The 63,571-nt window shown below is 34.3% G+C and overlaps 3 protein-coding genes across 3 annotated transcripts; 2 read left to right on the top strand and 1 right to left on the bottom strand.

Annotated features, from left to right (window-relative positions):
- Positions 1–5,959: 5,959 nt before the first annotated feature.
- On the bottom strand, positions 5,960–8,662 carry LOC100313583 (cripto-like protein). Its single transcript, NM_001168050.1, has 4 exons — positions 8,508–8,662; positions 8,291–8,352; positions 6,786–7,004; positions 5,960–6,676 (listed from the first exon to the last, which is right to left on the bottom strand). Exons 1-4 carry the CDS (start codon positions 8,525–8,527, stop codon positions 6,480–6,482), a joined length of 498 nt encoding a protein of 165 aa, NP_001161522.1. The 5' UTR covers positions 8,528–8,662; the 3' UTR covers positions 5,960–6,479.
- Positions 8,663–9,091: 429 nt separating this feature from the next.
- On the top strand, positions 9,092–34,020 carry LOC100377731 (peptidylprolyl isomerase domain and WD repeat-containing protein 1-like). The gene is made up of 16 exons (XM_085503072.1): positions 9,092–9,249; positions 11,102–11,204; positions 15,930–16,030; positions 16,655–16,750; positions 17,110–17,197; positions 17,816–17,921; positions 19,204–19,350; positions 21,416–21,490; positions 23,623–23,797; positions 23,946–24,043; positions 24,733–24,932; positions 26,468–26,534; positions 26,654–26,733; positions 30,553–30,665; positions 31,165–31,316; positions 33,427–34,020. The coding sequence occupies exons 1-16, from the start codon at positions 9,120–9,122 to the stop codon at positions 33,568–33,570; spliced, it is 1,875 nt and encodes a 624-aa protein (XP_085359198.1). The 5' UTR covers positions 9,092–9,119; the 3' UTR covers positions 33,571–34,020.
- Positions 34,021–34,625: 605 nt separating this feature from the next.
- Positions 34,626–48,006, top strand: LOC100377878 (leukotriene-B4 omega-hydroxylase 3-like). The gene is made up of 9 exons (XM_002736351.4): positions 34,626–34,986; positions 36,693–36,840; positions 37,418–37,590; positions 40,372–40,493; positions 43,111–43,372; positions 43,755–43,951; positions 44,966–45,102; positions 46,001–46,148; positions 46,256–48,006. The coding sequence occupies exons 1-9, from the start codon at positions 34,726–34,728 to the stop codon at positions 46,437–46,439; spliced, it is 1,632 nt and encodes a 543-aa protein (XP_002736397.3). The 5' UTR covers positions 34,626–34,725; the 3' UTR covers positions 46,440–48,006.
- Positions 48,007–63,571: the final 15,565 nt, after the last annotated feature.

Here is a 63,571-nt window from a genome sequence, read left to right as displayed (position 1 = left end):
CTGTTTCTGAACAGTTTCAAGTGTAACATCCATGAATATGATAACATCAACAATAATCTCATTTGAAATCTTTGATTGGGCATCAGGTTAATGTAAAATACTTGATTCAGTGACAATAAAATCCAGCGAATATACCCCTAATAACTTTTTTAGTCCCCGTTCGGACGCAGTCCGAAAATGGGGACTTGTGTTTTGACTTCCGTGTATCCGTCTGGACCTGTATCTTAGAAATGCCTGGACCAATCACAATCAAACTTCACTCATACATCATACATTATGCACGTCAATTTGTTTCACGATCTGATTCAAGATGGCCAAATGCCGGCCATTTTTGTGCTAAAAATCTTCAAAATCAAGCATTTCTCGGCTGTTTACAGATGGATTTTGTTCAAACTTGGTATATACATTAGACATTATAGGACCTTGATGCACATCATTTTGTTTTATGATCTGATTCAAAATGGCCAAATGCCGGCCATTTTTGTGCTAAAAATCTTCAAAATCAAGCATTTCTCGGCTGTATACAGATGGATTTTGTTCAAACTTTGTATATACATTAGACATTATGGGACCTTGATGCTAATAATTTTGTTTTTCAGATATGATTCAAAATGGCCGACTGGCGGCCATTTTGTTTTAATGAATGTGGTTCTCGTGTCATATCTCTAACTTGTTTTGACTGATTATATTCAAATTTTAAATATTCATTATACAACATGTCATAGATAAACAGATGTATTGGTTTGATGATCCTATTCAAAATGGCCGAATGGTGGTCATTTTTGTGCTAACAAATCATTAAATATCAAGCATTTCTGGCATTTATGGATGAATTTTGTTCAAACTTGGTACATACATTAGACATTACGGGTTTTCAGATTGGATTCAAAATGGCTGACTGGCGACCATTTTGTTTTAATGATTGGGCTTCTTGAGCCATAGCTCTTAAATGCTTTGACTGATTATATTCAAATTTTATATATTCGTTATACATCATGTTATATATATACATGTATTCAAAATGGCTGATTTTGAATGCTGTTCCAGAGCAATATCTCTCAATATGTACTTGTTTGACGATCAGATACAAATGTCAATCATTTTAATGTTAAAAATCATATTCCTGACATGGTTATATTCCAGCTATATTACGATAAACAAAACTATATATCTTAAATTGGATAAGTAACTGGGTCTGTGCCATGCATGGCTTGTTTCCTACATTTTACATTCAACTCATCAAAAATCAGTGATAATAAACTCCATACAAAAAATCAAAAAAAACTTTTCAGCACAAAATGAAAATTAAACTGTAATCAGTAAAAATGGAGTTTATATGCACAATATTGTACGTGTAAGACCCTTGTTTCGCTGATTACAGATTTTTGATTATTTGTAATTAGCGAAATTAGCTATATACGTATTAAATATTGTTATTTTCGGCAAATATTTTGTAACTATTGGGCGTATAAAACCCATTTTCACTGATTACAGTTACAGTGTGTTATTCTGTTACGTTTCGTTTTGTTTCTTCGATTACAATAGGCCCAAAGTCCCTCTATCCCGTGGATGATGCAATACAGATGACCAGACAAAGGGCATTTTCTTATCAGATGCAAACAATATGAGAATGAATAGCAGGATTTATTTATTATGCTAAGTGTGCACAATGGTCAGACATGATAAACTGATTACCTCACTAACAAAATATAAGCTAGTCGGGGGGGGGGAATCTAGTAAATTCATTGATAACTGCTTCAAACAATGGAAGAACAACATGACATTCAGACAAGCAGCCGCCTCACAAACTAAAAACAGTTAATTCTCATTCTACAATGCTTGTTTGTTTGTTTGTTCTGTTGTAAATGCGTGCGTATATTTGAATACAAATAACCATTCCAAGTAGGAAAACATTAAAAGAAAGATTCCTGGGAATTCTGAATGTCGTGCATGATGAAGTAAAGATTCAGCTCAGTGATTCGCCGGTTGGTTCACCGGAGAGATTTATAAAAGACGTTTTTCTTATCATTTAGCCTTTTTTCGCTTTTGATAGCCCTATAAACACTGTACCTGTTGTGCGTAGACTAGACGTGATTATGTTTGGATGTACGTCCACCCCGTCACCGTCATGGTGATAACAAATCAGTTGCTTTAGAAACAAGTGATGAAACTGGCATACACTTGAATAAAACAAAGTTGTGGTACATAATCAACAAATCAAAAATAATTTTCATTGTTTAGAATGGTCAGAGAGGTTTTTTCTTTAAAAAGTGAGAATGAGACAATCTCTTAGAATGCCCCAAAGCTCGTCCACAATTCAGATAATTATGTCGATAGAGGGCGCGAGCTACAGGGGTGTTTTTGTTGTACGAGGTGTGTTGAATCGCGAACATGTTTAAAATTTGACCTTCGAAGATGTATAATAATAACATAGGTAGCTAAAATATAACCTATATATGGTCAAATCGCACGCATGTGCTTTACTTTTCCCCTAAAAATAAATCTAAATTCTTCAATTAACCTTTTCACCACCAGGTCCCTCTTTCATCAAAATTTCACAAAATAGTTCCGTTTATAGTCAGCACTCTTTCCTTCCGAAGATTGGGACAACAATTACCAAAATTGACTCAAATTTTGCCCATTGGCTCCAAAATTAGGGTTCATTTCCAGAAATATTGGAGAATATAAGAAAATAAATTTGGGCGAGAAAGTCTGATCTGTCTGATGGTAAAATAATGGCATATCGTGAAAGCAATATTGTTACTAATTCTATGTCACAACCACATCCGTGAGTTTATGTGTAATAATAGTGCACCACACATAACGTTGAATAAACATTCATTTGCTTAGTACCTATGTGCCTTGCTTTCTAAGGTATATGCTAGTATCATTATCTGTTGTCCTTACATACGTGTGACTTCCGTTGCGTGGTGTCGCGGTCGCTGCACTATTGTCACAGTCTTGTTTAGTAACCGTGACGTATTGTGACAGAAGCCGGGAATGCACGTGCTTCCGAAGCGATGAACAAAACGTATATCAACGTGACGTATGAGCTATGCAGATGTCAGCTAGTCAGAGGGTCGGCAAGGGGTATTTTAGTAAGCTATAATCAATTATTTTTCGTAATAATAAAATTTAATTAAATAAACAAAAATTTAAATTCGTAGACACGGGCATGGTGTCTAATGTATGTAGTCAACTATTTTATTCGTCCGTAATTTGTACAAAGATATTATTTTTGTAAGCGTATATAGCATTTTCCAAATTAAATATAATTCGTACGCAATTTCCAATTTTGATTCTTAAACACAAATTATCAAAAATAGTATAAAAATGTAATTAGGAATTTGCTCTATCTGTAAAGTGTAAAAACCCATTTTTTTACTGTAAATGGAACTTTCATTTTATTTCCTGTAAAAACGTAAAATGCCGTTTTTATTTCCTGTAACTTGTATCAGCTACCACCCCCTCCCTTGCCGTCCCTCTAGTTAGCAGATGGTTGTTTTATCGTCTACCACAAATCATGAACTAGAATTTACGTGGATTGTAGTTCCGTGCACAGAGCGACCGCGCCAATGTCATTAACATCTTGTATGCAGATTTAATTGTCCGAATGTTTTTAATTCCCCTAATTACGAAAAATAAAAACACTGTAATTGATCGAGGCGCCACTGTACAGACAACACCACGCGGGACTTTGGGGCCACCGTATAGACAAGTGAGACAACACCACAGGGGACTGTATTGTGACAGTCTTTCTCTGGAGCCACAGTACAGTCAGCACCAAGGGGGCTATGTGTTGATATTGTACGTGTCCCACTCTGTGGTTGTGTGCTGGTTGATTTGGCGCCGTTTTTATTCTGGTTGAGTTATAGAATACGTGAAAAAACCCAGAAAACAATGTTTACAATTCATTTACACTTTGAAAATTCACCTTTATTTTATAGTCCTTTTTAATAACCATTTCGGTTCTGAAATCGATTTTGAAAACCCACTTTCGTGTTTTTATTTTAAAACCCAATTGTTTAAATCCTTTTTCGTTTTCAAAATGTGAAATGAATTGTAAAAATGGTTTCATAAAATGTCATGTTGTGAGCCACCTCGGTTGCCGTATACCACATTTTAGTAGCCGCATACAAACCAATGAAGGTCTGTCGTCCCTCTCATTTAGTCCAAGTTGATTTGTGGTTTCATACCAGCGCCGTTTTGTCCTAATGCTTGTTCGACCAAGTTCGTTTCGTCTCAGTGGTGCTTTGTCCCAGTTTATCGATTGTGATACATGTATTTTGCTTGACAAGAACAGTTGAACAGGATGCAAATTTGAATCGTAGTTTTTTTTTATTTATATATGTTTAATAGTTCGCAATTTGACTAATCCCGAAACCGCGCTGATTTATGCACGCTTACTAAGTATTCGATGGTTGGTGAACGTGTTATTTAGACCACAGTCCCTCTATCATAGTGATAGAGGGACTGTGTTTAGACCTACAAGTTCACAAGTCTAGAGTTTGTATATTCACGGTGATAGCGAATTTATTAATAGTAATACATTCAATACTTATTATAACCATCGGCCTTCTAGCTTGACAAGGTCACGTGAGTTGCGCCCTTCGCGGTGCTGCAAACCTCAGACAAGTCCAAGACACTTCTAGTAACCGTGTCTAAACCCAAAACATTATGTGATGTCGTTCTACCGGCGAAGGCGCCACTCATGTCAGACTAGGTACAACCATTTTAACTCCATGGTACAACCCTATTAAAACATTATAATTGCATTACATATGCTTATAAGCAAAACCGCGCTTTTCCTATCATGGAACTTGGAAACAACCCTTGAAACATCCCACTTGCTCAATCTACGTACACAAACACATCTATGTCAAGTGTGGAATGGTCCAAGTGTCCAGTAGTAAAACAATTACGTATAAATGAGTGTTTCGCCACGAAAAGCAGTATAATTTATAAACTGCAAGGCATGCCCGTCACCACCTAAATGTACCAATAATCACGTAGCAAAACTAATATATACAGTACAGTAAAGGGTGGGTATTTTAGCCATACAATACCGTGTGACTTCTTGTCCTGACTGTGTGTCATGACTTCCTATGCTCGGACGTACGCAATACATGAATATCTGGGAGCATAACCAAACATTTTCCCTCGCATTTCGAGAGCGGCTCCTCAGTAAAAATGCGGAAATTGTACTGTAAAACAGGTAAAATTCTTGATATTTTATTGAAGAAACGGCTCCATCAAATATATGATAACGATTACTAGTAAATATGAGACCCACCTACACATGTGGCATGCTGAATTAAAAAGTTGTAGTTTTCTTTGTTACACTTTCAGAAGCGTGTTTTAGAGATTTGTTTCGTTTTCCTTTAAGTTTTGCCAGCTGTCTTCAGTTATATTTATACATAATAATTTGCGTTTGTAGTCCTTGTGATGCCATATACAAGTCAGCAGTATAAAAACAATAATAATAATGTTGTGCATTCTTTCAGTTTTCTATATTTTATCCACAATACATGCTACTGAGGACCGTACTGAATTACTACTATAGTATATTGCCAGTAAATGACAAGAGAGGGAACCAAAAACTTGTTTTAATATAAAAATTACTTCGGGATTTCCACTTAGCGACCATTTTGAATAAAAAAAATGTCAAAATATAAACAAACATCTGCGGTTCACAAGCTTTTCTTCTTCATGGGACTTTTTCAATCAAATAAAATAACATTGAAGTTAACTCGTTGGACGGTAAAAAATAATAAAACAACTTGAAGAGACTGTATGTAAATCAAACTGGACTTCCAAGTATCTAGTCGCAGGGGATGATTTGGCAACATTTGTGTAAATTGGGAGAAACTCAACGGCAACTTGGTTACAGTATATTCCGGAGAACTTCAACACATTTTCCCACTTCATACACACATTTTCACTGTATAACAAAAACAACTGTGATTTTATGATTTTATTTAGTGATACCCAGTTTAAAAATATAAAATTACATAATTATGTTAAATTATTTATTAAAATCTCATTCCTCTATATTTGTATTGTCTTTTGTTATTTTTTTCATATAAAAATGCATAATTTACAAATATATGTAGCTTATTTACAAATAACTTACAATACAACTTACAATACAACTCACAATACTGCATATATAAACATAATTTCTGATGATAATATAATAGCACAGGCCCTAGTACATTTCCCGGTTTGTATCACAATTAAACAGCATAATGCCTGAATTAGGAAGATACATTGAATGTATACTGTATTGCCTCTTGGCCCAGAGGAAACATGGAGTGCGTCCACTGTTATTTCTCAATCACCCTATCCGGGCTGTTGGACGGTAAACTACCATCTTGTATGGTTGTAAATCCGCGAAGTCGGGGATTTCGGTCGTCTTATCAGAACTATCATTGCCTGGATCCAATAAACCTCGCTGTCCCTTTTCTCAGATATGCAACTCATGTCCACAGTGTCATAAGCAACACCAATGCGGGCAGAACTAACTGTATAAAACGGGGAGTGATTGCTGCAACAGATGACAACGCCTCGAATTCACCGTAAGAAAACATTATGACGTCTTCGGCCTCCGTCGGCGCATAGGTGCTGGTGGTGATCGGGGCTGACGTAATCACAATAATCACTTCATCTGTAGTTTCTGCAAAATAAAAATTAAAAAAATAAGTTCATATGCTGCAAGTGTAATGTTATATACCAGTACGCATTTAATATTATAACCTTATCGATAATTGGATAATTGTACTTACCACAAGCAGGGAATCCCAGTGGTACACAGTAGAGTTTCCCGTCTCGACACAGACAGGTATTACATTGTACGGTGAGTTTTTCATCGTGGGCAACTGCGCCACAAGGCTTGCTTTCACAGTATTGACCACCATATCCAATGGGACATATGCAGAAACTGTCAAGGATCATTATCCCTCCGTTATGGCAGATGTTGGCGGAAGATCGGGTGTTAGTCCATTCTGAAAAAAAAAATGAAAATTTCGTTAAAAGTGCACTGAGTAACTAACTACCCGGTGAATCTTGGTCGCGCCGTACTGACGCCAGGACATAAGATTATAATATTGTTTTATTTGTATTACTTAAATTTTGTATTTGAATTCAGCTTTCTTTAAAGTTAATTGTTCTTAATTGTAATCGCGTAAACAAAACAACTTCGCGGCAGGGAATGTTGATCTGAATATATTTAATTAGATGAAGTGAAGTCACGCAGCGATTACTGACAAAGGAATATGGTAATAACGAATTAGGAACAATAGCATGGCGTAATTACAGGTCCCTTGATTTCCAAGATGTGTGAGTCGGTACTATTTCGCACCCGAACGCAGTGTTACTGCTGACGCTATTGTTTTATTCTAATGGAATGCTTGCTGACGCTACCCAGAAATTGAATTACAAGCAAAACAATGTGTGACGAATTTATATACTATTAACGTAATAACATGACTGTTAGGACTGATCATGTGTTTGTTCATTGGATTTTTAGAAAAAAATAAAGTTGACTGTTTGTTCAGCTGTTAAGACTAAGTATAATCTCAACCCTCTGGTTGACCATCGGGTCGAAATATGGCAATGAAGAGAATGTAACGAAATGTGATGTCCAAATGAAATGAAGAGATTGGCATTCATTAGATGCCATGTGGCGATAATGGCCAAATTGACAAGGTCCCCCTTGGAGGCTGACTGAAACGTGCTGAATGGATGTAAACAAAGTTAATCCCTCGAAATTCGATAATGGGCGATTCATTCGGTTCCAGAATAATGCGAAAGTAATTGCTGTCCCACAAACATTGTTTGAAGTCATTCATCATTGTTCCCCGAAGCCCTACGACGAAACCATAAGTCCCAAAAAGAAGCCCTGGTCACGCTCTAAGTCTCGTAAGGAAGCCCTGATCACGCTCTAATTCGTCCGTAGTATAATCATGTTAAATTATCACTAAACGCCTGAGTTGGTAGCACCGAGATACGAGTTCGATAAATGAAAATAAATAATTTATTCCATCGCAAGAGATCTTGATTTTTTTTTACAAGATCGTTACAAGAATGCCTCAAGCATACACAGCTTCCAATTTTCAGCAACGGGAACTGTTTGGATAACCGCATAAGTTGTTAGGAACAGAACGTTTAGTTGACCCAGGTGCATCCCCATCGAAAACTTTTGTTTATCTGAAGGATTTTCTCTTTGAAGGTCAACTAATGGTTTTCACATGCTGGAAACCAGAACAGGGAATAATAAACACAAACTCACCTCCTAGACTTACTGACGAAACGTTAGTGACCATCACGAGCAGTAAAATCGCTGCTAACAAACTGAAAAGAAAAGAAAAACACAATTTTAGAATATTTAAATATATAGACGCAGCAAAGCAACCTTGATGATAACATAATAATATTTGTGAACATGGACCTGCAAGTTCATACACGAGAAAATATAAACAGATACGTAAATAAAGCAGTGTACTTACTTGGCAAGGTGACAATTCATGGTCAACTCAAAGTTAGGGTACTGGGGAAGACTACAGTGTAAGATCCAAGGTTATGATAGAGAGTGTGCGGAGTTGTGAGTCCACGCTACAAGTGACCAGATAACGCCAAGATGTCTTATATAGCTTATTCTGCCCTTGGGGACGCGCTAACTGTCCGGTGATTAACACTTTTCAACTATGCAAATGAATTCTGGATTACACGCCCTTGAGTTGAAAAGACTGGAAAGTCGTCCGCTGATTGGCTGAGAGCAGTCAGGTGTCAATATGGCGCGAAATGTAGAATATTTGTATTTACCGTTACCAAGTTACCTTAGTTTGTACGCGGTTTATACTTTGTACGTATCCGACGCTTCGCCGACTGTAACGGCTAAGCCAACTATTGCACATTAAAATAACATGCACTAAATCCTTGGAAGTTTAATTTACCTTCATAACTATTCTGACTAGATTTTTTTTTATTTTATGAATAAACATACAATAAACTTCTTCACTCCGCTACTTTAATTCAAAAGGAAACTGCAACGCGAATGTAACTTATTTGTGTCGAAGAGGATGATGGTAAATAGAATGTTGTGATGACGTCACACCAAGATGGCGACATCCATGGAAAATACGAAACGATCCGTTGACAGAATTGAAGAAGAAGTTACACATTCCAGTGACGAAGGAGAATGGGTTGGACCAGTGCCGACCGAGGCCAGTAAGCCAAAGAAAAGAAAGGGTAGGGATCGGTTCTCGATAACACAGCCATTTTAATAGTAGCGGTGAAAATTCGACGATTATTGCCTACAGCATTGTTGTTATCACTAATATTCAGTATTCATTCATTTTCATATCTTATGCATACACACAGTTTCAGGCGTTTGCTCAAAATTATAGCCATTAGTTCTACTATTCGATTCTGGCCGCATGTCACTCAAATAGATGGAATGCTGTATCTGTCAATCATTCGCCACAAAGTCCTGAATTGTGTCTCACAGGCGTTGTGCACTGCTAACGAGCGTTCCACCCTATGCATTGTTCCAACCTCACACCTAAACCTGCACTTTCTTTGTTTCCTTTCACGCATGTTAATTGTCCCTATTCATTAACGACATTACCGACATTAACACGTCCCTCCCCGACACTCCCAGAGCAACCACCTCATCCTAGAGTGAAGCATCTTGTGAATGACCTATTAATATAATAATGAAACCAAATCAAGTTATGATCCGAACGTAATTAATTTATGACATCCTAAACAATCACATTGCACTCAAGAAAGCTACCTGTTGATTTGATTTAGTTGGTGATGAGTTTAACATGAACAGTGCATTAAATGTAGCAATTTAAGAAACTGATTCGAAACTTAAGGCAACAATAACTTGTGCAGTTTTTGTTGCCTTCTTCCACATTTTTAATGAGCAACTCCTTGTTCTAGTGAAAACTAAATACTGTGGTTTCCATTTGAATAAACTTCTTGCAACACATATTTCTACAGTGAACATGTGTGTGTTATATTTAGCTCATCTATTTTGTTAATATTGCACCCTTACCTACATGCCAGGTATTATGTTATAACTTAAAATGAAGTCCTATGTTCTATGAGCATTGTATGGGTATATTTGAATGTCAGATTCATCTTAGCCATGGTTGTTTACCACTAGGGTGGAAATAGCATTTATTTGTCAACTGAATAAAACCACAATCGCATAAGGAAAGCCACCTTAAACTAAACTAAACTAAACTAAAGAGAATAAGATAAACATAATGTTTTTTCCAGTAGAACCATATACATGTTTAACCTGTCTTCCCATTATAAGATAGAGCCACTGGCCACTAGAAAACCTTCCTGGTACAACAATTAAAAAAAAGATAAACAGTAACTAAATTCTGGGCATACTCTCAGAAATACATTTTGAAGTGGAACTAATCAAAACTATTGTACCAAGGAAATGGTGTTAACGATTTTATACTAATTAAGTCAATGGTTTTGATAAACAGTGCTATTGTTTTCCCCCTTTCATGTGATAATGAGTATTCAACCAATACAACAATGAAACCAAGCAAATGTTCCTTGCTCTACAAACTCCTGAGTCTATGCATATACTGTGACTGCAAGTATTCCTAAGTTGTATTGGGTATACTGTCTGTGAATCAACATTTTCATTTATTTTGTAAGGTTTACTTACATACAAATTAGAGTGTTATTGTCAATCCATATCCTGTATTGTACTGTAGTTTTATTATATATCTATGCTACTGGAAGCCAGCTCCCTCTACCAACAGAGAGAGCGTCAGGTGGCCTCCAGGTACTTCATAAAATATCAGTGCCCTTTTATGGTCTGAGATCAGAAGCAATCATTTGAATGACAGAGCTAATCTGTAGAGGTGACACAATAGTATGGGTAAGACATAAGTATTCAAGTATTGTGGCTGAAATGACAAAAAATAATACTTGCAGGTCTTCATGCCACAATCTTTTATATACAAGTTTGTGCTAGTAATAGAGAAAATATGTTAGTTAGAATGGTAGTTTGTGCTAGCCAGCAATCTTATATCAGCACTGTGTTTATCATCCACTCTCTCCATAGTACTGGAATTTGAACATGTCTACTTGATGAATTTACCTAATGCTGAAGCTTATGAAAGAAGTTACATGCATCGAGATGTCATTACTTATGTTAAAGTCACCAAGTAAGTAACTAATGTTACTGGCACATGTGATCTGTTTTTGTGTTTTTCATCATTTTTTTTCTTATTTTTTAATTATTGTAACATCAATTGAGTAAACATGTGATATATCATGTACCATGAGTTTATGTAAATTACTATTTTCCAGCACTCTAATACATAGATTACTTTGAGCATGTTTGATATTCTATTTGAGAGAAACAAAAGGGAATGATATATTGTAAATTAACATTATTTTGGCAGCTAATATTGCTGTATTTAATGTGTATGTTGAATTATTAATGTGTACTAAGCATTTCCTTTAACCATGCATTTTCAGTTTCAACACACATCACAATTTGTCTTGCCCAAATAAAAATAAAACAATGAGATCGTGCAATTGCATGTTGAATCAAAATAAAGTTAAACTACAGTTTTCAACTGTCATTCAGTTCGGAATTATTTCTGATTTAAATAACATTTGTTTAGCTTAAAATGTGTTCTACTACATTTGTGTATAATGATATTCTTTTTAGAGAACTAGTATTCAATATGGTAGTTCTGAAATGCTTTATTTAGTTCAAACCTGGCTTACTAATATTCCGGAGACTGGACCAGTTGAACCAGTATACATTCTTAATTAATATTGAAATAGGTCATTTGCATCGATGGATTTTTGATAGAGTCTTGAATACAGACTGGTTGTTTGTTCTAATAATGTCTCAGAACATCAATGATATTTGATAGCAGAAATGTCCCTCTAAATGAAAATTCAAGTCAATGTTACAAAAATAACACTCTGTACATGTACACTTGAAAACCTGTGAAGTGCAAATGTTATTTCACATACCGGTACATGCTTCGCGATGATCGGCTTTCGCGGTGAGTGGCAGAAACTTGTACATACATGCACAACGTAAGTGACTGTAGTAGTACCATATCTACTTTTCGCTGTGATTTTTATTTATACTCAAACAACATATTCCTACAATTGTACACAGCATATCAAAATTAAATGACACATACTGAGTGCATATGGGTCAGTCTGCACATGTGAGTTCCCATAGTAATGTACTGAAGTCATGGAGCCAGCCAATCAATGATGACACTGAATCCTGTGACCTCTTGAGTGCTCTCTGAAGGGCACTCTGAATGGCTGGATTCCTACTATACTGTCCATGATTCCAGGCTATGTGCAATGTTTACTCATGAACCTTATTTCTGTATTTAAATTGTGTTTTAGTAGTAATGACATGCAATAAGTGTTAGAATAAATCAAATTCATGTGAATAAACTAACATTACCGTAGCTTTTAGAACATGTTTAGTTGCTTACAAAGGCGTCAACACATTAGTCACAGAAGATTTCATGACCATTTAAAAAAAATAATGCAGCAACTCCTTTATTCATCTATTGATATGCAAATTAGTGTATATCTTAATTCTGACATCAATCCAGTATCAATCAAATGAATACTACTCAGCAGACACTCATCAAATCTTCTCACTTTTTAGCTCCGCTGTCGACTTTGTCGAGCGGAGCTTATCATATGAGTGATTGTCCGTCGTCGTCGTCGTCCATCGTCGTCTGTCATCGTCCGTGTCAATGTTTTACTTTTTCGACTTCTTGAAAACTACTAGCCTGAATGCTTTGATACTTGGTGTATATGTACCTTGGGTAGACCTCTCTTAGTTGCTTTGATATTACATATATAGGTACTACATGTGGACTTCTCTCAGATTTGTCCATTTTGTGATGATATCTTCAATTCTCTAATTTTGGTGAATATTTTTGTCATTTTTGGTAAAAAGTGATATTTTTGACTTCTTGTTAAAAACCGAAAGTCCAATTGCTTTGATATTACATATCTAGGTACTAAATGTGGACCTCTCTCAGATTTGTTTATTTCATGATGATATCTTCAATTCTCTAATTTTCATGAATATTTTTGTCATTTTTGGTAAAAAGTGATATTTTCGACTTCTTGTTAAAAACCGAAAGTCCAATTGCTTTGATATTACATATCTAGGTACTACATGTGGACCTCTCTCAGATTTGTTTATTTCATGATGATATCTTCAATTCTCTAATTTTCATGAATATTTTTGGCATTTTTGGTAAAAAGTGATATTTTCGACTTCTTGTTAAAAAACGCAGGTCCAATTGCTCTAAAATTAGAGAATTAAAGATATCATCACAAAATGAACAAATCTGAGAGAGGTCTACCTGAGGTACCTACATACCAAGTATCAAAGCATTCGGGCTAGCGGTTTTCATGAAGAAGTAGAAAATAGCTTTAGAAATAGATATTATATATACTACATTATATTTTCGCTATTTTCAGGCCTAAAATTATCCATTGATACATAAATATTATTAATTTTTATGTTTCTAAGCATAAATTATTTGTTTTAAGTGAAAAAATGTGTTTTAAACGCAGTCTGCGGCAACTTTATTTTTGTGTATTTTAAAACGAGGCTCCTCATTAGCATCTCATTTGCATACAGAAATTCCTCTTGTGACATCAAAAGGGGAAGTCACTGGGCAGCTTGCATTGCCGATACGTGTAACTAAGGCAAATTTCTTGTGCTGTTTTCTCATCTTTGACTAAATTGTCACTTATGTACTTGTTCGTCGAGGAAGAATGGAAAATAATGAACACGTAGTATCAAGTTTGTTGCATGGGGTTGAGTTAGATGCTAAATATGTCTATCCTGGTGTAGTGGGTTGCCATGATCCTCCCCGGGGATCGTCACCGGCGCATGTTTGTACACTGTCGCTGGACAAAATCGAGTTTGACGTCTGAATTGTCTCGTTATTTAGCAAGTTAGTCGGCACGTCACTACACTGTTTTATTTCATCGATCGTCTGAGTAAAACAAAAAAAACTTTCAAAATTAAAATAAAAAGAGAACATATTTTGACATTCTAAACATTAAACTATAGTGATCAATAAATAAAATAAAATAATTAAAAAAACGACAAATCATAGTTACTAAATAAATGACAGCTGCGTGGAAATAAATTGACATTTTGTTGAAATAGATGAGCGCGTCGGGTCACGACGAGGACAAGTGCGTTAAAGGATATCAAAAACAATCAAGAGCGACATACATACAGATAAATTCAGAGTGGATTTGAGTTAGTGTGATCCGTGGCGTGATTGTCATAATTATGACATCATATTAAAACTTTATTTGGTGGAAACACATTGACAGTCCAAGCCCGGATTCTTATTCCATAAATTATTACGCAGATCAAGCTGCAAGTAAAGGTAACAGAGGTGTGAATTCGACATTCAACGACAATCACCGAACACTTCAGAAACTTTTAGCTTGCAAAAATGAAAACAATTAGCAGTGTGTAAGGGCTGTGTAATTTCCTGTTTGTCAGACGCTTCGTTTTTCGTGTCACTGTCAAAATTATTGCTACCTTTTATTTAAAACGGACTAAATGGTCTCTATAAAATGATAATCAGGATCGCAAAAAGTCAAATCATTTGAAAAACTTGCCCGACGTCTCTCCCTCTACTGAAATCCGCCTTGGTGATCATGGGCTGGTTCGGAATCTATTTCTTTCAAAAGTGTTGCGCCAGGTTGTCGGCGTTTTTAAACCTAGTTTTTTTTTTTCCATGGATGAGGACAGTTAACAAAAAAAAGAATCTGAAGTTAAGTGGACACTATATATGACGCTGTGAGAAGAAGGTCCACCCCAACCATTTCTTGTTGCTTTCACGTCGTTCGTCCACTGATGTTGCACCTTCGGATCGATTAGAAATGTGTGAATAATTACACTATGACTATATGTATCACTGCAACTGCCCACAACACAACATCTAAAAACTCTCTCAAAAAAAAAAAATAAAAAAAAAAACCCCGATCGAAGAATGTATATTGTTTAAAAGTATATTGAATGACCAGTGTTATTACGGCTCAGGAGTATGACTTCCTCTCATATTTTGGCATTTGGTAGGGCACTTTTGGCGAAAGTCGGAAATCCGAAAACAGTCGACTGTTTCAGGATAGGTGGGCGTGGCTACATCACGAGAAATATCTCAAATTTACTTGAAAACGAGTAATTATTTTCAGCAAAAAAATCAATAACTGCCCATTTCAGTGGGACACAGATCTAAAATGGGAAACGTGTGGGTGGCCATTGCACAGGCACTTTAATTTCAATGCGCATTGATAACAGCAGAGCTATCTCAGCCGACAGGCTGCTAGTTTATAGATTGTAGATGTAATTTATGTGAACATAACAGTCAGTGATTCATGCATTCAAAAGATGTCACTATCTGAATGTAAAAACGAAACACTTTTCCAGTAAAAATATAAATATAAATTTAAAAGAAACAAAAAAGTTATTTAAAATCACTGACACTGCTATGTTTCTCATGTGGTTTTCCCTTCCAATTTCTTCACAGTACTCATTGCAATCTTCAATAAAGGATTGATTTACTTAGCAGTCACATGACTACATGAAGGATACATCTAACATAACATTGATTTTAAATTAGTGTGAATTATAAACTTTCATAAAATTTATTGTTTGATATTGTTTAAAACAATACTTCTAAAAAAATAATTTGTGTGAATTTTACTTTCTGTAAACCTCTACTACATCCTAAAGTATAGAACACCTGCAACTCAATGATGCGCTTTGTTTTGATTTTCTGAATGCACATTGTTCATTGAAAGATAAAAATGATCAGAAACTTTAATTTTCATTTCTGATTGTTTTTTTGTCTAAGGTCTCAATTTATTATCACTGCCAGTTCTGATGGTCATGTTAAGTTTTGGAAAAAACAGGACTCAGGAATTGAATTTGTCAAACACTTCCGAGCACATTTAGGTATGTTCTTATTTTGTACTTTATGATGCACCTAGTTTTTAGACTTGGTCAATGGATTGTTGTTATGACGATAGCAGACAATTGGTGTTGACCTGTTTAGGCCAAATAAAACAAACTCAATGTTTCCGGTAATTTTATTTTATCATTTTATTTTTCCTAAATAGTTTGCTTAGGTTTTTGTGGGAATATAATCATGGTTTGACTACAGATGTTAAAAATTACATCTAAGTTATTTTTCAAAATATATTTTCTCAATATAAATAAGAGCTAGTCATTTACTACATCGAAAGAAGTACAAGAAATCAAAAAGTCCATTGGCAGAACAATTTTGAGCATAAAATAAATTTTTCGTTATTTTTTCTAAAATGAGTACCGTAAGTTGGGTTACTGGAAACACAGAATTTATTTTTTTGGCCTTACTGACCATCAATGTGCACGAAAAGTGGTAGCTTTTGGTGCGAGTACATAATTTGTATTGAAAAATGCTTTTATCTTTTTTGAATATGTCTCAAGGCACACAGTGACATCATAATGTTTGAATCTCACCTTCTGATTGCCAGGACAACAATTTCAACATAAATTAATTACCGATACTATTTCATGTTTGTTATTTCTTTACTCCAGGTTGTATAGAATGTATCTGTGTCAGCTCTGATGGACTGTTGTTATGCACTGTTGCAGATGACAAATCAGTCAAGGTTTTTGATGTCATTAATTTTGGTGAGTGAACATTCACAATATCCCTTAGTTTGGGGTAAACAACGTCACTAGTAAAATGCTTTCAAGATTATTGACAACACATTAAACACTTTCATTTCTTTAGATTAGCATATAAAACATACAAAAAAAAGTATATTCGTTGGATTTTATTTTCACTGAATCATCCCTTTTGCGAAAAAGAGCAAAAATAGAATATTTTACAGTGGTCCGTACAAATGCAGCACACAATCATACCAACCGATGCAAGTTTAAGTTAATTTGTGTCAATTATTTTACATTTATCCTTTTATATCACAGATGTATATCAATATTTTATATTGATCATGTTAACATTTATTTAATATCATTTACTTTTGTAGATATGATTAATATGATGAAGCTGCCATATGTAGCTAGTTGTTGTGAATGGATTTACTCATCTGGGGATCCTATACCTGCCCTTGCATGGTAATAATGTTATTTATATTTATGAAACGTACTTAACTGATATCACTTTTTTGTAGCACTGGTTGACACAAGTTGTGTCATGGGGTACCGGTATTAATATTAGTGAATCAAAAGTGAACCCTTGACAACAATAGTTATAACCAGCACTATAAATATAAGTAATATCAGGTGATAATCTTTGTATTATCTGAAGAATGTCAAAATGTCAGAAGTCACAAGCCTCGCTTATGAATCATATGCTAATTTATGCTAATTTGATGTAAAGTTTGAGCATGATAGTGGACATTCATTTGCAGTTTTGACCGCTGTTGGTTTGCCTAATCAACAGAAATATTACACTTCTTAGTGTGTTTTTTTTTTCCCAAATGAACTTTCAGTCATAAGTTATTGTCATTGCATTATGGGTAATTGTTCTTGTACACTTATTCTCATATCACAGTGATGAAAACCTTTGCACAACTTGGTACTGTTTCTGCTTACACAGACGGATGAATTTTATCATGCATATTGTCATGTCTACTGTACAATATTATATTTCACACTAAACATGACTACTATGAATAATATGCACCATGCTCCAGTGATATGTATCATTTATCAAAGTTTTTTTTTTGATAGTTCTGAGAAAGACAGCGGTGTAATTCATGTCTATGATGGTAAGGGAGATGGTACACCAATACACACAATAGACAAACTTCATTCAAAAAATGTTGTTCTCATAGAGGTATGTATCATTTCATTGTATACTCTTTGCTGTTGTATACCATTAAAACTCCATTATTAAATGTAGCCTTTTCACTACCTGTCATTGTGAGTTTAAATTGTATTCTTGTGCATATTATAAACTGGGAATGGAGTTATTTTATCAGAACTTATTATTCAATAGTTTATGGAATAGTCTGCAACAGAAAATAAAGTGTCAGTATTGTATGAGCATTTGTGATATCTGTTTCTGTTTCAGCTGTGATACCTTTTGATCCTAGTGTTATGTTTTGACCTTGGATCAAAAATTATTATTACACAGAACAAAACTCTAATTCCAAAGGAAACACACCTGTTTTTGCAACCTTGTCAATCTCTGACTCTTTGTAGTACTGCATGTCATCTTTATTTGTAACACCACTCTTCTGATATAATCTGCCATCCTAAAAACCCCACATACTTCAATATTGCTGTTTTTAGTCCCTGTTTTAGGCGCAGCGCAGTATAGTTTCTTATTTCCGGTTCCCGTCTGTGACATTTCCTTTACATGTCTAGCATTTAGCAGATATTGATTAAACTTGGCAGGTTGATGAACAAGTCTTTGTTGAATATGCACATAATTTCTTTTTTAAGATCTGAAAATCTTAAGTGGGTCTTTTTCACGATTTTCATCATAAATTGCCTCTTCCAACAACACTGAGAGAACAACTGAGCATGCTCAGAATAAATAATTAGGTTAGATGGTAATGCTAGGGTTTTCAGTGATGTCATGACCTTGATCTGAATCAGTGACAGAAATGGATCACAGTCTGGTTTTTGTTTGGTTTTAAGAAAACAAAATCTTGAAAAAAAATGGTCAGAAATTTTGTTGTATATTATATCTTTAAACTGTAAAAATTGCATTCCACTATAAAGAGCCATCACTGAAATACTTGGTCTCAAAGTTGAAGATCAGTGAAAACACTTTGCAGTTACTGTTTATAATTCTTGGCCAGGCACATTGACACATGTGGTCTAAATATACCTTCAGTTGTCAGAGCTAGTGGATAAATGGATCATACCATTATAAATCTCAGTGGAAACTGTAGAGGGGGGGTCGGTCAGTGCTACTGAAACAAACCCATGTCCTCGTAATATACAAAGACCTGAATTCACGAAGAAGTCAAGTTGTTATTAAAGATACATCAAGGTTTACTCAGATTTATGATGCAAAGAAATGTTTGTTTTAATTCAAATAAGATTAGACCTGTATTTTTTATAAATGCATAACAAGTTGCTAATTCTTGTATTTTTGATTTTTTCAGTACAATCCAGTATATGATGTGGTCATATCAGCAGATAGTTCTGGCATGTTGGAGTACTGGGCAGGTCCCAAACAAGATTTTACGTTTCCCAAAAAAACAGTCAAATTCCAATTCAAAACAGATACTGATTTATATGAATTTGCAAAGGTGTGTAAGATTTATTTTTTATAACAATAAATGTATAGATTCAAAGCATATTTTTGTTTACCATGAATACCATTTATGGCAGACTTCATACCATTTATGGCAGGCTTTATACCATTTATGGCAGGCTTCATACCATTTATGGCAGGCTTTATACCATTTATGGCATGCTTTATACCATTTATGGCAGGCTTCATACCATTTATGGCAGGCTTCATACCATTTATGGCAGGCTTCATACCATTTATGACAGGCTTCATACCATTTATGGCAGGCTTCATACCATTTATGGCAGGCTTCATACCATTTATGACAGGCTTCATACCATTTATGACAGGCTTCATACCATTTATGGCATGCTTTATACCATTTATGGCAGGCTTCATACCATTTATGGCAGGCTTCATACCATTTATGGCAGGCTTCATACCATTTATGGCAGGCTTCATACCATTTATGGCAGGCTTTATACCATTTATGACAGGCTTCATACCATTTATAGCAGGCTTCATACGATTTATGGCAGGCTTCATACGATTTATGGCAGGCTTCATACCATTTATGGCAGGCTTTATACCATTTATGACAGGCTTCATACCATTTATGACAGGCTTCATACCATTTATGGCAGGCTTTATACCATTTATGGCAGGCTTCATACCATTTATGACAGGCTTCATACCATTTATGGCAGGCTTCATACCATTTATGGCAGGCTTCATACCATTTATGACAGGCTTCATACCATTTATGGCAGGCTTTATACCATTTATGGCAGGCTTCATACCATTTATGACAGGCTTCATACCATTTATGGCAGGCTTCATACCATTTATGGCAGGCTTTATACCATTTATGGCAGGCTTCATACCATTTATGGCAGGCTTTATACCATTTATGGCAGGCTTCATACTATTTATGGCAGGCTTCATACCATTTATGGCAGGCTTCATACCATTTATGGCAGGCTTCATAGTATTTATGGCAAGCTTCATACCATTTATGGCAGGCTTCATACCATTCAATATTCATGAGCTAATTGCATATGCTAAAGTTCCAATAGAATTAGCAACATAAGCAGAACAGACTTTCTAAGTGATTGCTATTCCTATATATCGGTACTAATTGTAAATACACTTCTTCCAAATATTTAAAACTCTGCTTACTGTGTGCTATGTACTTTGGGTGATTTCTTGAAATGCATTCTCTCAGTAACTTCTCAATGATAAAACTTATTGAAATCTTTTCAAACTTCAAGTAAAACTGTAAAATACTTTATAATATACTCTATAAAATACTTTTAATTTGGAATTATTTTTCACCGAAATGATTTTTTGGGTGTTTAGTATTTTCACTGATTTTGGACAAGTGGAATGTAAAATATCGCAAAAAAAGTATATTCCCAGGATTTTATTAAATTTAATCGCAAGCGAAAATAAAGTATTTTACAGTAGTTCTGATTGAGACTGAAATATCAAAGTGTACTTATTCCACAGTAAACTTTATAGATACTTAATTGGTCATTAAAGTGCATCCCCACTTTGTATTATACACAGAACACCTCCCTACCATGAAAAATTATAAAATCTATTTATTTGGCAACAAATCCAAAAATATTGGAGCACTGAAGATATACACAAAATAATACATCATTCAAGGTCGCTTTATTTCAGGAAGAGTTGTTAAATTATGTTAGTGAGAGGTTTTATACACGTCATACAAAGTTGGAATGCAATTTTATTAATAATAGCATAACAGTAATTTTTCGTTAATTATTCAGCTTGTAATTAATTCAAAGCTATACAATTAATATTGTAATCTGTTTAATTTTTTGTGATTGGAAATTTTCATGATTTAAAATTACATCAAAGTCACAGATGCTTTGTGTCATAGGTCAACTTTCACTGCTACAAAATGTTTTCATTTTCATTGACTCCTGAAATTAGTGAAAATTTGTTTATTATAAAAAGTGTTTTACAGTGTATTCAATTGTATGGCAGCAGTCCTGCTAACAAGTATGTATTATATGAATGAAATACACTTATTTTAAAACATTTTTTTTTTCCAGTGCAAAACAGTACCTACATCATTGATTTTTTCACCGAATGGTAAAATGTTTGTTACAATGTCCTTTGATCGCAGGGTATGTATATGTAAACGAATGTCTACTATGTTCTAGTTTTATTTTGTATATATGTAAAATATTTTGGAATTTCTTTGTTAATTAAGCCGGACATGCATGGGGTTAATCATTTCAATTCATATATGCTAAACTTTCTGTTGTGAAGGACATTGATGACATCACTTGCACTGAAACACACAGAATGATGACATCACTTGAACTGAAACACACAAAATGATGACATCACTTGAACTGAAACACAGAGAATGCTGACATCACTTGCATTGAAACACAGAGAATGATGACATTACTTGCATTGAAACATAGAGAATGATGACATCACTTGCACTGAAACATGCAGAATGATGTTACATCATGGGAAGCCTAATACCACTGTCTACCTCAGGCTTGTTTTTTGTTCACATCCCAAAACAAAATGATGTTCTTTTGCAGTGTTATTGATTAGCATATTAAGTTTTGTTCCATAGATTTGATTTAAAATGGCTAACTAGCCAACCCATGGCCATATTGTTTTTTAGCTCCGCTGTCGACTTTGTCGAGCGGAGCTTATCATATGAGTGATTGTCCGTCGTCGTCGTCCGTGCCAATGTTTTACTTTTTCGACTTCTTCTTGAAAACTACAAGCCTAAATGCTTTGATACTTGGTGTATATGTACCTTGGGTAGACCTCTCTTAGGTTTGTTCATTTCATGTTGATATCTTTAATTCTCTAATTTTGGTGAATATTTTTGTCATTTTTGGTAAAAACTGATATTTTCGACTTCTTGTTAAAAACCGCAAGTGCAATTGCTTTGATATTACATTTATAGGTACTACATGTGGACCTCTCTCAGATTTGTTAATTTTGTAATGATATCTTTAATTCTTTAATTTTGGTGAATATTTTTGTCATTTTTGGTAAAAACTGATATTTTCGACTTCTTGTTAAAAACCGCAAGTCCAATTGCTTTGATACTACATATATAGGTACTACATGTGGACCTCTCTCAGATTTGTTCATTTCGTGATGATATCCTCAATTCTCTAATTTTGGTGAATATTTTTGTCATTTTTGGTAAAAACTGATATTTTCGACTTCTTGTTAAAAACCGCAAGTGCAATTGCTTTGATATTACATATATAGGTACTACATGTGGACCTCTCTCAGTTTTGTTCATTTTGTAATGATATCTTTAATTCTCTAATTTTGGTGAATATTTTTGTCATTTTTGGTAAAAACTGATATTTTCGACTTCTTGTTAAAAACCGCAAGTGCAAATGCTTTGATATTACATATATAGGTACTACATGTGGACCTCTCTCAGATTTGTTCATTTTGTAATGATATCTTTAATTCTCTAATTTTGGTGAATATTTTTGTCATTTTTTGGTGAAAAGTGATATTTTCGACTTCTTGTTAAAAACCGCAAGTCCAATTGCTTTGATACTACATATATAGGTACTACATGTGGACCTCTCTCAGATTTGTTTATTTCGTGATGATATCTTCAATTCTCTAATTTTGGTGAATATTTTTGTCATTTTTGGTAAAAAGTGATATTTTTGACTTCTTGTTAAAAACCGCAAGTTCGATTGCTTTGATATTACATATATAGGTACTACATGTGGACCTCTCTCAGATTTGTTCATTTTGTGATGATATCTTCCATTCTCTAATTTTGGTGAATATTTTTGTCATTTTTGGTAAAAAGTGATATTTTCGACTTCTTGTTAAAAACCAATAGTTCAATTGATTTGATATTACATATTTAGATACTACATGTAGACCTTTCTCAGATTTGTTCATTTCGTGATGATATCTTCAATTCTCTAATTAATTTATTTTGGTGAATATTTTTGTAATTTTTGGTAAAAAGTGATATTTTCGACTTCTTGTTAAAAACTGTAAGTCCGATTGCTTTGATACTATTCATATTGTTCATTTTCTAATGATGTCTTCAGTTCTTTAATTGAAATGTGCATTGCTAACAGCGGAGCTATCTAAGCCGATAGGCTGCTTGTTTAGATGTAGGTATTGGCAACTAGAATGTGGATTTATTTAAAGAAAAAAATCACTGAATTGCTTGATTTGTTTAAATTTTCACATGATACATAAAGTACATTCAATTCTAAACCTTCTCTTTTCATTACAGGTTAGAATATTCCGTTTTTTAACAGGTAAAAAAATTAAAGTTATTGATGAATCTTTGGAACGTTTCACTGAGCTGCAGCAAATGAGACAACAGCTGCCTGACATGGAGTTTGGTCGTCGCATGGCAACTGAAAGAGATCTCAGTAAATCGAAATCACTGAAATATTCAAATGTTGGTAAGTCTTCACTTTATTAATCTCAGTATGAACGAAATTGTAAATACTGATTTCAAAGCCCATCCGTTTTAGTCTCATCCGGGGAAATATTAAGCATGACTATATGATGAATGGTATTTTGACCAAATGTTTGTGTATTTTTTTTCAGTTTTTGATGAGAGTAGTAATTTTATAATGTATTCCACAATGCTGGGAATTAAAGTGATCAATCTTCACACAAATCAATGCACACTCACACTTGGCAAGGTAAGTTATACATTTCATCGCAAACATTTCTTGAGTTTTTCAGAAAACCAGAATTAATATGTCGACACTGATAATTTTGTTTTTAAAATATATTCACTCTAGTATATTTTCTGGAAGTAACATGCCTGGACCATTTTGGTTCAAACTTTCTATTTTCATTAACCATAGTAGGTTACTGATAAACATTATTTTGTTTTAGATTTTGATTTTTACAAGTCTTCTACCCATTTCTTGTTTAAATTTTACAGATTTTGTTTAAATTTGGTATAAGGGCAAGACATATCGATTTCCTTGATCTTAACTGACTGATTTGCTGCCATTTATAAAAAAAAAAAAAAAAAAAAAAAAAAAAAACACTGACAATATTTGAACCGTTTTTCACGCTTGCCTGGGCACATTTCATTCAAAATTGGTTTTGTGATTTGATTCAAAATGTTGATTTCTTTTGTTTGTGTCTCAGCCCTGCAAAGTTTGTACAAAGAGTTCAACATCAAGGATCCCCCAATTTCATGAATGCAATTTCTGGTGGAATCACATTGATTTAATAAATCCATGAACACATTTAATAAATCTGTGAAACTTTTGGATTTATTGTCCTAATATCATTATTTCTACACTCCTGAACTTTTACTGTCATGGCATAAATACTACGTTTGTAGTTAATATCATTTATTTTTGTATGTTTGCAGCCAGAAAATGTACGTTTTCTTCATCTTTCATTATTCCAAGGCAAAATTGAGAAAGTACAATCTGCAGAGACTTTGGAGATGAAAGCCTCTGACAATCCAGCATTACAGAATGTATTTACTGACCCAACACTCTTCTGCACGGCATTCAAGAAAAATAGATTTTTCATGTTTACCAGGAGAGAACCACAAGATGTTAAAAGGTACGGCAACTAACAAATCAACTTCACTGCATACGATTGTATGATAATGTGATGAAAGGCATACTTGGTCTTGCAAAATATATTTACAATTCAAATAGCGAAGATTGACATAGATTTGGTAATTGATGAATGAAGTTTATTTCACTATAAAACAGATAATAATATACAAATGAATTTGATATACTAGTATAAACAAATGAGTAAATAAAATTAAGTAAATAAATGTATAATTTGAATTTTAAATATATATTTATTTAAATTGCTTATAGTGAGGATCACAGAAATAATTTCTGGAACTAGTTTAGTCTGTGACCCTTGAAAAGAACAAACAAATTAAACAGTACATTATATATAAGTACATACGATAGTTTTGTAATAAATTAAATAGACACAAAAGAGAAAAAAAAATAAACTGATTAAATCATTTTTTACTCCTGTGTGCGAAGCACAAAAAGGGAGTCTTTGCAGTTAGTGTGTGTGTCTGTCTGTGTGTGTGTGTGTGTGTGTCTGTTCCACTGATATCTCAAGAACCATATATTGATTTCTGGACCAATGCGCAAATTTTGGTAAAAATCCATGCATATTAATTACCTAATTTGCATGATAATTAGCGGATTTTTAGCTGTTCCATGACTGTTTCACTGATATCTAATGAACCACTCATTGGATTTCGATGAAACTTGGCACATAGATGCTCCAAACTAATGCGTAGATTTGATTAGTTTTGGGTAAAAATGTGTGCAATATTAATTACCTAATTTACATAGTGATTAATCAATTTTCAGCTTTCCACTGATATCTCAAGTACTAATCATTACATTTCAATAAAACTTGGTACATAGATGTCATAGGACACTGCACAAACCTGATAGTTTTTAGGGTAATATCAGTAGATATTAATTACCTAATTTGCATAATTAATTTTCAGCTTTTGATATTTCAAGTAGTAATCATCACATTTCAATGAAATTTTATACATGTCATAGGATACTGCGCATACCTGATTATTTTTTGGCTGAATATTTGTGCATATTAATTACCTTATTAGCATAATTAAGTAATTTTGAATTAATTTTTAATGTTTTTCAATACTCTCAGCACGCGGGAGTTCTTTCTAAGCTTTTTTTGATTTTCTATTGCTTGGAGAAAAAACAACTTAATCATACATAATCATAACAGGAACTATAAACTTACAAAAGAAAAATATACATAAAAAACATATGAAATAAAATTATAGTGGACATTTTGTCTTTTCACTGACTTATGAGAGCATGTTTTAATTTTGATTTAAATGTGTGCCTGTTCATTACGTTTTTGATTGTGCTAGGAAGGGAATTCCAATGGTTTGTTGCAATAAATTTTATTGTTTTTTGGCATAAAGTTAGATTCATTTTGGGGATATAAAAACTATCAGTCATTACGAGATGTGTAGCATAATTGTCCAGATAATGATTTATTATCCTATGTGCAAAACAACTATTTTTTAGATAAAAAACAAATGCATGTATTAATGATTTATGCGAATTTATGTTTAGTGCTGATGCTGAGAGAGATGTCTTCAATGAAAAACCAACCAAGGAAGAAGTAATGGCAGCTACACAGGTGATATACAGTGATTAATTTACCTTCTGAAAAAATGTCAATGAAGTTGTATATTGGATGAAGACATTGTTTTTGCCCATCGTGGAGTTGTCATGGTAACAGGTGTTATTTCATTTCAGAATCCACTGTTGAGGATATCTGAGAATGTGATAATTCATACATCTATGGGAGACATCCATGTTAAACTATTTCCCAATGAGTAAGTACATGATTTACCAATAATATGCTTTTTTTACCTTGCCCTTAAAAGAAAAATCAAGCCAAACAACATAATACTCCCAGATAAAAGAGCTCCACAAATGTAGGAGAATTTTAATATATTTTATATATTTTAAATTTATGTTTATATTTTTTTCTTGAGATATTCAGTATTATGTAGTCTGCCATCTTGATTCTTCAAGAAGGATTGTGGGTAAAGTGTGACATCATCATCTGGGAGCATTATGTTGTTAGCATTGACTTTACCGTATTACCCCGGGTACGCGCCCTCCCTGGGCAAGCGCCCACCCTCCTGTTTTCACAAAAGTTACATGTTGGGGACATCCTCGGTAAAACGCCCAGGGTGATTTTTAGCCAAGAATTAGGTCAACAATAAAGTTTTATTTGTCAAAAACGAACGCGTTTGATTTATTTAAATAGTGTGTTTGTTACGGTAGTTCTCTTTTTGGAGTGTGTGGTGGCCCTGAAAAGGGCCGTTTTGTTTGTGTTTTTACGTAAAAACTCATTGGAAGAGCATCGCCAGGCGATGGACGCGGGGCTCTTTGGCAACGACCAAAAACGTATCCGTGTCCAGCCATTGGTTGGCCACGTAGAGGTCAAAATATGCGTTCTATTTTTACACGTTAAGTTTGGCTCTTCCGTTTCACCCCCTCTGGAATATTCTACTTTCGCAGCCTAATCGCAGGTTTTTCGAAAAACTTCGAAAAAACACAAGAATTAGTGGAAATGTTTCTATTTGGGGCGGATTATTGATAGAGTATAATGTCGTTATTACAAAAATGCTGAAAAACCGTGAGTTTTTGCCTTAGTTATTTTTTTATCGGCGAAAAACTGCGAACTCGTCAAATTTGGTTGCACAACTTCCCTCTATCATGTACACCCAGCGACATCGATGCCAGCTGACTGTGAACGGGAGCCCCGACGGGAGCTAGCACTTTTGAGACATTGCTACTTTCTTTCCATCCCTCATCACAGCTATGGCATTACGGTCATGTGGATTATTTTTCTGTCGTTGAAGAAAAAACATTTTGCCGACCTCAAGTCCATTACGATAACCATAATGAGGCATGCCGACGGTGGGAACTTGTTGCATCATAATTTTGTCAAGTGTGTGGGTGCGTGAATAAATCATGTTAATGAGGTCGACCAGAGTTTATTTTCAGTCTGTTTTTTATGTATCGCCATTTGGATATGTTTATATATTCACAATAGTTTATAAACATTTCACATCAGTAATAAAAGTTTTTTTTGTTTCATAACCCTATCTGCTATTCTTCAGTAATTACGATGCGATGTATCAATACGTGCGTGAACAAAATTATGCTAATGAGGTCTTCGCCTTCTTGGATTACAAGCGGTGGTTTTTCCCGACCGTTTCGACTTGCACTGATCACGGTTACTAAAAATGTAACCGTGCATTGATTACAATATTTACCATGGTTTGTAGTCAATTTCAGTGAGTAATACAACTTCATTCGCTGACATAAAACAAGTCTTATTCTTAAAATTCGACCCTGTGTCTTAGTGTTCCCGCAGATCTTGACCGAGTGCTCACGTTTATTGAAACCTCGCATAAATCAAGAAATAAGTACGTGTACAAAGTGTACGAAAGCATTCCTTTATTTGACCTTATCATACGATCACAAAAACAACTTTTTAAAATCTTTTTTGGGGTGGTCCTCGGGTAAGCGCCCACCCCCATTTTTTCCCGATTTTGTACGTTCAGGCCCCTGGGCGCGTGCCCGGGGTAATATGGTAAATGAAAAGTCAGGGCAAGGTATGCACTGGCGAAATGTTTTTTATTCGTCTCATGCCACTGGTTCCTTGTGAGTGCAAAAAGTTTGTATGTGAAATATTGAACTGCCACGCATGCATAATTTTAGAGATATCATAAAAATATGTTTTACCTTGTGAGCTGGAATACTTCTATCATACTGAATGACAGAATGTCCTGATATACTTGCACACTGGTGTACTATGACCCAGAGTAATGGGGAAACCAGAATTGTAATTACAGCATATGTCATGTTGGGAGTGTGTACTAATCCTCAGCTGTCGTTGGGTTGATGCATGGAGCTAAAAAAAGGAGACCGAACTGGTTTTAATCCTACTTGAGTCTTTTGTTTTCAGCTGATTATTCTTTTGTGTTTACACGCCTTTTATGTCAATGACTTCTGCTGACTGCCGTCACACTGGTTATTCAGCCCTCTTCGCCTTTGTGAGGTGTAACGATTATTTTTGTTCTGCGCAGTTGACGTCAAAGGTTGGTGAACATGCGTGTAGCGGTAATTACGGAAGAGTGCCATCAGTTCTACAGGTCTGCGTTTGAGTCATGGAAATCGGACGGGTTTTCAGCAAGTTGTTACAATTTATGTGGTTCTCATAATGTCGAAAACATTGCTCACAAGAAATTGATTTTAAAATCAAATACTTGGCCGCAGACGATAAATTACCACTGATATATAGTGTTTTCCATGTACTTTCCAACAAGCTTGAATTGAAGTTAGAGCTCCCATGGCCAAATGCACAATCGCGTTTTTCATTTCTGTTTATCTGCCCTACTTTCTGCGTGAGCCCTCATAGACAACACGTGCTTTGGGAAAAACGACACGTTAAATTTGAGCTCCGGTAAATTCTATTTTTTCGTAGATTTTGAAAGTTAGTTAAATAGTAAGCTGACCTCTTCTACGTCATGCTAGGGTAGGTGCCATTAACGGCATATCATGGCCAAACCGGCAAGTTAACGATACATTGATTCCATCACAATTACTTGTGTATTACACATCACCAATTTAGAAGTTACTGTGTAATTCTGGTCATGTTTTGTTCCTACTTGAGTCGTTTTAAAGTTTTTTCGTCCCTCACCCTGCTTTGTAATAACGACCGAACTCATCTGAGAACGTCTGATCATATCTAATTAAATATTCACGTCCAGTAAACCCCTGATAAACCCGTCAAGTGTTATCTGTTGACCAAATAGTCGGCAGAAGTCATGGTAACAATAACATCAAAGGGAGTTCACTCTCCTTCTTTTTTTAGCTCCATGGTTGGTGTGGATTGTTAGCTGTTGTATATATCTAGTAGCATTGCTTATGTGTGGGCTTGGAATACAAAAACAACATTCAGTACCATATCAACATGGTGAAACGTAAACTTCAATTGACTTCACTGTGATGACAAATACGTTGTGGATACGGAAAAAAGAGCCCGAAGCATGTGCACTACGTACACAATATGCTAATAACCGGCTGTTCCCGGCTCTGTGCATCTAGTTACTGAAATTAGATAGGCCACTATAATGGATTGTTTTTGTTTAGTGTCAGTCGTTTGATTCTTAGTATATATAACATATTAATTAGTGTTTTCAGCTTGTTTATTATGTATCATAGCAACATTTTGCATAATTAATTTGCATAGATGATTTTAACATGTTGAATTGATCAGCCCATTTAATTTGCATATTTAGAAATTTATTAATGCACAGAAACACTTCCAATTCCTTTTCAAATGTATTGAAACATGGGGAACCAGTTCTAAGCATGAGCAAGATCAAAGTTTAAATGCTTGTACCAGTATGTTTGAAATACAATACACATGAAAGATAACAAGATTTGTTTCATATTTAAGCACTTTGTAGATTGTCTAGTTTGAAGAAATCCACTTCTCTGCATTTTTTCGCACCCCCTCCAGAATTTGGAATGCTACAACCCTCTGTCTTAAGTTTGTTAATTTCACTGTTGGAAAAACTGTATTGTTAAAAACAGTTCAGTATTCAGTTGTTGTCTTTCTCTTTGTATAGGTGTCCCAAGACTGTTGAAAACTTCTGTGTTCATAGCAAAAATGGATATTATAATGGACATATTTTTCACAGAGTAATAAAAGGATTTATGACGCAGACAGGAGATCCTCTTGGTAAGATTAGATTAATTACCATATTTGGTGTATTAGTAGCGTAAATTACAGAGATTTTTGTTTGAAAAAAATATGTCATATTTGAATAAATCAGTATACAAATGTTTTAAATGTGCAAATACAGTAATACCATTCAGGCACCATGTGAAAATGGGATCACTTACTTTGCTACTGTGTGTTTGCTCTGCCTTTTTGTACATTTGCAACATTTACTCAGAATTCAAACTAGTCTAATTAGTTCTTTTTCTATTCTCCAAAAACCCATAAAAAATATTATATTATTATTTGACATGCCTGGATTGATTACATTCAAATGTACAGTACAGGCTGCCTGAAAGAATTTGTTTTTAATGACACAATCCTTCCAAACACAACTGGGAATAGAAAGAAATTCAAGCAGTTTTTTCTGTTCTGAGTCTGTTCATCTCGCGCCAATAAAGATCCTTCTCTGTGTATGTAGTGCATCACATCATACCACTTTAATTGTCTGTCATTCTAGGCACTGGAACTGGTGGTGAATCAATATGGGGTGGTGAGTTTGAAGATGAGTTCCATCCCAACCTAAGACATGATAGACCGTACACAGTGTCAATGGCCAATGCAGGACCCAATAGCAATGGTTCTCAATTCTTTGTGACAGTAGTGCCATGTGTAAGTACAAATGCTTCTTTTCACCCTTGTAAAGCAATTCATCCTTTTAATAAATATGAAAATAAAATCACTGTAAATGCTCCTTATATGTAGATTTTCTCTGCTATCCATGCACGCTATCTGAATAACAATACTTGAACTGCCATTTCAACTGTACATCTTGAGTTCCGAATAGCTCCATTTGGATTTGTCGCAATTTGTTCAATTTTAGATTTTTTTAGTCCCCGTTCGGACGAAGTCCAAAAACGGGGACTTATAATTCGGCCTCCGTCCGTGCGTTCGTGCGTCCGTCCGGAGTCATATCTCAGAATCCCTTGGACCGATTCCGTTCATTCTTTGCATGTGCCTAGTACTTTATGTGGAACATATGCACATGCAGTGGTTTAGCGATTAGATTCAAAATGGACGACTGGCAGCCATCTTGTTTTTTGAAAATAGTGTATTTTGGACATGCTTTGGCAGTTTTCTTTCAAACTTGGTACATAGATTATACATGTTAGGATACATGTCCATGACGATTTATTTCACAATTGGATCAAAGATGGCCGACTGGCAGCCATCTTGTTTTTTGAAAATGTCGTATTTTGGACATGCTTTGTCAGTTTTCATTCAAATTTAATACATAGATCATACATGTTAAGATACTTGTCCCCGGCCGTCCGTGAGTTCCTGAGTCTGTCCTTCCGTGTTTCCATCCGTCCATGCGTCAGTCTGTCCAGAATCATATTTCAGAATCCTGTGGACCGATTCCGTTCATTCTTTGCATGTGCCTAGTACTTTATGTGGGACATATGCACATGCAGTGGTTTAGCGATTCGATTCAAAATGGCCGACTAGCAGCCATATTGTTTTTTATGAAAATGTTGTATTTTGGACATGCTTTTAAATGTCAGTTGTCATTCAAACTTGGTACATAGATTATACATGTTAGGATACATGTTCATGACGACTTATTGCGCAATTGGATCAAAGATGGTCAACTGGCAGGCATCTTGTTTTTTGTTTTTTTTATGCGGTATCTCTTTATGCGTGCTCTGTCAGTTTTCATTCAAATTTGGCACATACATGTACTTTATACATGTTAGGATGCATGTCCATGACAATTTGTTTCAAAATCTGGTCAAGGATGGCCGATTGACAGCCATCTGACTTTTTGGCCTACTATATTTCCACAATTTATGTACCATTTTCATTCGTATTGACACGTACATCATACATATCAGTGTGTTTCCTAATCAGATCAAAGATGGCCGAATAACGGCTGTTTTTATTTTTGGCCATATTACTACCGGTACTACACGGAACACGTGTTTTGATGATGTAAATAAACAATCTGTTGTATACGCCACTTGGAACTCAAGTTTCAAGGACAGGCTTTAATATGATGAGCACAAAGAGAACTTTCAAAAATTTAACGGGGACTGTGTCATTTTCAATGACTTGTGTTAAAATTAAGAATGGAAAACCTTTTATAATTGTACATCACAATGGCTTAAAGCCAAATATTTTTATATTTTGTTTGAAAAGGCACATGCTAATTTTATCTCCCTTAACTGAGGCGACCTACTTCTTTATCCTCATTTAAAGCAGCCCTGACACTAGCATTCAGAAACATAGGAAAGTAGAGAGTGATATGTCATATGTAACGGTAATATAATTGATGTCATTTTTAGGATGCTTTCAGCACTGCACTGCTGTAATAATATTGTAATTAATGCACAATAATATGAGGTTATTACAAGGACACTGAAAAGTATGCACAAAGACAGTACAATGGGAGTATCGACTGATGCACAGCGGAGATCAATGTGACGGTGTACTGTTTGAGTGCATACTTTGTGGTCATGGGAATTCCAAAATCCAAAAAGTTTAGAACAGATTTAACAAACTTTTTTGTCTGGAGACCGGTCAAATGCTGGAGGCAGCCATATTTGTTTTTATTATTAGAGGACGCTAATGCACATAATCGCTTCGTACTTGGAATTCACATTTCCTAATATGGTAGAATAAAAATACACAGAGCAATACCACCAAATTATGGCACGCTGTAACTTACAGTGACAGATGTATAATAATAAATAATATTTTTTACTATCTTGTCTCTTTTCAGCCATGGCTTGATAACAAACACACTGTGTTTGGACGTGTAGTAAAAGGAATGGAAGTCGTACAAAAGATCAGTGATGTCAGAACCAATCCAAAAACTGATAAACCATACGATGACATCCGAATAATTAGCGTATCATTGAAGTAGCCAATTATGATGGCTGGTTATAAGTTGTTGGTTGCTAGTTATTGCCGATTAAAAATTGTTTTCAGCCTGTTACTGCTGGTGATGATTTGGTCATAACTAGTTATGATTGCTGGTTATGAATTGTTTGTAGCAGTTACTGCAAGTTAGAATTTTATGTAGATATTCGGAATTGCTGCAAACACTCAGCTTGACCTAAAAGCTAATCACATTAGCTAAACATCACACATACTATTTGCCATCTTCAACAGTCAAATATGAACCTATCAGAAAACTCCATTCATGGTACGACTGTTTATTTATTTATGTAACATTCTCTTGTGTAATCTTCAGATGACTGGAAATGCTAGCTTTGAAGACAAATGTGAAAGCGATTTTTTTTACTATATATTCTGTAAACATTTGATACTCAAAAATAAAAGATCTTGGAATCATATTTTTACAAGAATAGAATGTCACCTTTGTTGAAGTCATTTCTGATGTACATTTGAGGTTAATTAGACTGTAATAGCAGTCATATGAGTGTGTAAACTGGTTGTGAGTACTCTATATGTATGTGTAGAACTGTTTGCTTCTAGCAAATTAACAAGCAATGCCAATTTGCTACCAATTACACAATACATTCATGTAGAGATATTTAGAATGAGATGATTGTTTGTAATTGTAAATCTTGGTCTGCACTCAGTTGGTCTGTGCATGTCAGTGAACAAAACAACAAATATATATTTTTCCTGTAGATTTTTTCCTCAAAACTTTTACTTTGAAGATTTTGTTTGCCAAAATCCTCCCTCTTCGACATTTTACTGGTCAGCCTTATATTGTAAAATTCAAAGAAAGGAGAGTACAGAGTCTGGTGAAAGGTGCATGTGGAGTCACTGCAGGGTTGCAATGTGCTCGTAATTTAAGGTAGTGAGATTTGTTCAGAGCGACAATCGTTCTGTAGTAACCTATACGAGAAACCATTTGTTTTAGCTCAAGTATTGCCTTCCTTTTGAGAAAACAAGGGGAAACGTTGAATGGTCTATAGAGGGCGCAACCACCAACAATTGTGTTTATGGTCCAGATTTTGATCACAGCTGATCCCTGATCCACATAAGTGTGTTACCGTGTATGTATCGAACAGGGAGTAAAGTATAGTATAGAGCGAATGTGCACGTCATGGGTGTGAATATCATTTTCGACTTTCTGTCATCGGCCCAGAAGAACGTTTCTTTCTTGGACGACTTTGCTGAGAAGTTGCCGAGTGTAAGAACATGGCAGGTGATTGTGGTTTTCATATGCAGCGTGATCGTCATACAAGCTATTGCGATCGTCTTCAAACTGTTCAAAATGAAGAAGACATCGGAAATGGCATTCAAACCGTTTGCAACTCCATCCCTTGATATCTTTAAAAGCCCAATCTTAGGACATTTGGGTTTGGTAAGTATCGGATGCATTTACCAAACCATGTACTAACACTACGTCCATGACCAAACTTACTGTAAAATACTTTATATTCAATTAGAATCTATTTTCGCCGAGGGAATGAAAATAAAATCCAGTGAAAATATTTTTTTTCTATATTTCGTATTCAACTAACAAAAATCAGTAAAAAAAACTTCGTGAACAACAGCCAAATGACTTTTCAACGAAAATTAATTCCAGTTAAAATAAAGTATTTTACAGTAACAATTAAGAGACCCATATAATAAACGTTTTGGGCAATCCCCAGAGGACAGAAAATGATGTATAAATCACCATTGGATGAGGTTTGTATATTTTTTTGTGTGATTTCCCAATGCATGTCCGACATTTGTGTTGATAAACATTGATTTTCCCACAAAGCACGGTTAGTAACCGTGCACAAAGGTATGAATTTTGACCTGAGTGTGACTTGCTCTAATTACTGCTTGTGACTCCTTCGATACCTTCCAATCACCGTCTCAGTTTGTACTCATTGATCTGCGCAACAGTCAAAGTCGCCATCTTTGTTTATGTGAGACCCATATAATTTTGATATGATATTAGTTGTGTGAGAATTATTTCTGTTTTTGTTTTACAACCATAAAATTACTCTCTGTTGTAGATTTTCTTGTTGAATAAAATTATATATCTCGCGCATGCGTGGCTTATGACGGCCACAACCCTTTAAATTACACTAACTGAATCTTTAGTTTACTAATTTAACATTTACCGGTAATAATTAAATTTAATTTAACATTTTCAGCACAAATCATTTTTGTCGTTTATGTAAATAGCTCTTTTATGTCACATACATTGCCAACATGATTAACTAAACAAGATTTCACGATAAATAACATATTTTGGTCATGCAGTTTTAAGTGACACAGAAACATTCCATCTGTGAACTACTTTCAAATATAGAATCCTCCAAATAAATCTTGTGGGCCAGGAAAAAAAAGCTTCTGGTCACCTTGTTTGAAATTTGATTGCTTGAAAATCTGTTGTTGTTTTTTATCAAATTTTGACAAAAGCTTGAAAGCTTATGTGTTAATGTAAAAATGGTTTAGTAGATTGACAAATCAAAAGTTCATATATCATAATTTTTTGCTGATTGTACTCAAATGTATAAAGGGCATATGATATCTTACTTCTATACCATCTGAATGTTTAATCTAAAGGTCAATAAACTTTGTAACCTACAGTGGTTTGGAAATAATGTGTAACTCATTGTCTATTGTGTGTGTGCAAGTACAACAAGGGAGAGACGTAAATAGAGACAATTATTTGAGCAAACTTTTCCATCCAATAATTGCCTGTATGATTTCATCTTGCTGAATTCTTGCTAGACCAAATAAAACAAGTTTGATGTTTCTGCTATCAGTTTTGAAAAGTACTGGGTAGCAAGGCAGGGATTTTTACTATTTTTTTTTTTTTATTATACCGGTATTCTCCCAATGATTTTCAAGATGATAAATATGACAAGATTTTCTTAAAGTGAATCAATCGTAGTGGATTTGTCCATTGTTTGAACTACCTGACCTCCAGGACCTTGCATTTTACACATTAACATAATGTAACAAATCTTGTTTTCTCCCCTCCTGAAATAAATTAGTTACTGTCCAGCTAAACATGGGAAAACAATAAATATTGTTGATTACAAAATATATGTTGATTTTTCCCAGCTGTCTGTGAATAAAGATGAGATTATGCAAATGGCAGGTGATATCACTCATGAATTCAAATATGCACTACCGTTGTGGTTAGGACCATTCCAGGCAGCGTTAATATGTCATCATCCATCCACTGTGCAACCAATATTAGCAACAACTGGTATGTAAATAGAAATCTACATCTATGTATTGTCAGTGGTGAAATAAAATGGGGTCTAGAGTCATTATTTGACTCTAGATAAATTACGTACCTTTGTCATGTGTATTCATATCAGATCACTTTCAAAATAACCGAATAACAGCCATTTTTTCTTAATTAATGCTGTTCTGTTTTTAAAATATATCATATCTCTTCAGATTTACACACATATGCAGTCATGATCCAATTCAAGATGGCCAAATAACGACCACTTTAGGGATCAAAATTCATCAAAATGTTATATTTCTGCAATTCTAGAACTGAATCTCATTCATGCATTGAAAGATTTTGTTAAACTGGGTACAAATATTGGAAATAATGGGGCCTTAATGGCCTGAGACATTTTTCCCCATGGTTTAATTTTTTTTACTCTCATAAGACAAATTGGTTCAAAAAATGTAAGAAAATACAAGTGATAATTCATAGAATCCATGTGAGAACACTGTTAATGTATGTAATTTTGTTTTTATTAAACTTGTAAATGTCATGATTTGTTTTATGTTGTTTTGTTTATTTTTGTTAAAATTCATAATTTTAGAACCAAAAGACGATTTCAGTTATGGGATGTTGAAACCTTGGTTGGGAGATGGATTGTTGATCAGTAGCGGAAACAAGTGGTCAAGAAATCGCAAACTACTAACTCCAGGGTTTCATTTTGATATTCTGAGACCCTATGTGAAGGTATTCAATGAATGTGCCATCACAATGACTGTAAGTTTATTTTTTTGATTTGACCACATTTCACATCAAAATCTATACTGTTAAAACATTTAATTTTCACTGCTTGAGATTTTTGTTAATAATTCAGGATTTTATGGCATTAATAAAGACAATATTGCCTGAAAGTCGCTCACACTGTGTTGTAGACCCCATCATAGACCATTTTCACCTCATAAACCATACCCCATTATAAACCAAATAGTGATTTTCTATATCCCATCAAAGACCAAAATGTAACTAAATTTATTCAGTTATAGCATAGACACTATAGTAGGACTATACCGTCTATGGTTGTAGGTTGAATTAACTCATCACCCAGGCTCATCAATCTCAATGATAAATCCAAGAGGGAATAAGAACAAAAGTACTTACTTTTCAACACACAGCATTTTATTTGATTCACAAACAGTTCTTGTTTGACAAAGAGATCAGAGACTTGAAATTGTAGGAGGACCAGGAAATGATCAGTAAACTCAACAACTACTTTGTGGACATTGATAGATTTTTTGGTAGTACACTGCACAAAGTATTAATGTACCACTGTCATAATGCCATGCAAGAATCATATGTAAAGCTTTGATAATTTTGCCATGCTCAATTCTTATAAACCAAATAAAGAAACTAAATTTGATGCCCATATAGCATACCAGGTATTATGAGCAGATTTGAAATATTTTAAAGAATAGTACTTAATTTTTACTAATTTTGATATCAGACAAGTCACCTGCTGGTGATCTCTAACAAAAAACTGGGATATTATAGCAGCCAATTTAGTTTGCTGCACATATAGAAGTCAGCATGGCTGTATGATAGTGTCATTAAAACACAATGTTTAGACAACAGTAGATGATCAGCAATAGACTTGCTCACAAACAATATTTTCAGAATTTAACAGTTCTGTCTAAAATACAGTAGGAGATGCTGATATTTATAAATACACATCAAACATCTTTAAAGCATGAAGTAATTAAGCCAAGGAGAATTAAACCAATTTACTCTGTTTTTTAAACACACAGGCATATATTTCACTCTCCATTGAACCCAATGATGTTTATAACACATGTGCTAGATAAGAGTGAACACTTTTACCAATATACTGGTATAACTGGGGTTTGTCACTACATGCTATTTGTACAGACAATATAAAACCTGAGGTTCTCTTTTATATTTCATTTAAAGGTTATAATTATAATCTGACCATATTGCAAGTGACATGTTTTATACATGTTTTTGTATTGACCAACATTATTGATAGTTGAAATGAATTTGTTTGAAAAACATAAAAACTAAATCCAACAATCATCACAGTGAAACAAAGGGTATTCTAACTTCCTCTGTACAAAAAAATAGGTATACTAGTACTATAAAATCTGTATTAAAAGCTGCGGCTTCTATTAAAATGATACAATGCAACAGAGGGGATGCGGCTTCTATTAGAGCATCTACACATATGAGAAATGGTGAATTTTCGGGCGTCAATTGTTCAAAAAGAATGGGTCCGGCTTCTATCAGGGATGCGGCTTCTAATACAGATTTTACAGTAATACAAAATAATAAAAGGGAAAAAAAAAGAGTTAATCATAATAACAATGTTATAAGTTAAATTTAGAGAAGGTGTTGGTGTCTTAGTTGCATACATAATTTGTGCCAAATGGAATTAAACATATGTTATTGTTGTTCAATAATAATACTATGAATTTGTTTTCATTCACTATATTTGTTTTTCTCTACTGCTTCAAATAAGCTGTTCCTTTGTGTCTGGTATCTGCAACATGTCATTATGAAATGATATTTATTTTCAATCTCGTTATTGGAACACAAATTGCAAATTTTCTTTTCCACTGCTGAGTGTGGCAGCTGTTTTTTTAACCGAGGCAATGGTTCCTCCTGGGGAATCTGAATTTTGTTAGAATTGTTGCACATTTTATTGACTTTATGTATAACCATCAAAGAAACAGTCACATGACAGCGCCAAAATTGGCTGTTTATCCTTGGTCTATACCTCATTAATATTTACGATTTTCATTCAAACTTTTTACCGTACTTCCCCGAGTATAAGCCCCTCCCCGAGTATAAGCCCACCCCTAACAGACGAATATACAGTCCCCTGATCCAGGCCCCCAAAAGAAATTACGAATCTGATGGGTCAAACACCACAGCAATAAAAATGAATGAACAAAATTCAAGTAAACATTTATAAAATTACTATTAAACTTGTCAATAATCTCTGAGATTCTCTTACTTGATCCAAGGACTTGCTGTAAAAATATTTCGATCTCGACAATTGTCGCCATGTTGATGACTTCACAGTGTATGCGCTCAATTTGTAACCACTGAAACACATTGCATTGTGGGGCTCATTAATGATGGCCGATGGTTGCAGACTTTGGTCGCTATATGAGAATGTACCAATAAAAACTCAATAAAAGTACAAAACTTGGATAAATACATGGAAATCAAAAAAACAGACCCCATCCTAGACCGGCAAACCTGATATTGGACCAAAAGGCAAATGAATCTAAAGCCTCATTTCAGACCAAACAGCTGAAAATTACAACACAAAAGGTGGCATGTCCCCATAATGTGATTTGCATTGAGTAACCCTCTGAGGGTGTGGTAAGGGTTGACTAAATATTATTTTTAGACTTCAGTAATGCTGACTGATGACCATTGTACATGGGACTTCCATGTGATTATCAATGATATATTGGCTGTATCACATACAGTAAAAATAGATAAAAATATGGATTTTATTTTATTATTTCTTTGTAGGATAAGTGGTCTACAATGTGTGACACTGGTCCTCTGGAAATGTTTCAACATATCAGTTTAATGACTCTTGATAGTCTGTTGAAGTGCATATTTAGTCAAGAAAGTCACTGTCAAACTGATAGGTATAAAACACTATCATGAGTATTATGCAATGGACCTGAACGCAACTTATCTGCAAGTGATTTAATTTGTAACATCTGCATAAAATGTGTATATTCTATACTCTCAGTATCCACATTTTGGCAATCATCATTTTACAAATAACACAGGAAGTGTTTTGTTAAAAATAAAAATCTGAGAAAAAAGTTTGATAGTTATTGCCACTTGATGGCATTATCCTGCCTATTATTATTTTGTCTCTGTTCAAATGAATGGTGATGTCAAATGGCTTTATGTACCGTATTCCCTACCCTGGTATATTACAACTCCATTTTGAATAGAAGTGCACTCAAATTGAAAAGTTTATTTAATTTATACTGGATCTCAACAAGGAAAATACAGTATAAATTATTTTCACAATTGACATATATCTAGGTCATTTGTTTAACCTCTTCACAACCAGTTTCCTCATTTCATCACATATCACAAAATTATAGTCCCTTTTATAGTCTGCACTTTCCTTCAGAAGTTTTGGACAAAAATTGCCAATTTTGCTTTAGTAATAACTGATAATTGACTTAAATTTTGTCTGTTTGTACAAAAAATAGGGTTCGGTTTCAGAAATAATGAAGAAAATAAAAAAAAAGTGCAGACAAATTAGAGCGAGAAAGTCTCGTGGTGAAAAGGTTAAACGTATGCATACATTTGGTTTGGATTCAAAGACATTGTCAAATGTGATGCAAGTGAATGACAAATTATTAGTCCCCGTTCGAACGCAGTCCGAAAACGGGGACTTATGTTTTGCCCTGTGTGCGTCCGTCCGTGCGTCCGTGATCACCTGTATCTCGAACATGCATGGACCGATTAAGTTCAAACTTCACTCATACATCACACATTATATGGGACATATGCACATGCGTTTTCATGATCCGATTAACGATAGCCGAGTAGCGGCCATTTTAAGGCCGAAAATGCATCAAAATCGCACATTTTCACCATTCCGGACCCGGATCTCAGTTATGCATGGACGGATTTTGTTCAAATTTTGGTACATACATGAAACATAATAGGACCTTGATGCACGTCATTTTTTTTTTTTGGATCGGGTTCGAAATGGCCGACTGGCGGCCATTTTGTTTTAAAGAATTCAGTTCTGGATCCGTATCTGAGACATGCTTGGATTGATCGAGTTCAAACTTCACACACACAAGGTACATCATGTCACAAATATGTATGTGCATTTGTTTCATGATCTCATTAACGATAGCCAAATGGGAGCCGCTTTAAGGCCGAAAATGCATTGAAATCGCACATTTTCACCATTCCGGACCCAGATCTCAGTTATGCATGGACGGATTTCATTCAAATTTGGTACATACATTAAACATAATAGGACCTTGATGCACGTCATTTTTTTTTCCGGATCAAGTTCGAAATAGCCGACTGGCGGCCATTTTGTTTTAAAGAATTCAGTTCTGGATCCGTATCCGAGACATGTCTGGATTGATCAAGTTCAAACTTCACACACACAAGGTACATCATGTCACAAATATGTATGTGCATTTGTTTCATGATCTCATTAACGATAGCCAAATGGGGGCCGCTTTAAGGCCGAAAATGCATTGAAATCGCACATTTTCACCATTCCGGACCCGTATCTCAGTTATGCATGGATGGATTTTGTTCAAATTTGCTACATACATTAAACATAATAGGACCTTGATGCACGTCTTTTTTTTTCGGATCAAGTTCGAAATGGCCGACTGGCGGCCATTTTGTTAAAGAATTCAGTTCTGGATCCGTATCCAAGACATGTCTGGATTGATCAAGTTCAAACTTCACACACACATGGTACATCATGTCACAAATAGATATGTGCATTTGTTTCATGATCTGCTTAACAATAGCGGAATGATGGCCATTTTAAGGCCGAAAATGCATCAAAATCACGTATTTTCACAATTCCAGAACCGGATCTCAGTCATGCATGGATGGATTTTGTTCAAATTTGGTACATACATTAAACATAATAGGACCTTGATGCACGTCTTTTTTTTTCGGATCAAGTTCGAAATGGCCGACTGGCGGCCATTTTGTTAAAGAATTCAGTTCTGGATCCGTATCCAAGACATGTCTGGATTGATCAAGTTCAAACTTCACACACACATGGTACATCATGTCACAAATAGATATGTGCATTTGTTTCATGATCTGCTTAACAATAGCGGAATGATGGCCATTTTAAGGCCGAAAATGCATCAAAATCACGTATTTTCACAATTCCAGAACCGGATCTCAGTCATACATGGATGGATTTTGTTCAGATTTAGCACAATGTGTTGTACATATGCAGGTGCATTTCGGTCATGATCTGCTTTGAATGTATATGTCACTCAAATATGAACGGAACGGGGACGTGTCATTGACAATGACTTGTATTTGTTGTATTTTCACTAACCATACATGTGGTGACTTCATTCAATCTTGATACAAAGACAGACTTAAATATATCCAGGTTACTGAGTGCTTTATGGTCTGTTTTTTTATTCATTCATTTAAATTGTCTGTTTTCCACTGCTTCCTTCGATAGAAGCATTTACTCAAAATATAATATTGACTTTTTATCTATTTTTTATCCAGTGATGTGAATCCATATATCAAGGCTGTGTACACACTGACTGACTTAATAATGGAAAGAATCAACTTCCCTCCATACTATAGTGACACTGTGTATAGCTTGACATATGAAGGCGTGAAATGGAGAAAAGCTTTAAATGATGTACACAATCACTCTAGAAGAGTCATTAAAGAAAGAAAAAGTGCTTTGAAAGATGAAGTAGAAAGAGGAACTGTAAATAAAAGAAAATATATTGATTTTTTGGATATACTTTTAGCTGCCAAGGTAATTGTCCTGATTTAGATTTGTGTGTATGTGCAGATATATGAGCTTTTAGTTTATCTACCAGTTTTAATAAATAATTTAAAAAAAAATAACACAAACTGATAATTTAATTTAAAGTTAAATATTGTGCATTCTAAGCAAATTCATTTACCAGTAATGCATTAAAAGCACACTACCAGCTGTCACATAAATTTCCATGAAATCTTCCATCCTTTCATCCATTCATCCATCCAGCCATCTATCCATCCATCCGTCCGATGTCCATCCGTCCATCCGTCCGACCTCCAACCATCCATCCATCCATCCATCCATCCATCATATCGGTATACCGTTTCAATGTTTAAAAAAGATTACAATTAGACTAAATTTTTTTAATGTACAGGATGAGGATGGCAATGGTCTGACTGATAAAGAAATCCAAGATGAAGTTGATACGTTCATGTTTGAAGGTCATGATACGACAGCCAGTGGCATATCATGGTGTTTCTATAATCTAGCCAGACATCCCAAATACCAACAGATGTGTCGAGATGAAGTAGATCAACTATTAGATAAAAAAGAAAATGATGAACTTGATTGGTGTGTATATTCAGGGAATCCTGTTTTTACTAAATGTCAAAACGTGGAAATTTGTTTAAATATGAGACTTTCTTATATAGCTTTGAGATATGGCAAATATATAAAAAGTTAAATATCAGAACAGAATGTCTTATTTAGGTTTGAGATATGGCAAATATATAAAAAGTTCAATATCAGAACAGAATGTCTTATTTAGCTTTGAGATATGGCAAATATATAAAAAGTTAAATATCAGAACAGAATGTCTTATTTAGGTTTGAGATATGGCAAATATATAAAAAGTTAAATGTCAGAACAGAATGTCTTATTTAGCTTTGAGATATGGCAAATATATAAAAAGTTAAATATCAGAACAGAATGTCTTATTTAGGTTTGAGATATGGCAAATATATAAAAAGTTAAATATCAGAACAGAATGTCTTATTTAGCTTTGAGATATGGCAAATATATAAAAAGTTAAATATCAGAACAGAATGTCTTATTTAGCTTTGAGATATGGCAAATATATAAAAAGTTAAATATCAGAACAGAATGTCTTATTTAGCTTTGAGATATGGCAAATATATAAAAAGTTAAATATCAGAACAGAATGTCTTATTTAGCTTTGAGATATGGCAAATATATATTAGATAGTTCAATATCAGCTTGGATAATTATCTTGCAGTGGTTATTGTGTTTCAATTCTTATACTGTATTTGCTCCAGTAGAAGCACATGTAAAACAAAAAGTTCATTTGTTTTTGTATATTGAATCATTCAAATATGGTATTTTTCATCTTAGTAACACATCTGTAATTAATTTAAGTGCATGTGCTACTAATAGAGCAAATATTGTATGTAAAATGAGTTTATTATGGGCATAAAAATGTTGAATTGAATAAATAAAAAAAATATTCTCAGTATTTGAATTGTAGTTACTCTGTATACGTTTTGCAATCAAAACACAATATGTTCAGTTTCAGCTGTAGTTCAGAAAGTAAAATCCTGTTTTCATATTAGCCTTTTCTCATTGCAGGGATGACTATGCCAAACTACCATTCCTCACTATGTGTATCAAAGAAAGTTTAAGACTCCACCCAACTGTGCCATTTGTTGGTAGAAGAAACAATAAACCACTAACTTTTCCAGAACTGGGTATCACCATTCCTGCAGGTATTGTATTAAATGTTGTGTACATCCTTACATATAACAGTTACATACGTGTCATTTCATGGATGCATTTTGTATGGATTTGTTGAAGTTTCACTCAACATAGGCTAGGTTGACACCTATTAAACATTACCTTGTTGAAATCTGAAATTAATTTTCCTTGTTGAGGTTTAAAGAACATTTACTTTTTGAATGGAAAGAACCTTCTTCTTGTTGAGATTATACAATGATGCCATATTGAAATTATATGCTGACAGGGAGATATGTAATGTTTCCCATTTGTTCTGTCAACTGTTTCTCATTCTCACATAGCACATGGGAGTTCTAAGTTTTCTTTGATTGGTCTATTGTGATTGTAATGAAAACATAACCACTCAACATATTTAAATGTTTATAGACATGATTGATTTTGGTGTAAAATTATGCAAATTGCCTAATTTACATACCAATATTAAGACAATTTTGGTGATATCTCGAGAATCATTTAATATGTTTCAATAAAACTTGGTGCATAGATATGTTGGGGCCATTTTCCAGATATATTTAGTTTTTAGTGAAAATTTATGCAAATTATCTAATTTGCATATCTCATAAAATTCAAGCTATTGGGTGCTATTTCAAGAAACATTCAACAAAACTTGGTATATACAAGTATTACGAATTCAGATAATTGCAAATATCATGTTATGTTATTCTCTCAATACACTGGAGTTCTTTTTAAGCTCTCTTTGATTCTAATTTTATTGAATATTTCTGTTATTTTTGTAAAAAATTCAACTTTTAGCATTATGTTTATTGTCTCACTCACTGCCTTTTGGGGTATTTGTCATATACAGCACTAATCTTTTGTACAATAGCCGTTGAGCAACAGGCCATTGGCCTATTTTTTTTCTCATTTCAGGTCAGTTTTTAGGCATAAGTGTTATTGGACTACATCATAATGTCCATCTATGGGAGGAGCCTTTAGTTTATAACCCGTATCGATTTACGACCGAAAACACTAAAGTTAGACAAAATTATAGTTTTCTGCCGTTCTCAGCTGGACCAAGGTATGGGCACATATATATACCTTTTAATTTGTCTTCATAGATCTACCTTTCTGTTGAGTGTCAAATGAATCCAAGATTCATCGATAATTTGATTTTGTTTTGTATAGAAACTGTATTGGTCAAAACTTTGCCATGAATGAGATGAAAACAGCTATCGCGTTGGTACTTAGAAAGTTTATCCTGTCGGTGGAAGATGACTATCCTGTTCGCAGGATGTACAATGTGGTCTTACGTGCGGAGGAAGGCCTGCATATTGTAGTGAAGCCTCGAGAAGTAAAGATTCAGAATTGATGTTTAATTTTTTCATCACCAGACTTTCTCACCCAAATTATTCTGAACTTTTTTCTTATATCCTTAATATATTTTAGGAAATGAACCCTGGTTTTGGAGCCAACAGAAAAATTTTAGTCAATTTCCAATTTTTACTCATTGGTAACTTTTATCCCATTCATCTGAAAGAAAGTGCAGACTGTAAACAGGTCTATTTTGTGAATTTGTGATAAAAAGAGGGAATGGGTGATGAAAAGAATCAAAATTTCTTTTGGAAATTTAAACAAAACCTTTTTTTCCCTTGATGACCCGCATTGTCTATAATACTGTTACGGTTTTAGTAATTTTTAGCTCTTATTGACAGTCAACTGGAGCTTATGTTGTGGTGCTTTTTATCTATCTGTCCGTATGTGTAGCAAATATGCTGTTTGAAAGATCTGATTAGGTTTTGGTAAAAATCTATTAACAATTAGGTAAATTTGCATATAAATGAAATTCTTGTTTCATCGATGGTACAAAAACCAAAGCTCAGATTCACATGAAATTCAACAATCATATATTATTAAACAATTACAAGACTTTATAAGTGTTATTGATTTGTTCTTGTGATATCATGATTTAATATTAGCTTAATTAGTATGTGAATTGAATTTTTGTTGGCACTGTTACATAATACATATTGCATTTGTAACTTTTAAATACTTCTTATTTGTACTCCATGCCTCCATTACCACATTATCAGTTGTTTCTAAATTTCTATGATTTTCAAATCTACCGGTGTATGCTGTTTTCTTATGAAAATACTGACAAAGAACTTAATGCTATTGGTTGAAGGGTGCATAAAATGCCATTCTTTTGAACATTTTCACCCCCTCCAATCCGGTCAGTGAAGGACGTTGACAATATTTCTCTTCCTCTGAGGATTGATTTGGTAATATATAGATTAATTATACCGTTTCATTTGTATACTTACGCCAATACAATACTTCCCCAACTGGGCCAATTATTTAATTATTTTACATTATTTTCATCTCCACTGTTCGGGAAGTTGTAGTTGTAATTCAATTTTACAATGAGCCATTTTATGCTAGCATGGACTTGATCACAGTCACTGCATGTGTCCATGATGCGACTATCCTTTTTATTGTATACACTTTTTGGTGCTTTGTGTGTGTGTCCATTGTTCATAAACTGATGGGCAGCTATTTTGGAAACATAAGTACATGTATTAACATGGAGCTGAAAATCTATTATTACTTGCATGGTATTACCATGTTTTGTACATGTCTATAGTGTTACATTGTTTGCATGTGATACAGCCTGTGCATACCATTTCAGTTTATCGAGGGAACAATACAATATAATGTCATAAATATAAATGCATTATTCTCTGGGTTTCATTCTCACTGATGGCTATAATCTGCTAAATTAAATCAAGTTAACATGTATAATAACAATAATGACCATTGTCTCCTTAAAAAATTCAAAAGTTTGTGAAATTAAATCACAGTGAATATGCTCAAAACATGTCATCAAAATAGTGATATAAAATGTCAGTGAAAATAAATGGTTTTACAGTATCCAAAAATGGTTCAGCCTTTTTTGCTGAATGTTATTGCACATTATTTTATTACCTTGCCCGTACCATCAAAGATGGAAGAGAAAGGTATATTAAGGGAAAAATTTTGTCCGGCGTTGTCGTCGTCGTCGTCGTTGTTGTTGTTGTCGTCGTTAATAATTGTTATTGTGTGCATAATAACTTTACTAATTCTATTCCAAACTTTATCAAACTTGGTCACCTTATTCATCAGTATAAAGTCTTCCCTGAGTTTGAACAACAGATGTCCTGTATGAAAATATCATGCAAAAATTGAGAAAATCTGATAAAATATTTTGACTGTTTCTACTTGACTGATCACTGGTGATACACATCAAAGGTCACTGATCTCAGTGGAAATATGCATTGTTGTATGTGTTCAATGAAGCAAATGATTTATCTTGTAATAATATCCTTGGTAATGTATCTCAGAATCCCATACTGGGTTTCAAAACCAACTCATGGAGAGATTGCACAGTCTGATACACATTTGCAAACCTACCAATAAAATCTTTACAGAAAACAAGATGTCAGAAAATCAATATAAGCACTGCTATGAACTGGGTGCCAAACTTTGATCAAAATCTGAAGCTAATAGAAAATCTGTTTAGTCAAAAGTTATCAAATCAAAAACAATACATAAAAAATACATTAAAAGCAAAACATTTCATCCACATTTTAAAAAGAAAATTATTCTAAAATATATGTATTCTGTATTTGACAAACAGTTCATTCGACAAATGAAAACTCACAGGAATATGTTTCAGCTATTAGAACAGAATGATAGAGTTTTTATAATACTAGTTTAAAAACGCACTTCAGAGATTGCAGTGTTTGAAGATGTAGTTTCTCAGGAGGCAACAGTACTGTTGACTTCTCCCTCCACTGGACACCAACTATTTAAGTTGATTTGCATACAAAGCAGTGTTTGTCAAAAACGAATGATTCACACATCAGTACAGTAATTAGTGTTTGTTATGTAAACATCTTTGTCAAGTAGGCTAAATCATAAGTGAATCGAGATGCTAAATTGTTCGAGTTACGCTCGACCACGTCAAGTGACTTGCAGATTTTCATTCGGATACAAGTAGTATCTGACATAGTGTGTTATGTTGGATTCCATCCTAAATAGTGTTAAATTCAAATAGTCAGCTTAACCCGAGTCCAACTCAAAGAATCGCCACGTCGATTATTGAAAGGAATGTCGCATTTATTAATTTTGGAATAATGTTATAAATAAATAAATAAATAAATAAATGATAAATAATAAATACAATACAATACAATACAATACTAGTAGAGCAACTTATATAAACTTCACTTCCTCTGTGTGAAAAAAAAAAATTACATTAGGCTGAGTAAAAAAATATCTCTGTTTTTCGTTTCCGCGCGCATCATTTTGAACTATGCGCCTCGGACGTTTTTTTTCCTTCTTAAGCATTCCAAAATGCGCTTGTACTCGCACTTGTCTAAAATTTCCCCCATGTTAGCTGCTCAGTATTCAAAAAAAAAATCGCCTCGCCGCATTAATATAAAATTTCCATGAAACGAGAAACAGAGATTTTTTTCCTGGTCTTATGTTACTTAGGTGTATTTCAGGAGTTGACATTCAGTATTTGTCATAATTTCAAGCTATGATATATGTAAATTTGTGTATGTCGGGGGGGGGGCAACAAACGGTATTTATGAAAATTATGTTTCAAATACCCCGGGTAATGTTCTAGGTTCTTCGTGTAATTAAGTGTTCGTTAGCCTGACATGTAGGCGTGAGTGGTGACCGAAACGAATTAGACCTCACTGTTGGGCTTGGGGGACGGCGGGTGCGCAACTTACGCCACCTTATCAGGCTAGGTGTTCTATGCGAAACACTAAACAACGAATTCAGTTGAATTGTGTTAATTGTGGGGTATAGGATCTTTACAGAATCAGATAACAAGTCAGTTACTTAGTTGAAAAGGACGACTACTGTCTCATGTTAGCCTTGACTCACACATGAGACAAGTTTACATTCTGGTGGGAAATCTCAAGTTACACTAACGTGATAGGCTATAAACTATGGTGACGTAATGTAAGATAAAGAATATCATGGTATCCCCAAATATGTTAATCACAGAAATCTGTTCCCAACAAATATTTACCCTATTGTATCGTTTGGCTGTGAAAGTTTCTTATTTCCCCTCTGATTTTAAAGAAGCTGAAAACCCAGTTTCTCTACTTGTCTCTTTCTTTATTTCCAAGCCGTATTCGTGATGACTGTCATCATATACTTGTAGTAAATTTCCCCATTCAGATGAGTGTGGATCTACAGTTGAATTACATTCCTAATTTATTTTTATTTTTTTAAATAGTTTTCATAATTGGCGCTAATTAAATAGAAAATGGACTAAATCGTCCGTGTGACAACGACAGATTAAACTCTTGTGCCTATTTCATAACAATTGTTTGAGATAATCCAATTTATAATATTTTTATCCATTTACTGATCTTTTAGAACAAATTTACCCCATTCTGTGACTCAGCATAACTTTAATATGTTAAAATGCTGAGGCATACATAAAAATAAATGCAGTAAACTAATCGTCACATAGTCAGTGTGTTATTGATCTCAATTACAAAACGTAGAAGTGATATTAAACTCTGGATTCGACAATTTACTTGTTTTGTAGTACAGATGTTGTACATGTGCCAATATTCGTGAAATGAATGTGAGGGGAATAACACACTGGCGAGGAGCACTTGTAGCCAAGGTGTTTATTGCTCAACTGCTAGGCCTGGAACTGAGTCTAAATACTCACGAGATGTTCCATACAATGTATCAATATCATTATGCAAATAACTAAACTAAACGTCATAGCCTCAAATCATTACATTCCTTTCCCCTTATAGAGGATGAAAACTCTGTTTTAAAAACTTTGAGATACACTTGAAAATACTTTGAACTCAATAATAACAAGTTAAATATATAACCATAAACACCAACAAACATTTCTAAAATATGGTTGTGCTGTAGTACCTGGAGTCTAAATACTCACGAGATGTTCCATACAATGTATCAATATCATTATGCAAATAACTAAACTAAACGTCATAGCCTCAAATCATGACACTCGTATTATTATAATGATAAATTACCACGCATCGTGATGAAACCTGATTACACCTACTTGCATCGAAATATGATATATGGTGTTCTTTTTCATATCTATATGATAGCGGGTCTGTAACGTGTTCCATATAGTAGTTGACAACATTTTGCTATGTATTTATTGTACTAGTTAAATCCGCTATAACTTTCTCGTGTATCTGCGGGTGAGTTTTTCGGGCACGCAGACACCATAACACTGGCGCGTGTTGATCTGCGTGTTGGTTCTGCGGGCCCTCAGATGCTGTTTTGATCAAGTCTGCGTGTGCAAACGATTCTTTTGTTTTAATACGATAAATGCATTCCGTTAACCTAGCAATAAAACCTGTTTTCAGTGCTGAATATATGGAGGTGACGACAGAAAGAACTTAAGCAAGAAGCAAAGCCCATATTCAAAGTTAACCTAGCCATTATTTATTCTTTCGTTCTTACCATGGAACTATATAGTTCCATGTTCTTACGAACGGTACGAGTATGCCGACTATTCAATAGTTTGAATGTCGGGATCGAACGTACTCAATTTACTGTGGTACGATGGGAAATAACTTAGCAGTTTGTTTAAGGTATAGATACAGGTTCGTGGGCACTCGGAGTGATTTTTTTTTTGCTTTCTCTTACCCAGACAGTCTTGTCAATGCTGGAACATACTCAAAAATCGAATTTAAAATATAGGAAACCGAGGTACGCGTATGTGCTTAAAAGTCCCGAAAGTCTATTTGCGTTGCTCTTTGATTGACAAGTCACTGTTCATGTTATATGCAAATGAGTTGCTGGCCTCCGTTACGGTGCGGCGATATATGACTTCCTGTCCTCGACCCAGTTTAACCAGTTCCATGGTTTAACCATGGAGGTAAAAAATGGTTTATATATATATATATCTTTATTTCGTACTGTGGCCATTGGCCTTATGTACAGATACAAATAAATACATAATAAATTAGATTGGAATGGTCGCAGAAACAAGTAAAGAAAAACAAATATAAAATCATAATACATAACATTTGCATAATTAAGTGTTCTCTTCAAGCATAAGCTGACGTACTTGAAAACTATAAAATATAAATTTACCAAGGTTTAATTGTATATATGGGGTTTGATTCTGAAATAATGAAATAAACTTTATCTCTGTAGGTGGGGAGAAGTAATACTGTGCAATAAACTTCAACCTTAGGGAGCTGTATTTGGGACAAACTAATGTAAAGTGGTATTCGTCCTCAATTACATTACAGCCAAAAGGACACAACCTCTGGTTACGTGGAGTACCACTGGCCCTACCCTTTTCAATTTGTAGTACATGGGACGAGATCCTTAATCTACATAAAGCATTTCTATATATTGCATAAGACTGACCAATATTTGTAAGATATTTCTCACATGTTAATTCATGTTTCACCTTACAATAAGTTACTAGTTTGAGACTTCTATTAATTTCAGAGCTCCAATCTTGTCTGGAAATATCAAAGCACCTCTGTTTAAATAGTTCCAGGAATGCAATAGAGTTACTTACATATTGGTCATTCCAAATATGTCCAAAACCATATTTATAGAGAAGATTTTTAACTGTCAAAGCCCAGCAAATAGCACCTGCTCCTGCCATATTAAGTTGAAATTTATACGATTCTTTTAAAATATGTGGAGAAACATCACGTATTAGTTTTAACCAAAAACGAATAATTTCAACATTTACATACACTCTAAGATAATGCCGACCCAACTCTCCCCTAACAGCGGAATTAGTGGCAACCAAACTAACACTTAGTAAAAATTTGCAAAATTTATTGTGTACTCTCTCCACATCATTAATATCAGAATGAGTGCCCCAAATAGCACTACCGTAGAGGAGAATTGGGAGGATTTTACAATCAAATATACGAAAAGCAACATCAGGCGGCACACCACCCAAATTCTGTATCTTTTTTTCCAAACAAAAAAGTGCTTTACTGGCCTGTTGAGAAACATATTTTTGTGCCTGGTACCACTTTCCAGAACTGGAAAGTATAACCCCCAAATAATTATATTTTGAAACAGTTTCAATGCTTTTACCCTTCCAAAACCATTTTTCACTGTTTTTTAAACGACCCCCTTTCCGAAAAACAATAATTTTAGTTTTCTTAAGGTTCACTGTAAGTCTCCACTTTGAACAATAGTCTGCCAAATTATTCAATAATCGTTGTAAACGAATGGGTGTACTACTAAACAGAGCCAGGTCATCTGCATACAATAGGTAACACAATTTCAAAGCACACAGGTAAACTACACTTTCATGACCTCGTTGAAAAGCCCCATGAAGATCATTAATGTAGAAACAAAATAAAAGAGGTGAAATCACAGAGCCCTGTTGCAAACCCATACTAATATTAAAGTAGTTAGTTACCCCCCAGGGAGTTTTCACTGCTGCCTTTACATGCTGGTACATTGAATATAAGGAATTAAATAATTTGCCTTTGAGACCGGTCTTCGATAATTTGTAAAACAATGAGCAATGATGTACCCTGTCGAAGGCCTTCTCATAGTCCACAAATGCACAATAGAAACGACCTTTTAACTGAAAGACATATTTTTCCACAAGAGTACGTAAAATGAAAACATTATCTAATGTGCTTCTATGTTTCTGGAAACCACTTTGTTCTTCTACAATTTCATTATAATGTTTTAACCAGGTATTTAACCTATTACTTAATATACTTGTATAAATTTTACTTATGACGTTTAATAACATAATACTCCTATAATTACCGGGGTCATCCTTATTTCCCTTCTTGTATACAGGCGATATTAATCCCCTACCCCATTCATCAGGAAAGATTCCCTGGTCAAATACCTTGTTGTATAAAATAAATAACATTTCATGGATTTCTATGGGAGCATTTTTCCAAAATTCTGTGGGTATACCATCTGGTCCTGGGGCTTTATTTGTCTTTAATTTACTTAAATTTTCCCTAATTTCATCCAAAGAAATAGGCCCATCAAATTCAGAAACATTTAATTCGTTATTTAACACCGCATTATCTTCTAAATCATCCATGTAGTTTTTGATTGATGCGAAAAACTCTTTTTGATTTTCGTCCTCCATCAAGGTTAGAGGGTTAAATAAATCATTAAAATAGTTAAACCATTCAACCTCTGATATACTGTCTGGCACATTGGGCCTATTAGATTTCAAACTCTTCCAAAATTGTTTTGAATTAGGTTGTATCGCCATTTTTAAAAATTCATCACGTTTTTTTCTTTGATAATTATTTTTCTTATCACGAACTAGTTGCCTGTATGAGTATTTAGACTGCAAATAATAGTCTAAGGTAGCCTGACTTCTACAATTTCTGAAACGATTCAATGCTTGATTTACTTCTCTTTTAGTAGTACAACATTCCTTGTCAAACCAGGAGTTAAAATATGACCTGCCAACATAATTAGGTTTGTGCATCATATGTGTGTTACAAGCATATATAATATCAACTAAATTATTTGCAGCTTTACTTACATTTCCCAAAAAAAAAAAATGGTTTAACTAACCTCAAGCGCTATCAACTCGCCTCGCAAACTACAAAAAAACAAGACGTAGATAACTCCGTTCGTGTTTTCTGGTTGGTCAGAGAGATTGAAAATTAATTAGCTCCCAAAGTTGGTGTCAGTTTGCCTTTAATTTTCACACTATTTTGACGACGTCTCTACGAACAAAAGGACGTCTGGGCTTATTTTTAAAGGTTTGTATTCTCAAACAATGAAATTTGAAGTGTGAAATACTGACCGGGATTAAATATACGGCACACATCCTGCTTGACAACTTTGTAATATGAAAACAAAACATACTACATATGAGATGCGAGTACTCGGTTAAGCAACGCTTTTTTTTTTACTCAATACCGGTGATGAAACTTTTGTTGTTGAATATTATTTAAAAATCGTAATTTAAGCAAAAAAAAGACCTACTATTTGCTGACTGAATCCGCTTGGGAGCAATTCAGTCTTAAAGCCTTCCGACAGTACTGTCGGAATTACAGGTCGTGTAATTACAGGTCGTCGTTTTTGCTCTATAACTCGTTACAATCGGAGTTTCGTTTAGTCTATTTTTGTTAACTTGTAGTACGATTGTTATACAAGTAATACCAGCGCAAAACAGTTTTCATTTCCAAGAGCTATGAATGTACGTGTAACTGCTTTGTCTACGAACCACCGACGCGTCACTCCAGGTCGACGAGCCTTGTGTTATTCGCTTTGTTTCTATTTGTTAGGATACTCATACTTGTACTTGCTAGTTTTCATTTATGTTATGAAAACCTCACACTCTGCTACAAATCAGAGATGAATTATACATGTAACAGCTCCATCAAACTGGTGGTAAAAAGCTTAAGACGTGTCCTCGTAATCATTGTGTTAAGGTAGAGATGCAGTTTATTTGTGAATTTCAATCAAAAATAGTTTTTTTCGTTTTTTATATAGATTTTTATCTAAAGAACATTCTGTGAAAATTTGACCAATGAATTCTTATTAGAACACCGTTAAAATTGCTGGTTATTTTCTGATTAAAAATAAAAAAACACTCTCAAGTGGCAATGTTTATGTCCAATTGCCTAATTTGAATGAGTAATCAAATAACAGGACCTTTGATTGACAATATGCAAATCGAGATTGTACGGGTCACAGTTCATTCAATTCACGCGCATGTGCAATTATTCTCAATTCAGTTATCGCTCGCTAGCAAACCAAACATTATATTTCCTCAGCGTTTTTTCCTAATTTTTATCATTACATTATGCGTGGTGTGAAAAGAAAGAGAGGTAGAAAGAAGATTCAGATGATTTATATGTCGGAAGAGGCAAAAGCTATACTGAAGGCATCAGCCCGCCGAACGAAAAACAAAATCGATGTGAGCGTCCAAACATGACTTTCCCTGAAGGCGTGAATCCGAGTTTCTGATTGACTGAGAGATTTTATTTTTTAATAATTGTTCTCAAAAAAATAAACTGAGCATGTGAAGAATAATTTAACATTGTTTACAGTGATAACAGCTCATTGTCGAAACGAAGCTTACCCATTCACGCTAGTCACAATAAACATCATACTCTTGAATAGGCGTCAATGACTACGGTAAAACTTAGACTCTATTTTAGGCATCAGAAATGATTGAAATGTCCGAAAATGACGCCAAAATACACCTTAAAAAACCTATTTTATTTTTTTCTAAATCCCATCCCGAATTTACGGCAGAATCTGGTCCCTAAAATAAGGGACACGTGAGCTTTGATTCTAACCGGATATGAAGCAAACAACTGACAATGCTAAAATAAATTGCAGAGGTACGCTAAAATTATTTGAAAACAAGCAAATAATTTCAATGAAAAATAAATCACAGAGAGAGGTAACTTGATACATTAACAACTCTTTTGACGCGCTGACCGCTTCTCCGCGTCTGATGTTTTGTTTTCCTTGTCATAATACTTACTGATTGATGATTTTGTTTTGATTTTTGAGTTTTTTAGCCTGCAACTCGGCCACGACCTTTGCTTTTTCCGTGAAAAATGGGGAAGTTTACGTCAATTTGACGGACATTCCATTTTTTTTAAACTAACGAACACACTGTTTAGCACTCCTATTTTTATCATTTGCTGATTTCTATTCAGAAAAATTCGACCGCTCGAAAATGCACCTTAATTTTGCACTCTTAAAACATGTAAGATTTCCAACACTAATTATTTAAAACTGGTCGAAATTTTAAAACTTTTACGTTAGGAGCTGGAGCTCTCTTCTTGCAGGCGACCGTCGCCGGTAGTACAAAAGCATGTTTTGTACGTACATCCGTGCGCTGATTGTCTGCGACTGTCTTAGAAAATCCCTGAATAAGGCGTTACCAAAATCGGAAAAAATAAAAAATTGCCTCCTTAAAAAACGAACAGAATTCAAATATTTCTTTTAACAAATATGTTGCAGTGGGAAAAATGGGATTGGAAACGCTGAACAAAATTTCTGTGCCTCGCGTTTCGATTCTGGGATTACGCGATTATTCATTATTGTGCGTTCGCTTCCTGGAGTTGGTTCTCAATACTACATAAAAATCATCGAGGATAAATAATTTAATATCCCACTTCGTACTCTTCACGGTAAACCATAGGCTCTGAAATACTCGTAGATTTTTTATTGAAAATACATCGAAGAGAAGCCATGATGTTTTGATCGTGATAAAAGGTCACCTTCCTAGGACCGCCCCCTGTTTAATAATTCATGAGATGACGTAATGTTTACTGGGCATTGACACGTGTTTTTACCGACCCCACCAAAACACTGGTATGAATGACGTGTATTAGTGCTTTATAGTAGCTTGTATTCGTCCTTCTAGTAACACATTTTTGTTTATACGTAGTTTCTAGTTTAATCTTGTTCTTATTTGTTATTAATTTTTTGTTTTATTTTTTTCTTTTGTTTATACAACCATAAAAACAACTTCTGTAGTATGTTTTTCGTGTTGAATAATAAATATTATTATTATTATTATTATTATTATTATTATTATTTAGAGAAAATGTGGTACGTTTAAATTTTCCACATTTTAAATCCATCCTGCTTGAGGAATTAAGCTGATCATATTGATTGGTAAAAGCACAACATTAACTGGGTTTTGTATTACAAATGTGTACAACCATGTGTTTGAACCAGCGGATACGAGGTATATTGAACCATGATTGAACTGTGTGTGATTCATACTCATGATTCGAACAGAATGGGGTGGACCAGTACACGCGATGTTTATTTGCGGGATCATGATAATTACAAATGTTATTGTTTCGGTTCAGCGGGGCTTAGCACATTCCTTGGATTTCCGTTACTTTTGAATATTTTTTTATTTTGAAAAAAGCCGTTTTTTTCTTGAAATAAAAACGTGATTTAATAAAAAAAAAAATAGAAAAAAAAATCACCACGAAAGTCTACTACATCCTTAATAGTTGTACACTTATTGTAGCTGCCAACATAGGAAATGCATGGACCTACACGCCCAAGGACCAACATCATTTATTCATTCTTTGTTTACACTGACTTTGGAAAGTACCGTAACATGGTCACTGAAATCACAAGATAATAATAACAAAAATGCAAGATAGAAAGTAGACACACATTACAAGGTTACGGAAATGCATTACAATATATATACAAATGTACGCCTACTATAAAGTTTTATTTTGAGACAGTGTTTAATCATGGATGTACTAAGAACATCCATGGTATCATTGACTGACAAACTTATAAAAACGGCCAGTGTTGAAATATGCAAAGATTCACTGTGAAAAAACAACCACTGTAAAGCACAGCCGTTTACAGCACGGAAAACACGTACATCTAAACTACAATATCACAAAAAGAATGAAATCGAAAACGAGTGTAATTGTAGTTGAAATATTCGACAAAAACTAACAAGTTTCACTAAATATACTAGATAATTAACGTATCTATTCACACGGACGACCGACAATAAGTATTAATAGTTTCCGGTCGAGTGGAAGGTCGAGAAATGAATGACAATCGCCAGTGCATACGTCATAAACGACAACTTTCGCAGCATCAGAACGTGTTACTATTACTAGTCCCAGATTCATCCGATGAACGAGGAGAGCAAAGAAATATATTTACAGGTCATTGCACTAACCATTTGGTGGTAGTTGTACACTTAAACAATTTTGATTTCGATGAAATGTCGTAGATCTATGGAAAATCGTCCATACTACTTTCACAGTGGCACGTGTGACGGCGGTATTCAGTTAGACAAATTGGAAGTTTAAGGCCTTGACATAAATACATATTGTGATTCATCGGTTGAATGCGGGGAATAAAAAGACATTGACATGCCACCGCACTAATCTTAGGATGGTAGGTAGTTAAACACTAAATTATGACAGTTTTGACTTTCGACGAAATGGTCTTTCGATAAAATGTCGTACCCGTAGAAAATAACCAGTAACGCTTTCACAATGACCTGTGGCAATACAAATCTGCGGTTTCGCGACGGTAATCATCAGAATTAATCCGATTAATTTATTGGAATGTAACAAATTATTTCCAGACCGCTGTACTAATCTGAAAATTACACTATCTCTTCACTCATGTTTTATTTGCTGACAAGTTATATATCGAGAGAAAGGACTACAACAAAAGGTGTGCGTTAATTAAGTAATACATGGATTTCGCTTGGGAACATATCATATGGTGAAAAAACATACGTAGTTATAGCCTGACATGTGAGTTAGGTGCAAGATTATGTTATTCTAGTAGTGTGGCAGATAGAGTACGTATACGTGTATTGTCTATGAAGCTAAATGTGATAAACACAGATATATATTCAAACAATCTAAATATCATCTAGAGCTAGAACAGGCAGTACATGTGGAGGGGGGTCTTGTTAAAAATATTTCGGGACGCTATTTCCGCAATATATCGTGATATTTAGACAATCTAAATATCATCCAGAGCTAGAACAGGCAGCTACATGTGGAGGGGGTCTTGTTAAAAAATATTTCGGGACGCTATCGACTAAATAGCTAACTACATAGCGTCGTAGTTTATAATTTAGATCGTGTAAATAGCAAGCTGAATAGCGACGTAGTTTATAATTTAGATCGGGTAAATAGCAAGCTGAATAGCGAAGTAGTTTATAATTTAGATCGGGTAAATAGCAAGCTGAATAGCGACGTAGTTTATAATTTAGATAATCTAAATAGCGGCAATTGCGCCATTTCTAAATAGCGTATTGGTTTATAATTTAGATCGGGTTCTAAATCGTAATCTAGAACACGTAAATTAGAAATTGATTTAGATATTTCTAATTTAGCTTCTTAGATTTGAATGTAAACTTTATAAATTTAGAAATAGATTTAGACATTTCTAATTTAGCTTTCTAAATTTGAACCTAAACTTTATAAATTAGCTACATTTTGTATTACACAATCCTGTGCCTTAATGTGACATGTAGGCCAGCCGGCCGGCATCAGACTTCACCTGTGTTAGGTTTGGAGCACCGCGGAGGGCGCAACTCACGCGACCTTGTCAGGCTAACGTAGTTATGGTTGTCCTGAATTTATTTGGAAATTCTAACGAATACTATTTATTTTTTATGACATATTACGCCATCATGAATACCTAAATAGACCAATAGTCGGCCACTTTTGGCAAAATCAACACGTAACACTATTGAACACACACATTGGTCGATCGGCCGCAAACGACCTTAAGAATTCGATATCTACTTATAATTTGAGAAAGTTGGTTACAAGTGTCATGTCAATATTCCTTGATTTATTATGTAAAATCACAGAGCTATTGTCCAATTGCACCATCAAATAGCATTCTTGTGTGTGTTACAGTGACGTTTTTTGAAAAATTTGTCCTAATAATTCCATAGAGCACAATGTTGAAGAAAAATTGCATTTTTAAAACCTAGATTTATGAAATAATTTAGGACAACAATAAGTACCCCATCATTAACAATATATAATTGTTTTCATCCTATGTCACCTTGCTATAATTTGAGATAATGCATAACATCTCCGGCATAGGAACCTATGGCATGTGACGTTCTAACACCATGCAGTTTCCGGTACACCGCAATCCCGACTATGCAGCTTTTAAGAATACGGAATACAGTGGTAATTAACGTTTCAACTAAAATGAATAGATAGCATGTTGAGATATAACAAATGCAGCTTGAAGAGACCAAATTCAATTGCCCAATTAATAGCTTCACTGTAATTTATGGGTTTATGAAATTCACTGATGCGAACATTCATTAAAGTTGCCAAGCCATTCAACAGTGCAACTTCTTTGTTCTTTTACGCGTCTAAAGTAACAAAAGCATACAAAATTCTTATAAGCGACAATTTAACAGTATTATATGTCTACGCAGTTTGTATATTACGCTAATTAGAAGTCGTTTTAAATACTGTACTCAAATCTGGTCACCACATCAAAAATACCTGGTTGGTAAAGTTGAGCGGGTCCAACTAAAGTTTGTCAAACACTTATGTTATTTTACTTCTCGCCCATTTGGATCATCACATTGTCATGAATAATACCTTCGTTTTAATTTATTGTCACTTGAGAATCTTAGACATTTTCTTGACTCTGTCTTTTTGTATAAATGTCTTAATAATATTTTTGATTCTCCCTACACTATCTCCAACATTCCTTTTCATGCTCCCTCCAGAAATCTCCGCTCCGTATATCCCTTCAAACTACCTCTTTGTCGCTGTGACAGTAATCTCAGAAAATATTCTTTTATCCCTCTATGTCTTGACTTTTCAAATTGTATTTATATTGCTGGTTCAGTAAACATTTTTACGAGTCTATCTTCATTTAAGACATTTGTTCCAAATGCCATAAGTTAAGCTTTGGATCTTTCTTTTTATTTTATATTATTTTTGTAAATAGTTTCGTATTTATATTTTATGAGTGCCTGTAATTGTGGAAACCTGTTGGTATCTCAAATAAATAAACAAATAAATAAATAAATAAATAAATAAATAAATAAATAAATAAATAAATAAATAAATTAATTAATTAATTAATTAATAAATTAATGAATTAATTAATAAATTAATGAATTAATAAATAACCATGTACGCTTAATTCTAAACGAGGCGTGAATTGTTATCCGACCCTGTCACGTGGCAAACCACCGTTACTTCTCCAGTCGAAAGTAATTGTTTAAAAAAATACACTAAATTAATGTTAAGTGACATCGGCTTTTGTCATGTTATCGACAAGCAGTCGATGACAGGGATACTTGTCAGAACGCATCAGCAATGAAATGCTTGACATGTTCTGATGGGGAGTGCATATTTCTCTTTCCGGATGTTATAAGAGATGAAAACAAATGGCTGTTCAGTGAACTATTCAAACGCCAGGCAGTCAATGAAAGAGATTCACACAGTCGCCAATTTAGCTAACCCAAATGTTATTTTTTTCAATGAATTAAAACGCTTGAATTATTTCGATGGACACACAATGAAAGCGAGAAAAAAGGGACATGTTTTGACATGATATACAATATATTGTAACTGATTTTCATTCATCTGGGACTCAATTTTACATTCACAATAATTTTTTATCACTTTTTGATAGATGGAGAGCGTATCTTTTCTCCTTTTCCGGATGTTGGAGCGGGTGGAACAAATAATTGTTCAGACAATCATTCAATAATGCAAATTATGAATTAAAATATCGAATAGAATAGTCTAAGAATAGAAAGTCAGAATCCTTTAAATCGGCGCGATTCTATATCTCGAGGTACAACTGGTCAAAGCTTATCTTGGCAACACCGTTTACGAACTTCTCTGCTCACGGTCTGGTTCACAGCGAAGTATACTGTACGACAACAAAGGTGAGTGATTTGTGATGCAGCATAGACTCAAAACTTCCACTAAGTGAAAGATACATATAATGTGCCATTAATGATTAAATTAGCATCGGAGTATGATTTATCTTGCCAGTATGCCATGGTTCTTTTACCTACTCAATATACAGTATATGTATAATTAGGAATTAAATCAGAAAACGTTTACGTATTTCTAATGTATTCATATTGCATATATAAATACATTTGTACCAGATTTGAAACATGTCTTATGTACTTCGAAAACAACAGAAAATATGGCGCACTAATTCTTATTATTTGTTCAAGTACAATTTTATATCTCATAAGAAGGGTTTGATGACGTTTTTGAATAAAGCATTCTCAGTCTGTTGTCTCAATCAGAACCGTAATTTAGTGTATATGATTCAAAAGTACAGAGGGATTTTTTTTACGCAGGTCTGGTTTTTGTCCCCTAATTATTTCAAACTTGACATATTTAACAAACTACTATTTTCGCGTACCGGAGTTACTCCCATTTACGCCTGAAATTAAAGTTTCTTTGTTCGATTTGTCCCGTGGCGAGCGCGCGCCCGTACTATTGTTTACATTCAATGAAACTGTGAATGTTTGACTATTGTTTCTAAATGAAGTGATAAAAACATGAGTGGTAAGACTGTCTTGGTGCAATTTTTTGCTGAGCAGATGTTACTCGTTAACAGGTAGAAGATGATGATAAACCCGTTGATTTCCGGGAAAACCAAGCTGTGAAATCTAACAGCTTGCCGATAAGATCAAACGAGTTTTGTCCATTTAAGGTAGAGATGCAGTTTATTTGGCTTGCTTTTTAATTGAGTAATTAGACAATGAAGATTGTATTATATATCCAACATGTTATATATTTTCTGAAAGCTTATTATACAAACTTTGTAAAACTTGTCTTTATTTTAAATATCCAGAATGCGTTTTTGATTTTGGGTCAAAAATATGCTTTTTTGGACAAAAGTGGTTTAAAAAAAATTAGCTTAAAAACTTCAAGTCCGTTTGTGGGTAAAATTACATCACTGGATACCTTGGTATAC

The sequence above is a fragment of the Saccoglossus kowalevskii genome, chromosome 9 (assembly GCF_978046115.1).
Source record: "Saccoglossus kowalevskii chromosome 9, keSacKowa6.1, whole genome shotgun sequence".
Lineage (NCBI taxonomy): Eukaryota > Metazoa > Hemichordata > Enteropneusta > Harrimaniidae > Saccoglossus > Saccoglossus kowalevskii.
Note: the sequence above shows the minus strand (reverse complement) of the source record. Positions and strands in the feature narration are given on the sequence as shown.

What these genes read in the sequence shown, in the direction of transcription:
- LOC100313583 (NM_001168050.1), bottom strand. Translation starts at nt 8,527, where the DNA reads ATGAATTGTCACCTTGCCAA. An exon ending in ATGAATTGTCACCTTGCCAA is followed by an intron (nt 8,353 to 8,507) that starts GTAAGTACACTG and finishes TTTTCTTTTCAG; the next exon opens with TTTGTTAGCAGCGATTTTAC. An exon ending in TTCGTCAGTAAGTCTAGGAG is followed by an intron (nt 7,005 to 8,290) that starts GTGAGTTTGTGT and finishes TTTTTTTTTCAG; the next exon opens with AATGGACTAACACCCGATCT.
- LOC100377731 (XM_085503072.1), top strand. Translation starts at nt 9,120, where the DNA reads ATGGCGACATCCATGGAAAATACGAAACGATCCGTTGACAGAATTGAA. An exon ending in TTTTGATGTCATTAATTTTG is followed by an intron (nt 16,751 to 17,109) that starts GTGAGTGAACAT and finishes TTACTTTTGTAG; the next exon opens with ATATGATTAATATGATGAAG. An exon ending in AAGTAATGGCAGCTACACAG is followed by an intron (nt 26,535 to 26,653) that starts GTGATATACAGT and finishes ATTTCATTTCAG; the next exon opens with AATCCACTGTTGAGGATATC.
- LOC100377878 (XM_002736351.4), top strand. Translation starts at nt 34,726, where the DNA reads ATGGGTGTGAATATCATTTTCGACTTTCTGTCATCGGCCCAGAAGAAC. An exon ending in GGGTATCACCATTCCTGCAG is followed by an intron (nt 45,103 to 46,000) that starts GTATTGTATTAA and finishes TTCTCATTTCAG; the next exon opens with GTCAGTTTTTAGGCATAAGT. An exon ending in CCGTTCTCAGCTGGACCAAG is followed by an intron (nt 46,149 to 46,255) that starts GTATGGGCACAT and finishes TGTTTTGTATAG; the next exon opens with AAACTGTATTGGTCAAAACT.